The 55843-nt window shown below is 39.9% G+C and overlaps 1 protein-coding gene and 2 pseudogenes across 1 annotated transcript; 2 read left to right on the forward strand and 1 right to left on the reverse strand.

Moving 5' to 3' along the window:
- Positions 1-668: 668 nt before the first annotated feature.
- LOC114884005 lies at positions 669-20230 on the forward strand (annotated as a pseudogene).
- LOC114884007 lies at positions 9900-11912 on the reverse strand (annotated as a pseudogene).
- Positions 20231-30049: 9819 nt separating the features above from the next.
- On the forward strand, positions 30050-33333 carry LOC114884006 (centrosomal protein of 78 kDa-like). Its single transcript, XM_029202426.1, has 3 exons — positions 30050-31046; positions 31863-32034; positions 32934-33333. Exons 1-3 carry the CDS (start codon positions 30910-30912, stop codon positions 33156-33158), a joined length of 534 nt encoding a protein of 177 aa, XP_029058259.1. The 5' UTR covers positions 30050-30909; the 3' UTR covers positions 33159-33333.
- The last annotated feature ends 22510 nt before the right edge of the window (positions 33334-55843 follow it).

A 55843-nucleotide genomic window follows, 5' to 3' on the forward strand; every position in this document is an offset into this window, starting at 1 on the left:
TATTTTTGAAGGTTGATTAGGCAGATTAGATTGATTGAAAATCAATATTTTAAGTTTGCATCTCTTTCTTTCCAGAAATTCTAGTTCTAGAAATTTATATATAGCTATACACATGTATAAAGAGGTTCACATTGCAGCCTATCTGTAACAGAGGACAGAAACAAAAAACAAACAAAATACCCCCAAACTGAAAACTAAAAGTCCATCAATATTGGACTGGCCATGTAAATTATGTAATGTGACGCAGCTATTAAAGAGAATGGAATGTATGTACGCAAAAATTGACTGGGAAGATCACTATCCAAGACAGATTGTAGACTATGTATACTATGCTGCTCTTGTATAAAATACAGGATCTCCACTACGTAGAAATACTTACATACAAGATACAACAAGTGTGAATGTAAGCACTTGGGAAATATCTGAAAGAACCACACAAGATACTGGGAGAGTGGGACAACTTTCCATGTCCCATATGATTGGAATTCTGAAGGGTAAACACACGAACTAATGGACCTCTGCTACCATCTTCCGGCAAGGGAGGGAATTGCAGGCGTCAGACTCCTCTTTACTAAGGAAGCGTCTCAGTCGGCCGGCGTAATGACGTCATCTCGACGAGCGATGACGCATGCGCAGTAGAAGGAGGTCCGCGAGCTGCGTGGGTTTGTGCCTAGGCGCTTGTGGTTCGGGGCCCTGGCACCGGGGGCGCCGGGTTGGCGACTTTTGCACTCTTGGCATTGGGTGGGCGGCATCTTGGGGGTCGCATGAGCCAGTGGCATCATGCCCGTGGGCGCTGGGGTCAGCGTCGCGGCTTTTCCGGACGGACGTTCGTCGGCCAGGAGGAAGGGCGGAAAGCACATCTCGGAAAGGTAATACGGCTTGGCCCCTGGGCCTGGGCTTCGTATCTTGTGCTGTCTCCTGTGACTGTTGCCTCCGCGCGCTGGCCCGTCCGCGCTGTGCTAGGGGGTATTGGTCGTCTCGCGACTCAGTTCACAGTAGCTGAAAGGGACAGTGTGTGATGTTCTGATTTCTCCCCATCGTTTTAAAAGGGAGGCTCTGGCCATTGCTCCTCGGGTAAAATGCAGAGAGACTGCTTTTTAAGATGGGACTGTCAGTGTTGGGGACTCTCCTTAATTACCAGAATGGAATCCCCTTCAGTTCCTCAAGCTGTGTTGTTTAGGCACAGGAAATGTGAGTAATTGTTACTGGAACTAAGTTTGAGTGAAAAACCGCACCGGTACCGCCGAATTTTCGAACTAATCTTACAAAAGTCAGTTCAGATATTATTTTTCACTGTGTTTCCTAGCATTAAGGAATTTTATTATCAGGTTTTGTATAAGGACTAAAAGTAAATTGTGAAGTGGAAGAATTGAGTTTAAACTATTTCAGTCAACACGCATGTATTAATGATACCTTAGTAGTCAACAGCGGGCTAGGTTTTATCAGGGATACAGAAGTTCTGGCCATCTCTGGTTTTAGATATCCCTTATTTGTTGAGACCTTTGCATTGTTTTGTTGCCTTTTATCTGTTTTCAAGATGGGAAAACAGGAACAAGGGAAGTATAGGTTATTACTAGGTGGGGTTGAATAAGTGGAGCGGCAAAATGCAAAGCAGAAAGAAGAGGGACCTACCCTAGAGGGATATGATTTCCATTTTCAAGGCGCATTCATCCTATGCAGGGAGACAGCCTAACATAAAATTTGCCTAACAAAAAATATATTAACAGGTGGAAAGACTATCTCCCAGTTGAACAGCGGATGCCTGGGACTCATTTCATTGCTTTCAAAGTTCCTTAAAAAAAGGTAAGCAAAAGTTAATACCGTATTCTTTCAGAAATCTGAATTCTCCATATAGAGCCCTGGCTCTCAACCCCATCGTACTCCATTTTCCCTTTTTATAGCAAATACTTTTTAATACCTCTTTTACTATCCAGAAATGGAATTCATAGATAAATACAACCTACTTTTGTACTTAATAAAATTAAAAAAATACAACAATGGAATGCGCTAACTATAAATAAAGAATAAAGTAATTTATAAGAAAGTAATATGTATCTCAGTATGTAAATGTTTGGGGATGACGATACTAGAAATAAATAGTCAGTTACTTGTACCATGAATGCAATAAACTATGGACTTTGATTGATAATGATGTGTCAGTGTTGGTTCATGAATTCTAACAAATGAAGCACACTGGTATGGCATGTTGATAATGGGGAAGGCAGTGTGGGATGAAGGAGAGAGAGTATAACTGGGAACTGTGTACATATTGCTCGGTTTTGCTGTGAAACTCAAACTGCTCTAAAACTAGTCTACTAATTTAAAAAGAAAATTGTGTTGCTGGCACTTGAATAACCAAACAGATCAATCGAACAGAGTACATAAATAAACCAAATACATAAAAGAATATTTAGCCATCCTTCACATAGGTAGATATTAAAGAAGTATTTATTTATGTGTCTATTTACAGGCACTCTGCTTGGAGCTGGCAATACAGTGGTGGGCAAAATTGATGTGGTCCCTGCCTTCTGGGAGTTTACAGTCAGGTTAGGAGACCAACATGAAATAAACAAACATAGAAATAACTATATAGAAGTGAGCTTATTTTCTTCCATCTAATCTCTCTGGAAGAAAGGATTGTAATATCGCTTGTAAACTCCAGAGGAGGAAATTTTACTTTGAATCTCATATGTTAGCATCACAGGTTTTGAATAAATGGATAATGTAGTAAAGGATTTTAAACATATTTTCTTCCTTATTTTATTCTTTCTGACAGAGTTTTGAAAAGAATCTTGCTCCAGAAGAACGTTTCTCCCCCTTGGATCTCTTAACAAAATCCAAGGACAGAATGAAGAACTTGGGCTGATTATTGACTTAACATATACTCGCCGCTGTTATAAGCCAGAGGTAAATGGAAGCCGTAATTGAAAATGACCTTTCTGATACTGTAATAATTCATAGTAGTTCAGTAGTTATCATCTTATGCTAAGGTGAATCCTGGCCTTCTCTCATGGGTTCAAAAAGGGAAGCTAGTGGTTTCCTTAAATACACATTTGTAATTGCTGTTTCAAAATGAGATTAAAGATATGAATTGAACTATAGTATTTGGCAGTTGGCTCTAGATATGCTGAAGAAATTCTATAAGCTTCCATGTTCTATATTTTGAAAATGAAGTAAACTTTTAGTAGTTACAGTAGTATCCTAAAAAGAAAGAAAGATATGTCCATTATGTCTTTAGCACTTATTTTAAGCAGTTGCCTGAGCATGTTTAAGCATCACTGTAAAAGACAATTGTTCTTTAAGTTTTATGCTTCCTTTTCCTAATGCCTTCTGATATAGTACAGAAACCCATCTATTCTCTTGGCCCATGTAGGACATTCCAGTGCAAAAGAATTATCCTTCTTCTGACCTGTTCCATGGCCTTGGGAGACAGTAACACCTAATGTCTTTTAATATTTGTAGAGCAGTTTGTCATTTAGAAAGTTCTTTCATATCCATTGACTTAGTTAATCTTCACAGCAATCCTTTGCTCTTGAAGTGGAAGTAGTACTGATATCTCCTACTGAGTGCTTACCCTGCACTAAGCTCAGAGGATAGACAACTACAATTACTAATTTTACAGACGATGAAACTGACTCTCGGAAAAGGAAGAATTGAAATTTCAGCTCTGTTATTCCTTTTTTTTTTATTGTGGTAAAATATAGATAAATCATATTTATTTAACCATTTATAAATATGCAGTTCAGTGGCATTAAGTACAGTCACAGTGTTGTGTAACCATCACCGCTGTCTATAACCAAAACTTTTTCATCATCCTCAACAAAAACTCTGTAACCATCAAACAGTAACAACCCCATTTTCCCTCCCACCAACCCTTGGTAACCTCTATTCTATTTTCTGTCTCTGTGAATTGGCCTATTCTAGGTACCTCGTGTAAGTGGAATCTGCAGTATTTGTCCTCCTGTGTCTGGCTTATTGCACTAAACATCGTGTTTTCAAGATTCATCCATGTCATAGCACGTAACGAAATGCCATTTCTTTTTTGGCTTAGAAAATCCCATTGTGTGTATATAGACCATAGTTTGTTATTCAACGGTTGATTGACACTTGGTTGTTTTCCACCTTGTAGGTATTGTGAATCATGCTGCTATGATCATTGGTGTACAAATACTTGTTCAAATCCCTGCTTTCAGTTCTGTTAGATGTGCAGCGTAGGTAGTAGCAGAGTTGTTGGATCATACGGTAGCTCTACATTTAACCTTTGAGAAAGTGCCAAACTCTTTTCTACAGTGTCGTCTTGTTTTTAAACAATTATCACAAATTTTAAGCATATACAAAAGTATAAAAATACTGTGAGTGTTCCTTGTATACCCATGAACTCATCCAGCTTTCTTATTTACCAACTGATGGCTGTCATGTTTTATCTATACCCCCACCTGTTTCACCCCATTCCATATTATCTTGAAGCAGCTCCGAGACAACATGTAATTACACCTGTACGTTTTTGGTACGTGAATTTAAAATATAGGACTTTTATTCCTTAATATCATTTTTTAATATTAAATACCCAGGGAGTGCTCAAATTTGCAGTTGTCTCCAAAACGTCATAAAAAATTGTTTATAAGAATTTTGAATTAGATCCAAATAAGGTCCACACTTTGTCGTGGATTGTTAGGTCTCTGAAGTCTTGTTTAATCTATAGTTTCTCCCTCCATGTCTCTCTCACTTTTTTTTTCCTCCTTGAATTTTGTTTTTAAAGAAACCAGGTAATTTGTCCCATCTAGATGTCGATGATTACATTCCATGTGTTGGTAACATATTCTTCAATCCTTTTATTTCCTGTAAATTGGTAGTTGATCTGAATGAAGCTTGCATGTTTTTTTTGGCAAGACAGTTTCATGGGTGATGATGTGTTCTTCCATGGAGACATGTATAATTGTCTCTTTCTGTGGTATTAGCAGTCACTGATGATTCATACCTACATCCATTAATTCAGTTGAGGCTTCAAAGAATGGTGAATTCTGTTGTTCTTTTTTTCACTTATTAGCTGGGTATATTTGTATGAGGAGAAGATTCCCCTCATCAACTGTTTGGTTGCTCAGTTGTAGAGGCATGATTCTCTTCTTTTATTTAACAGGTTTCAAAATAATGAGTTGATTCACAAATATCCTCCAGTGGTGACCAGTTTTGTAAAATTTTATTTACTCCTATCACCATGGACCCCGTTACAGTTATTATTCTAACTGAGGCCCTATCTTTGGCCAGTTGGAGCTTCTCAGTGACTCCTGAGTCCTTTTAACATGACATCAGTTGTTTCTAGACTTTTTCAGTGGTCAGAGCTAGGAAATATGTATGTTTGTTTATATTTTTAAAATATGTCATATGTTCCTACTGCTACTTTCCATTTAAATTCAGAACTAGAGAATTTTCACTTATCCTTTTCTGTCTTTTATTGATAGTCTACTTTCTCCCACCCCAGGAATACCAGTTCTCAACAATGCCTGAAATTGCCTCTATTTCCTAATTCGAATCCAAGTTCTTCTGACTCTATTCTACTACTCTCCTTAAATCACAGCTGCTTTATGGCCCTTGAAATGTAAGATAGAACATAAATGTAGGTAGAACTGTTTATATCATTTTGAGTTACACGTGCATTCATTCACATAGATTTGCTTTTCCTTTTGCATGCCTGGTAACTGTCCGTTCTGCAGTTTTAATGAAAATCAAGTGATAATTACTGGTTAAAGCAGCTTTGGAAAAAATGGCTCTCATCAGAATGACTGACATACTAAGTTTAATGTACTCTCCTGGTTTATATCCTGCCTTCTCTAATTAATTTTTTATTCTTTCCCTACAAAGGAAATAATACATATTTTCATGGTTTTGCCTTATAGGACTTACCAGAAACTATTCCTTATTTAAAAATTTGTACAATTGGGCATCAGGTGCCAGATGACGACACTAGTTTTAAATTCCAATGTGCTGTTAATGGGTTTCTGAAAGAACATAAAGATAACGGTGAGTTACTTTTGTTTTTGTTTTTCTTTTACCTGAACTTTGGTATGCATTTTGAGTGGGGTTGGGGATTTTTAACATTTTTAATAGTTCTGGCATTAGTGTCAAGTTGTCTTTGGTAACATTAAGGTGGAAATGTCAGGTGGTGCTAATAGAGTACGGTGTTTTTCCTGTTTATGGTCACAAACAATTTAGTTTAGTTTGGAAAGTGATTTTTGTGAGAAATATGAACTGAGCTTGCTTACTTATCTCTTTTTTAAAAATTTGAATGGAAAATACATAAAAACATAAAAATATTCTTTTGTCCTATTTATTGGTTGAGAGGTGGAAGAAAAGGTTAAGACTCTCAGGTTCTTAGCATATATAAAAGAGAAAACAAAAAGCAAAGGTTTGGAGTGAGACAGATCCCTAGAAGCAAAACAAAACAGAGTGGACCAGAAGAGTGGCTTCCTCATCATATATGTGTTTAAGATATTTTTGCTGCTTTTACACTTTGGGTGCAAGTGAGGAAGAACACTACCACCTCTTACTCTTATCTTCAGACAGGAAGAACTTAAAAGGCTGGTGTTTTCTTGTTTCCGCTTTAAGATCTACTCTGTTGATAGTGGGTCTTAATAGCGTGTGAATTTTAAGGATCCACTTGCCTTTTTCTAGCATCTAACTATCAGAAGGAACATGGTGTTTGCCATGTTTTAAGACTGAGGAATCTTTTGTCTTTGGAACGCCACTGACGCCCATGTGAAAGTGTTCATTTTGTCCTCTTTCTAAATTTAGCCTGAGGAGTGTGCACTTTATTAAATAAATGTAACAGACAGTAAATATTCCGTGTATATAAAATGATGCACGTATATACATAAAACAGGGAGTAGGGGAGTAGGAATAGAGATGGAGGTGGGAAGATAGGGGATAGGAGGCGAGAGAGAGAGGGAGAGACTGGAATTTCAAGATGAATTTTCATTCTATAACCTGGTTGCTTAATGCAAGTACTAGCTCTTAAATATCTTAAGCCCTATTCACAGATCTTCCGTCTACTTTAGCTTTAAAACTTGAGAGGCTTGGCCTGTCCTGTGATAACCAGGGTGTCTAGAAAGGAGGCAAATTATCTGATTTGTTTAAACTGTAGTCACAGAAATGTTACCTCTTAAGATGTTAGGGCACAGCTGCCGGCCTACTCACTTCCCCCAGGCTCCTTTGTGTGTGTTCTGTCTGTTCCGCGTGGGCTAGAAGATCCTTACAAGTGCATGAGAACACGTTTGTAAACCTTGACTGTTCACATGTTATACCAAGTGTAGTCCATTGCATATGCTGACTCCTCTGTGGGTCTTCTGCATGCAGTGGGCTAACTTCACCATGCTGTCTGCCATTGCTGTCTCAGGACCTTAGTTATGATCCATTGGTGACCTCCTCTGCTATAAGGCCCTCCCACAGATGCCAGGCTCACTGATAATGAGGAGGAGACTATACTATGCACTCCCTAGAATTGGTAGAGACTCAGAAAATAAATTGTTTCAGTAAATACCGAGAGCCTTATAGGTTTGTTGTTAGGGCACGGGGATACAGAGGTGAGTAGAAGTCTTTGTTCAGTAGCAACTTACAGTTATCTAGGAAGAGAAACATGTAGTGAGTATAAGTGGGTTAATTATGATAAAAGAATCAAGTGCAGCAGGAATATAGAGGAGAAATTGAGGAAGGCCTGACTGAGGAGACAGCGTTTGAGCTGGGCTTGGGGGAAGAGGATTTTGCCGGAATGAGGAAAGGACAGCCCAGGTATTGGGGACAGGTACAAAAGGCACAGGGCTTGAACTTGTGCTCTGGAGGGGCAGCCTATGGTGTGACTAGAGGGTAGTGTGAAAGGGCAAAGAATTCATACATTCATTTTCAGCAAATATTTGTATAACACCTTCTAAGTTGAAGGCACTGTTCTAGGAAGTAGGAAGAGAACAAAGTTCTTGCCCTTACGTACTTTCCATTCTAGTGGGGGAGAGAGGTGAATAAATAAGTCAATATATGGAGTGTCAAGTGGTGGTAAATGCTTTGGAGAATAACAAAAGAAGATGAAGAGGTGAGGGATTGTGGTAGGTGATCAGGGAAGTCCCCTCTATTAAGATGTCGATTGAGCAGAGCCTTGAAGTGAGAAACAAGCCATTGGATATCTGGGAGAGTGGAGATGGGGTGGGAGGGTGTGTTCTGGGAGAGTGGAGATGGGGTGGGAGGGTGTGTTCTGCGAGAGTGGAGATGGGGTGGGAGGGTGTGTTCTGAAGCAGAAGGAATAGTAGGTGCAAAGTCCCTGAGGCACGACTGTGCTTGGCATGTTTGAGGAATAGTAAGGAAGCCAGTGTGGCTGGACAGGGGAAAGTGAGTGAGGACAGGGCAGTAGAGAATGAGATCAGGGGAGGCTGGCAGGGCAAAGGAGGGAGGTGGATGATGTAGGTCCTTGTAAGTCATAGTTTGAACTTATAATTCAGTTGGAGAGACAGACTGATATTTGTTTATAAAGAGTTCTCAATGCTGTGCTAACAACCTGGGCTCTATTCTGTGCTTAGTGAAGATGTTCAAGCAACAGAGCAATCCAGCCTAGTTTATATTTTAAAAAGATAACATCTTCCATGTGGAGGATCAGTTGAAATAGAAGAGACTGTTAGAATTATAGGGCGGTAGTAATCCAGGCAGGAGATGATGAATGCCAGACACCACCTAGTCACAGACATACCTTTTGCAGAGATCAGCTACATGTTGATGTTTTATATTTACTTTCTCATATAATTTTTTTTAAGTGCTGGACCACGAATTACTGTGGCATAGTTGGAAAAATCTGAGACTCGATTCTAGTCTTTTTTCTGTTTGCCTGCTGTGCAGCTTGGGCTTACGTCTCAAGTCTTACTTTTTCATTGTGAAATAAAAACCGTACTAGTTAACCCGGGAAGTCCACAAGCACATAGACCCATAGTATGTGAGGAGCAGTGAATGAGAGAAGGAATGGAAGTGCTTTGGGACCCCAAGAGCACTTCAGAAACCATTTGTTCTTTTTAATATTGAGCATTAAAATTGAAGGCATTCCATTTGTTTCACTCAAAAACAAATTCTATTCGTCTGGTAGCCTGTTTTTGTTTTTGTGTTTCCACTCCCTTTTTCTATAGTCAGGTCAGTTCCTGATGGGCATTCTCCAGTCCACGCTATTGCATCTGATTGGAGGCTATGCAAAATTTCCCAGAGACAATGAATTTTGACTTTATAGTAGTTAATTCTTGATAGTACGTTCCTGCAAAAACACTCTTTCTTCAGAGTTTTTCCTTTTCAGGTTAGTGGTCGTGTTTTGGTAACTAATAAACACTACTCTTCAGAAAATTGTATAACTTGTTTTTAGTGTATCTGCTTCGCTTACTTAATTCCATATTCCCTGTTTTATAGACAGACTTATTGGTGTCCACTGTACCCATGGTTTAAACAGGACTGGCTACCACATCTGCAGGTGAGTTGCCAACCCCAAGAGGCAGACCATGTTTAAATTGTTCTGTTTACAGTAGTAATGTAAGCTGAATGCAACAAATGCAGTCAGAGAAATGTATGAAGTGGAAGGGAAGGCAATTTTGCCCCCTACTCAGAGGTGACCACCAGTAATAATTTAGCACATATTTTTTGAGACGTAAAAAAATGCAGATATAAGCATATACAATGGTCCCTTGGTATCTGCAGGGGATTGGTTTTAGGACTCCCCATGGATACCAAAATCCTCGGATGCTCAAGTCCCGTATGTAAAATGGTGTAGTATTGTCGGCCTTCCATGTCTGCAGGATATGGAACCGTTTGATATACAGCACTGACTGTATATGTGATTTAATGGTATAGTATTTAGACATTCTGGTTTATAATTTAATATATGGTGGACATCTTCCTATGAAAATATTTGGAGACCTCAATCTTATTTATTTATTTATTTATTCCAAATTTGCTTTATGTAGTTGGATATAAATTAATGAACCAAAACTTAAGCAAGATACATGTAAGGATTTAATAGAACCTGATACTGTAATTCTTTCAGTTTTTCTCAAACTCATCATGGGGCTTGTAAGAAAATTAACCAACATGGATACTACTACAGTTGAATGTCAAATCCTTAAGTGCTTATGACATACTAAATTCTTCTATAATGCACTTATGAAGAACCCTTCAAGAGACTTGTGTTTTGTATGTAGAAAAGTGTTGATTTCTTTGAGGAGTGAAGCATTCAGCTTTCGTGGATAAATCCTTGTTAGGCTGAGGCAATCATTATCATATCCCTCTTTGCCATGAATTGTCTTATGAATGGTCATATCAGTCTGTTTTGGCAAATGAGTAATTAGGGGAAGGCTGTTATTGTGCTTATGAGAATGATATTTTTCTCTGAAAAAAGATAAATATGCATTAGGAAAATGACCATTGGGACTCTTTTTCTGCTTCCTCCTTGTTTTGTTAGAATATGATACTTGGTTTTATAGCAGCTATCTTGTGACCCTGAGATGACTGTATGCCAATAACGACAAATGGTAGATTAGAAAGAACCAGCAAAGACAGAAAACAGCAACATCAGTAGTAACAACAATCACAGCAAAAGAACAATGGGACCTTAACTTGTGGAGTTCCTATAAAGTAAAAAATAAATGCTCTATGTTTATTCTAAAAAAAAAAAAAAGAACTATGCAAAAAAGCTTAAAACTACCTTTTTTGTGCCAGTGTTATAAAATGTAGTTTTAAATAAAACCTTGACCCAAATGCCAGCAACTTCAGAAAAGAATTTGGGTATGGGGAAGAAGAAAGATATCACTTAGGAAAAACAACCACTATCTTTCTCCTAATCTTCTACACACAATTGAAACATATATAGCTGATGTAACACTTTACACAAATCCTATGTACTGGAGCAATAACAAGATCTAAATACAATTATATTTTTAAACACTGGGAGAAGGCTTTACATAAAAATAGCATCCTACTTTTCCCCCTGAATTTCTAAAATATCACGTACTTTTCCCCAACATTTTTTAGGAAACTTTCTGCATGATCTTAATTCCTAATCCCCCGCTCTTTGGGCTCAACGACAAAAGATCAAAACCACCAAAAATGATGGTTCTCTTGAAGTCAGGTGAGAGACACTGGCTCAGTTAGTCTCGTAGGACAAAAGCAGTGCTGCATCAACTGTCTCCATGCAGGAGGGGCACGTGAAGGATCTCATCAGCCAGTCATCTGTACAGCCCAGGTGATCTGCATACACAGCAGAAATCAAATTGGGTTCTCATAAACAAAGTCCATCATACAGATCACACACTCCCGGATCTTTTTTTATAATATTTGTTTTATTTTATTGATTGATTTTATGTTTTGGTTGCGCTGGGTCTTAGTTGCAGCCGGTGGGCTCCTTAGTTATGGCATGCAAACTCTTAGTTGCGGCATGTGTGTGGGATCTAGTTCCATGACCAGGGAACGAACCCAGGCCCCCTGCATTGGGAGTGCGGAGTCTTTAGCCAGTGCACCACCAGGGAAGCCCCCTGGATTCTTTTTTCTGATCTGTTTCTTCCAGGGTCATAAACTCCTTTAGGCTGATGCTGTATGAGGCCTATTCTTTTGAGCTATCCTATTTTGTTCCTCTCAGCTGAGTTGCTAGGCGAGTCTGGCTAGGTGTTGGATGATAGACCAAAACTGGAACTTGATCCAGATATGGCAGCAGCGGCTCCTGATCCAGCTCCGTCCCCTTGCCAAAGCTAGCCCAGTCGGACTGAGACTTGTGAGGCAAGGAGATGTCATCCGAAGTGGGGGACTTAAGGCACTTCCCCATCTGTCAGACAGAGAAAGAAAAATCCTGTATGATCTCACTTTATATGGAATTTTTTAAAAAGCTCATAGAGGCAGGGGGTGGAGGGTGGGTGAAATGGGTAAAGGTGGTCAATATGTACAAACTGCCAGTGATAAATAAGTCCTGGGGATGTGACTATAGTTAATAATACTGTATTGCATATTTAAAATTTGCTAAGAGAGTAGATCTTAAAAGTCCTCATCACAAGAAAAAAAGATTTCTACCATGTATGGTAATGGATGTTAACTAGACGTACTGTGGTGATCATTTTTTAAATTGAAGTATAGTTGATTTACAGTATTATATTGTAATAACAATATATTAGAACCCAGTGATTCAATATTTTTATAGATTATACTCCATTTAAAGTTATTATAAAACATTGGCTATCCTTATAGCTTATTTATTTTATGCATAGTAGTTTGTGCCTCTTCATCCCCTCCCCTACCCCTATCTTGCCCCTCCCCCCTTCCCCCTACCCACTGGTAACCACTGCTTTGATGTCTACATCTGTGCATTCATTTCCTTTCTGTTACATTTATTGTTTATTTTTTAGATTCCACATGCGAGTGATAACATACCGTATTTGTCTTTCTCTGTTTGACTTATTTCACTAAGCATAATAATGTTGCAGCAAAAATAGAAATGAAGTTTTTCCTCTCCTGAAAATAAGGAAAGTAAAGGGGACAGTGAACAGGCTAGAGAAGACACATAAACTGGCCTGAAAGGGTTAATCGATCCTAGTTTTATTTAAACTGTTACTGATCTGTACTGTCTGTAACTAGATGTAAGTTTCACAAAGCTAAATTACATCCTGTTCCTATCACTCCCTAGCTGTCAGTGTAAATTACATCCTGCATCTGGTGCTTAAGCTCCCTGCACTGTCTTGTAGCAAATCACCCTGTGTAGCTGTTTGCATTTCAGGAAGCAGATGGCAGGCAGATAAGGCAGAGGCAAATGAACCCAATTACCGGTCCGCCGGACCCAGTTACCGGACTGCCTGACGCCAGCGATGCCGGTTTTGAAATAATGCAAGAAGAAGAATGCAAGTCCTTTACCACTTTGATCCTTATTACCAGTCCCTGGACTGCGATGGCCGCCCGAGGGGCCAGGAGGCCAGCCGGGTCTTCCAGGCGTGTGTGGGCATCCTGTGTGCAGCCAGTGTCCCCAAGGCCACGCTTGGCCCATCATCACTGAGTGAAGCTGTGCCGCGACAGCGCAGCCGACTTTTTTCTGGCGCTGTGAGGACCTGTGCGCATTGCAGGATTCGGTACCTCTGCCCGCCGTGGGCGCCTCCCTGTGGGAGGGCCTGCTGGACTTCAACACCCACTGCCTGCGCAGGGTGGACTGGGCACCACCCCTGAGCACCCTCTGCCCCTTATCTATATCCAGAGCTCCTTCCAGCCATGGCTTGGCGAGACGGGTTTGTACTTTCCACTTCCAGGGGCTCTCGTGTCGGTGCTGCGAAGCAGAGTTTTAGATGGTACAAAGTGGAGGGTGGGCACTAGAACGGATGCCCAGTGCCCAGGTGTGCGTGCACTAGACGGGGCGTGTGGCCTCGGACTCCTGCCGGCTCGGTGACCCCGGCCGGGTGCCTTAAGGCTTCTAGGTCTCAGTGTTCTCATCTGTAGCATGGGCTTAACAGGACCCAGCCTCCGTGGCGGTTACAAGGTTGCACTGTGTTAATGCTTCTAGACTCTACAAAGTAGAACACTTAGCACAGTTTGGAGCATCGTTAATTGTTGCACAGATGTTACCTGGTCTGTTGAATGACTTTGCCTGGTACACGCCAAAGCAATTAGGAAATTGATATATCCCAGCTTCATTTCCTTTTCATTAAAACAGGGCTCAGGAAAAAAATTTTTTTTTCAATAGTCCTATCATATAGTGGAAAGAGCACTGGTGTGAAGGCAGCTTAGGGTTTGAATTCCAGAGTTTATGCTCTCTGTGGCCTGGGCAGGTTTCTTTTGCACTACAATCCCCACACTTGTAAAATGACATTAAAAACCACCCTTTCTGTGGGTTCTTAGAATTAATTAAGCAGGTTATGTGTGTAGAGTATCCTGGCACTTGAATGAGTTGTCAGAACCAAGTGCTGCTGGAGAGGATGCTTCTGCCCTAGGTAATGTCCCCTTCTACTGGGCGGCAAGTAAACACAAGCACAGTAGTCAGTGCTAGGGAAGAAGTGAGTTCCGGTGTTACAGAGAACAGAATCTTGTTTTTTTTTAATTTAATTTTTATTTTATATTGGAGCATAGTTGATTTACAATATTGTGTTAGTTTCAGGTGTACAGCAAAGTGATTCCATTATACATATATCCATTCTTTTTCAGATTCTTTTCCCATACAGGTTGTTACAGGATATGGAGTAGAGTTTCTTGTGCTATGCAGTAGGTCCTTGTTGATTACCTATTTTATATATAGTCGTGTGTATATGTTAATCCCAAATTCCTAATTTATCCCTCCCCCCATGTTTCCCCTTTGCAGAGCACAGAATCTTGGAAGGGAAAGTTCAGGGTAGGCTTCTTGGAGGAGGTGCCATCCTTTCTAAGGATATGTAGAAGCTCCTGGGGTGGCAGGAGGGAGCAGTGTGTGTCAAAGTTGGAGAAATATAAGAAAATATGGCAAAACTAAGATACAGGACTGGAACTCAGGGTTTGGGAAAGAAATGATAGTTGATACTGGAAACCTAGTGGGGCCCAACAGAAAGGGGCCTTGTTTGTCTTGTCAGAAGTTTAGATGTTTATCCTGAAGGCTGTGGGAAACCCTAAAGAACAGTGAGATGGACTTCTGGTTTAGAGACTCACTCAGACCTCCATGTGGAAGGCACTTGATTGGGTGCAGGGTGAATTGTAATCTAAGGGTCCCACTTAAGTTATAAAAGGTTGAATGGATTTTGCAGATCCGAGAGAGAATGGGTGGGGCCTGGTGACCAGTTAGAAAAGGAAGGGCAGCAAGTATGGGTGACGGTTTATAGCTGCATCTTTTTGTGAGATACAGAGCACAGTAGGAAAGGGATTGGGGGTGGGGAGAGGATCTTACTTCATCTTCAGTGCTTTAGAGGGGCCTGGTAGACAGGTCTGGGCCCAAGGTACAGATCTGGGCTTTTTGGGAGTACAGGTATTTGAAGGCATGGGAGATACTTAGGTTACCCACAAGAAGATCCAAAGAATCTTAGGTCTGAGGGCTTTTAAAGTGAGTATATTGAGGATGCTTATAAGCTGAAAGAAAGTAGCCAGCAGAGAAAGGGTATTAAGATCTAGGAGAGGAAATGATTGTTCATTTGTTTTCAAAAAGTTGAATACTTATCGTGAGCCTGGCCCTTTTCTAGGATCTGGGGTTCACACCATGTGTTATCTCTTCTGTAAGAACAGTTCAACTCATCCCCTGGTGAAGAGAAATCAGATTTTTCTTTGCATCCCATTCAGGTGTAGGAACTGTTCTGTACCTCTGAAGGGACTTTACTTAACCAGAGTAATAAGTTAGAAATCAAAAGAAATTAGAGCTGGAAGACCACTGTACTTAATTTTGCCTAATATTTTACATTGATTGTAAGAAAAATTTATTGCAGAGCCCATTCTCTTCAGAGTTCCTTCACTGAACTTTCTTCATGTCTTGCATCCAGTGGGGCTAGCTTGTAGATTTTGGCCTCCTCCTAAATTTGCTTCTTCATCCACATTGCATTTTGCCTGGACTATGGCAGAAGCTCCTGGGTGGTTTCGCGGCCCCTGGACTCAGTTCCTCTAAGTTCATCTGCCTACTGGGGTTGAGTGATCTTCTAACATGAAAAGATATGCCTAAAATAATGCTGCTAATGGCTTGCCCACACAGAGTTAGTGCATACTAGCCGCCCAGCGTGTGCTCTGCCCAGAGGCATGTAGTCTGAACTGTGCTCTACCAAGCCTCCTGGGGCTCTTTGGCCCTGAGGAAGGGGAGCTTTTTGTGATCACTCCCTTTATCTAACTGGTCCTTCAGCAGTGGGGTGCCTTCTGCTAATCAGCGGAGGCACCCTTACTCAGCCAGTGGTAGCCCCGGACCTCATCACCTGTGGGATACAAGCCATGCTCTCTCCCAGGCTTGATTCGACCAACATCTCTATTTTCTGTCCCTTCTCACACTTGGACCCCTGGCCTTTAGTCATCCCCACCTGCAGCATTTACAGTGCCCAGCAGGAGTCAGGCTTGAGTGTCTTTGCACAGGTGCTCCCTCTGCAGTTAATGCACCTCCTCCTCCAACTCTGCATAGCTTCATCTTTCTCGATTGTACTTCAGGGTTATCATGAAGCCGTCACTTAGACATAACTTTTAGCCTCCATAGGAACCTCTGTGCATAAAGGTTATGGTTCTTTATCTCATGTGATTGAAATTTTGAGTTTACACATGTCCCTCCTTAATGAGGCTTTAAGGGCAGGAGTGGTTTCTAATCCTTAGCACAGAGCAGATGCTTTTTTTTCTTTTTAGATGCTTTTTAACGGTGATAAAATGTATGGTTTAAATCACTCATTTTACAATAATTTTGCTTTAGGTTCTGACAAATAAAGTTTCCAGAAGTTGTGTTCCTGCAATAAGAAATAAAGATGTGACCTTCCAGTTGTGTAAAGCTCTTAGATGCTGTGTAAGTGCGTCAGGTGCGCTAAGGAACCTGGAACTAAGTGGGCTAGTTGTGAGAGAAAGAGACGTAACTATGTTAACAAAGGTAAGCCTTCATTGTGTCCTGCCAACATTTGATAGTTGCTTTTGGGGCAAACTAAAGGGGTAAAATTTTAAACTGTTCCTCCCCATTAAAGGGATTGAATAAATTGGCCACTTTGGGGCACCTGTGTCTTGCAAATTGTCTAATTGGAGATGGAGGTTTAGAAAGTGAGTATTTCAGTCTTGTTTAAGTCTCTTCCCATCAGACTGGTCTCGTGATTTCCTACACACCACGTTACTTCCTGTCTACCTTTTCTTGGTGTTGTTCATGCCTGGATTGTCTCCTGTACCTGCTCAAACCTTGGTCCATTCTCATTTGTACCATGGAAGTTTGTCATGCTGGATACTGTCAGAATTAATCTTACTTAAGTCTGTGTTAAGCCATAAACCACATGTTTTGTATATTTTCTGTTTTTTGTGTTTGTTTATATTTTTATGGTTTCTCTTCAAGAAATATTATGGGAAGGGAAATAGCAAGATGTAAAGAGCAAAAAAGTCATCATGATCTTTAAATTGTTAGAACATGTATCTGCAATCATAATTATACTGCACTGTGGTCTGTGTTAAAATAGGAAATATATGTAACGTCCCTTAGGAGCAGCAAATTCAATGGTGTTGGTGAGGGTGTGTCATGGAAGTAATCACAAAGCAGGTGACTCTTGATTGGGGTCCTGAAACATTAGTGTGTGTTCCCTGTGTCCAGTAGTGGTCTGGAGGGGTCAGGAAGCCTGCCTTTCAATTTGAGGGAACAGAGGGTTTGAGGTCCTCCCTCTTCTATTGCTCTAGTATACTGCATAGCAGCTAATAAAATACTGGGTTTATAGTTGACATTTAAGTCGCTGATTGATCATCAAGATTGGCATGTATCATTGGAAATGAAAATCAGAAGAGTCTTAGGCTTTTTAGGTTTTTCTTTTTTTCCCCTTTGTCTCAAATGTATGTAGTACTTTACTGAGTGGTTGGGAATAAAGTTTGCAGTATTCAGTGTATTCAGTTTTAGTACCTAAATAGAATTAAACTGTTGCTGTAAACTGGAATAACACTTCGTTACTGACAAGTTTTAGAATGCATCAGTTCATCAATTACCTGTTTGGGAAGATTGCAGTTAATGATTTTAAGAATGTGGCTGTAAACCTCCAATTGACTCAAGAAAAGCAAATAAATCAAGATTGACAAATGTATAGGCTCTTCATCTTATTGTGTGTGTGGGTTTTTATTTTCCTTTTAGTTATTTGTCAAGGTATAAAGAACTCTATCACTCTTAAGACAGTAAACTTCACGGGGTATAATCTGACATGGCGGGGAGCAGATCACATGGCCTAGATCTTAAAGGTGATTTTATGTTTAAACTTTCATGAAAACATGTGATTGGAGCACATTAACATATTGATACAGATGGCAGTTAATTTTTGTCTTTTAATACATGTGAGTGCAGCTTCTGTTTTGTTGAAAGAATCTGACCAAATGGTAATGTGAATTGCTGTTGCATAAAGAATAGTGTTGAATCCCCAGTCTTTGCATTTGAGTTTAACAACTCTGTGGTTTTCTATCTTCTTCCTGAGACACTTAATCTCAGGTCCATCTTCGTCACACAGAGTGGTAAATTAGAGAACGATTAATATCACCATTTACAGAAGTGAGACTGAAATCTCAACCATACTGAACATAGGAACTGAAGGGGCCTCTCAGCAGTTCAGAGTTATTACCAAGCCAGTCAGCTGAATTCTGTTCAGTTTTCTCCATAGCAGAGCTTTCCAGGTCCTTCTTTTGAGCTTATTTATTTTTATACACAATTCTGTATGGATACTGTACATAATACTAAATAGTTGTATTAACTGGGTTTAACTGGTGATGTATTTACATCAATATCTAGCTTCGTTTTGTTGATATCTTTTTTAGGGGCTTTCCATTCATCAAAGCTCATGATGTATGTAATCAGTTGCTGGTGTGTAGCTATCATATTTATGATATATAGGGCTTGAACTGGGAAAGGTGGATGGTCATTCTTCTTGCTTTTTAAACTGACAGAGCCTTACAAGAAGCACTTCCCTCTCTGAAATAAATCCACGTAAAACATGTTTGGTCACTCTCCCAATGCAACTGTGTAGTTGTGTGGATTTGGCACACGACTGGCAGCATTGTGGTTGTCTGTAAACAAGAAAGCCTGTTCTCCAGTCTGCAAATCAGCTGTTAGCCAGTAAAACGAACTTTACTGCCATTTCTGACCCCTCACATGGAGCTGTCATACTCAAGAATGTTCATATGTTTTCAAAAAACGTTGTTTATGTACAAATTCCTGATCTGAAAGCCAATATAAAGCAACATCTCCCAAACCTCTGCTGTCTCACCAAGGTCACACACATTCCCTCACTTCTGGCCTCATGGCAAGCTAATACTGTCAGTATCAGATTCTCCTTCCCAGTGGTTCTGGGAGACTGCATAGTTGCTCTGTGAGAGGCACCTCTGCTGAGGTTGAGAGAAGAGCATCTTGGGTGTCAGTCCTGCCCTTGCATGCCCAGAGAGAGGGGTGTGCGCCTCGTTCTCCTGTTGGGATTTTCCTATGCTGCAGGTTTGCAGCTTGTTGTCAAAATTATGTCCTAGTGACTTGTCTTCTGCGTGGTTATATAATCCCAGCACACTTCTTTATGATCTGTAGACTTTTATGGGGTTGTGGCCAGGTCAGGTTTTAAATGTTTGGAAATGTCCAATTGAATAACATTGCAGTGGCAGTGAAGCTTGACAGGAGAATTGTATTACTGTTACCCTAGTTTTGGCTTAAGGGTGATGAGAAGATGAAATTTTTGATGGGTCAGTTTTAGTTATGTATGTGTATGTGATTTACTTTTTTAAATTCTAACATTTGTTATACACAGCTTAGATATGTTGACTTTCTGATTATTCTTCTGATTCTTTATCAGTCCCTTTACTGATGTATTTTCCTCCAAAAAACTACATTTTCTTCCAGACTGTTTTTGTCTGATAGTGAAAAATAAATTTTTCACTTGCAGTCTAAAGTTGATCTGAGAAAAAATGGTTACCTTGGATCTTCCCTTGGCTTCTGTGAAAGAAACTTAATAAAATAATATGGGCAATTCCCATTACTAATCCTAACCATGTACAACAGAGGTCTGTACAGTAACATAGCAAAAATAAGTTACTGTACTTTTAATTAGTCATTGCCTGTTTTAGACTAAGGAGCAGTGAGAGACGTTTATAAATAATGATACCTCAGATCACTTTTGTTAAATGTCCTCTAATATTTGCATATTTGGTATCTGGCTTGTGTTGTCTTTTATACAATCTTGTCTTCTTTCTTTGCACTGTAGTTTAACAACTCTGTGGTTTCCTATCTTCTTCTTGTGACACTCAGGTCCATCAGAATTTCCTGTGACTGTGACAGTAGAGAGTCCTTCCTCCTCAGAAATTGAAGAGGTCGATGATTCCTCAGAAAGTGTTCAGGAAGAGCCAGAGAAAATCCATTTGAAACAAGAAGCATTGCCGGTACAAAGGTATCACTTTAAAGCTATAGAGATTATTTTTCAAACGGAAGCCTGATTGCAACACTGCACAGCTTGTGTGAGGGTTCTGTTTTCTACTCCCATCTGCATTGTATCCCCTTGAATGGTTAAGCTTAGACCAAGGTGAATGGTGGACATTTGAACTCTAAGAAATAAAAATCAAAACATGTCGTTAGTAATATATTTTCCTTTCCTTAGAACCTTAGTATATTAGATTTAGGGAGAACCTTAGTGATCATAAGATAAAGAAATTGAGTTCTGAATGAATAGTCAGCTGATTCAGTGCTCTTGTTTTACAGATGAGAAAATTGACAGTTCTAGTTGAACTCTCTTTTTACAAGAGGAAAATATGGCCTCATTTTAAATAAAAGTAAAGTTGAAAAAAGTTTTGATGTCGATATTCTCCTTTCCTAAAATAAAAAATATCAAGAAGCTACATTCTATTACCAAATAAACCTGACCTCTATTGTCATTCCATACTTTTGTTTGTATGGACAGAAAAGAAAAATTGATTTTCATAAGAAATTTTTGCACCTAAAAAATAATATATTTATTTTATTTCAACTTTAATGAAGAGCTGAACATTTCTAGTAAATAAAGGAACACCATTTGGGGGGGACCTGGTCTTTGTGCTACAAAGTCCCATGTTTAATTTTTAAAAATTATTTAATATGATTTTCTTTTCGTATGAAACTTGACCAGTTTCAGAACTAATTATCCCATTATTGTAGGACTATGGGAATTAACTCTGATTTTCAAAAGAGAAAGTTAGATTTTTATTTTTTAATTAAAATTAATGATAATATAGAGGAATTTTAAGAAAAAAACTTAGAAAATTATGAAATGTTAGAGTAGGAGAAATCTACAGTTCATGTAGAGTTACCCTCTTTCATTTTATAAATGAGCACCTACAATTTGTAGCACGTAAGTGGTTTATTAGTAAATGGCGGAGTACGACAAGACCCTAGAGCATCTAACCCGCATTCCTTGTCATTTTAGATGTGTTGTATTCATTTCCTTCATGAGTGAGTAGACCAGGAGATTGTATTTCTAATAGTAATGATAGACACTGGGGAGGACCAAGAAGTTTACACACTGGGACCACAGAATAGCAGATTCAGAATGCACTGAGAACCCTTTCAGCTCTTCTCCGTTTTGACAAGACACTACAAGGATGGTATCAAAGTGTTTAAGTATATAAGCCCACAACAATCAAGGGATTTCAACATAGTTTTGAAAGACGGAAGACAAGTGGAAGAGTGTGAAACTGAGGCAGTAGGACAGAGGAAAAGCATCACCTAGAATATGCACAGGGACCACCTGCAACTGAGGAGGATTCTGACCCCACCTGCAGAAGTAGCCCCATGCTCAGATGCGCATGTAGGAGAGAAGGTGGAGTTAGTTAAAAGTGTGACTGAAATAGGGGAGCTCATTGAAGGGTTGTGTTTGGAGGAGTGGACTCCCAGCCCCGCCCTCACTCTTCTGAAATGAGATGCTTTCATTTTGAAAACAGTGAAACTGGCGAGAACTAGGGCAGCTAGTGTGTGTTTTTACACCCTAGAAAATTGTGTTTGGGGGGGATCCTATTACAGTTACTCCCAGCTTCTTCCTGCATAAGAAAACCAATCAATCGTTGACTTCAGGGAGCTTTCTGCGCTCATTCTTAAATAGAAAATAACTGTCATTTGCCTGATAGTTGAGTAAAGCTTACAACATGAGAGGGGGGAAAAGTGTGAAAACATATCCTGGTAGGACCGGGGACAATTTAGGGAACAAAATAATTTAAGAAAAAACCCTAATTAGTATTCTGAGGGAGATTTAAAAAGAGCTAGCAACTATAAAATAAGGCTAGGGTGTTAATTAAAAAGAGAATGGTCAGAAAGCAAGAGAGGTCTCTTGGAAATGAAAATATGGTTGCTGAAATAACTTCAGTAGGAATCTAAAAAATTTCTCATTATATAAAAAAGAAAGACACAGTGGAAAATGTGATAGCAATATGTTAGAGAGGCTGCATCTGGGAGATGCAACATGTAACTATTAGAAACTCCAGACCCAGAAAAAAAATGGAGGGAAGCTGTCAAAGGGCAACAAAATTCCCCACAGCTTAAAGTAGACATCAGGCCTCTGATTGAAAATAGTTACTCAAGTTTTGAGCAAGATGAACAAGAATAGACTCACACCTAGGCACCCTTCATTATGAAACTTTAAAATACTGAAAAAATAAATTAACATAGAATAAAATACTGACAGGATACATCCATTCCAGAGAGAAAAATACTGGTCACCTAAAAAGAAAAAGTTAAAATCTGACTTTATCATACTTGTCATCAGCACCATGGATCCTGGAAGGCATTAGAAAGATACCTCCAAAGTTTTTCAGGCACATAATTTTCACCCTAGTGGTTTGTATCCAGCCAAACTATCAGTCATAAGTGGAGGCTGAAGAAGATATTTTGTACACAAAGAAATTTGAAAATTTGACCTCCTGTGCTACACCTTAAGCTATTTATAGAAATAACCCAGCAAAATGAGGCAATAAACCAAGAAGGAAGGTAATAGGGGATTCAATGCAGAGAGCAGCTAGTCTAGATTGGAGAGGCTTCTATTGATTGTGTGATTGAGAGCTTAGGAACACCTTGAGGCCTATCATACTTACTAGGTATTAGGCACTGTTGGAAGGGAGGAGGGAGAGGAAGAGGAGAAGGAACTTGAACTCCAGAGGACAAAAGGCTATACTGACATAAACCTGAAGCAAACTAAGCTATGGTTGATTTTTAACCTACTATTGGTGAGGAAGAGAAGAATCCACTTAAACTTGACACTATAGATGTCCCCCTTTTCAGCAACACACGGGGGTAATGACCACCTATCTAATTTGTTGTCCAAACCAGAACTTGTCCAAACTCCTTACACTTCAATAGTGTAAGGAGGCGCTCTAATGCTGTAACATCAGGACAACAGGTATAAACTGGAACAGCCCAAGGCAGCTTGAGGTATGTGGTCACCCTGCACAAGGGCAGTGACACTGACACAGTATGGAACGAGGTGTAGTCTATACACAGAGACAGTACATCTGCAGTGGGCAATATTAATTTCATTGTAATAATGGCAATACTGTCTTGGTTTGCAGCTTTTATTGTCAACTTGCATGTAATAACAAATAACTAACCTAAACTATACTTAGTATGTATTTGCATTAACTTGGTATGTACTGAAATGTACTAGTATGTACTTAGTATATATTAGGCTCTCAGTGTTTTTGCATGTATTAACTCATTTAATCCTCTGAATAGCCTTATGAGGTTGGTGCTAATATCATTCCCACTTTTGTGAAAAGGAAGCTAAGACAGGGTAGGAACTTGCCCAGGCTGTACCTAATTTAGGGTTGGATCGAGGCTTTGAGTTTAGGCTCTCTGCCTTTTGTCTTAAACCTTACTCCCTACTGACTCTCAAATAACAGAAGACTTAACTGCACATAGAACAGAGTATAAATTTCAACTCTGACAATGTAAAAGCTAGGTCTGGAAGGTAGACAGGAGGTAGAAAAAAGGGAAGATGGTATGAATGTCCTCATTTTACAAAGCGTGACGTTGAGAAAGTTTATAGTTGATCAACAATGTAGGTTTTTAAGTATATCACTACAAGTCAAAGAGATCATGAGCGGTGGAATAACTAATGATGACATAACTTTACTGAGCAGTGTGGACATAGGAAGAGTGTAAAGGAACTAAACCCTTACTTAGTAAAATAGAAAGTGAACAGATAATGCCTCCAGTTTAATCAGAAAATGGTCATGTAAGAGTATTACGTGGAAATGGAGAAGAATTCAAAATAACAATAGTTGGACCTTCCTGGTGTCGCAGTGGTGAATAATCTGCCTGCCAAGGCAGGGGACACGGGTTTGAGCCCTAGTCCAGGAAGATCCCAAATGCCGTGGAGCAACGAAGCCTGTGCACCACAACTATGGAGCCTGTGCTCTAGAGCCTGCGAACCACAACTACTGAGCCCACGTGCCACAACTACTGAAGCCCGCCTGCCTAGATCCTGTGCTCCATGACAAGAGAAGCCACTGCAATGAAGAGTAGCCCCCGCTCACCGCAATTAGAGAAAGCCTGCACGCAGCAATGAAGACCCTACTCAGCCAAAAATAAATAAATAATAATAATTTAAAAATAACAATAGTTGACGTAAACCTCATAAAAAAGGAAATCCAAACAGCCAGTAAACACAGAAAAGTGTACGACTTCATTAAGTAATAAGAGAAAAGTGAGTCAAAACCAATGAAACTACATGCCAATCAGTTTGACAAATACATAAAGTGTGGTAGTATCAGGTATTGTAGACCTGGAATACTGTGGGAATCCTCTACCCTGCTTATACTGGAGTATAAATCGACACAACTACTTTGGAAAGCATTTAGCACTCTCCATCAACTGAATGTATATAAATAGCCTGGGACCCAGCAGCCCTCACCCCTGCCCTGTGTAAATGCACCAGAATAACCGGTACAGCAGGATTCCTGTCCATGATTTGCATTAGCACAAACTGAAAACTAAATGTCCATTAAGAGTCAAAAATTAAATAAATTATGTGTATTCATACAGTGGGAAAACTATCAAGCAATAAAATTGAATGAACTAGAGCTACAGGCTGCAATGTGGATGAATTTTTTAAACCTATGTTGAGTGAAAGAAATAAGATAGAAAAGACTTCATATACTATGATCGTCTACATAAAGTTAGATGTTGACAAAACTAAACTCTTGTTAGGGATGCATGCAGGTTAAAGGAAAGGATTGTCAAGAAATGAGGATGGTGTTTAACTGGGAAGAAGGAAGGAGATTGTGATGGGAAAAGGATGGGGGGGGTTTGAGATGCTGACAAGTATCAATACTTTCAGATTCAAGTACTGGTTATGTAAGTATTCTCTTTGTCACATTGACAGTTTTGTTCTGTGCACTTCTCAGTACGCATATCGTATTTTACAATTAAAAACCTGAGTAAAGAATCGGTCGCTTCTTGAGTGCTGGATGTGGGAGTGGGATGAGACTATTTCATTTTAAGCCCTTCACTACTGTTTGCATTCACATGTTATTCATTCAGCATTAATTGAACATGTGCTGTGTACCATGCACTCTTCTAATTTTATATGTGTTTTAACTCATGTAATCCTCACAAGAGCTCTGTGATATGGGAGCTTATCTCCATTTTATAGATGAGGAAGTTGAGGCCTAGAGTAATAGAACTTGTCCAAGGTTATATAGCTAATGGGTAGTGCCAGGCCCATTTGCCTCAGAGAATCTGAATTTTTACAATATAATCTAAAAGAGAAATTTAATTGCTAATTATAAGAAAAAACATTGCACATTAAAGAAGATGACAAGTTTTCATCTATCCAGTTAGAGAAAAACACACAGTCTGTCTTTCACACACATACATCTTGTATTGGCAGGGATTTTCCTTATTAAGCAATTATTTATTGACCGCCTACGTTGTGCTAGGCACAGGTGCTGGGGATAAACACTTAATAAAATACACCCCCTATCTTCAAATAACTTGCACTCTACGTGAGGAAATAAGCCAACAGTTGTAGTAGAGGTTATATACCAAGTGATACATCGCTGATGGCAGTATAAAATCTCAGAAATCTTTTTTTTTAATAGTAATCTTTTATTTATTTTTATATTTATTTTTGGCTGTGTTGGGTCTTCGTTTCTGTGCGAGGGCTTTCTCTAGTTGCGGCGAGCAGGGGCCACTCTTCATCGCAGTGCGTACGGCTCTTCACTACCGCGGCCTCTCTTGTTGCGGAGCACAGGCTGCAGACGCGCAGGCTCAGTAGTTGTGGCTCACGGGCTTAGCTGCTCCGCGGCATGTGGGATCTTCCCAGACCAGGGCTTGAAACCGCGTCCCCTGCATTGGCAGGCAGATTTTCAACCACTGCGCCACCAGGGAAGCCCCAAAATCTGAGAAATCTTTTGGAAAGAAGTTTGGAGATAGGTACCTCAGAGCCTTAAAAATGTTCATTTGCTTTGACCTCAAACTCATTTTTATGGATTTCTTGCAAGAACGTTATTCTCAATACAGAAAAAAGCCTTCATGCGTAAAAACGGTTATTTTGTCTTATAATATTGAAAAGTTGGAAAGAATTTAAATGTGTAAAGTGGTTAACCAGTAAACCCACTCAGTGGAATATTTTGTAGCCCACACAAAAAAATCTAGGTTATTAATCCCCTGATTATATGAGAAATGATTGATTTCAATGTTAAATGGAGAAAAGGTGAACCTAAAATTTGATATCCAATATGATGGGAGCTTTGTCCCAGAAAAATCACCCTAGCCAGTGTACAGAAGGGAGGAAGGGAGAGCAGATGACAGGAAGGAAAATTATTCCAAAGCCTTATCATTAGTCTTACTTAAGTAATAGAATATCAAGCAATTTTACTTTCTAACTTTTTTGCTTCCATATTTCCATGTAAGGGACATGAATTATTAATACTTTGTGGGAGGAGGGTACACTTTTTCACAAAAATTTAACACTGTGTTCTAATTCCCTCCACTAGAGGGAGAAACTATTTCATGTAATTGCACTTTGATGTGCTATTTAGAACCAGTCAGGAAGTTTTACTCTACTTTCCTGTGGTGAGGGTTTGTTTGTTTGCTTATTTGTTTAGAAATTCTTTGAAATCGGCTTTAGAAGATTTATTAAACCATTATATTGAAAGTAGAGGAATTTTGCAATTTTTCCCCCTTTTTCCCCATTGAAAACTTGGCTGGCTTTAGTAATGAAACATTAAAGAATTTGAAGTTCTTAGACTGTCAGTTTTTTAAACATGATCTGAATATAAAAATATATGTTCATTGAGTAAATTTTTGAAAACAATGGACAACTCATTGAAAGAAATAAAAGCCACCTCTGCATGTACACACACCTAATCTGCTCTTTTTGTCTGAAAAATGTATGAAAAATATTTTGTCTTATCACTAAATACTCTTCTGCATCAGAGAATTTGATTAAACTTATGCACCATCTCCCAGGAAAAACGCAGAGATATATTTTGAATGTAGAACTCCTGAAGCCCATTCATTAACTCTGGTTGAGACCTGTTGTCATTATTTTCTGAGTGGCTTCATAGCGCACTCCTTCATATGGTGAGCTGTTTTTGTTTAAACCAATCCCAATTTGGAGGCTCTTAGCTTTCTTCTAGGGTTTGGTTATAAACAATCTTATGACATCATGTTGGTAGATAAATCTTTGCCCACATCTTTGATTTCCTTAGGGTAAACCCCTGATGTAGGATTGTTGTTAGGTACCAAAAGCTACTCTCCAGAAAGTGATACCAGCTCCTCTCCCAATGATGGCATATAATAGAGTTCCTCATTCTTTAAGTGATTGTTCAAAGCAGCTAAAATGTATAAATATACCTTACTGTTTTCATCAGTGTAGGTATTCTGATTGTTCATCGCTGCATAGGAGACCACCCTGAAACAGTGGCGTAAAACAATGAAAATCGTTTATTTTGTTCACGAACCTGGAAGTTGAGTAGAATATTAATTCTTTTACTGCACTCTTACTGACTGAAAACAATACCTATTTGACTAGCTCACAGTTCTGCAGATCAGAAGTCCAGGCACAGCGTGACTGGGTTTCCTGCTCAGATACACACTGGAACATGTGGGTTCCCTCCCGAGAGTGTTAAAGCACGTGAAATTTAAGTGTAAGACATTGAACCCCAAACGTTGGATGTTCACCATAGTTTGTGTGGGTCACAGAGCTGAAATCAAGATGTCAGTCTGGCTGTGTTAGCATCCAGAGGCTCTGGGAAAGAATGCCTCCAAGCTTCTTCGGCTTGTTGGCATAATTCAGATTCTGCAGTTGCAGGAGAGAGGTCCCCATTTCCTTGCTGGCTGTCAGTCGGGGGACAGTCTCAGGTCCTAGAGGCCTCTCGCTTGCCTTCCCTGCCGCAGCATTGGACTTCTTCAGAGCCAGCAATGGAGAGTCTCCCTCTTGTCCCTTTTGAAATTCAATTCAGGAAGAGTTCAGGTCCTTTTCATAGGGTGCCTGAGTAGGTCACATCCACCTAGAATAATCTCCCTATCTTAAAAAATCAACTGATTTTGAACCTTAATTCCATCTGCAAAATCCCTTCATTGCAGCACCTAGATTTAGAGTTTGATTGGATAAGTGGAAGGTTTGTGTACTTCAGTAAGTAGGAATCTTGGGGGCTCTGTTAGAATTCTGCCTATTGCAAGCAGTGTCCCCACTTCAAGGACCGAAGTGTCTTAGTTCCTAAAACTCCTAATAGAGTTTATCAGTGTTCATTTTATTTCAGTGACCTTGGTGAATGGGAAGACTACCACCTCTGTGAACAGGAATGGCACCCAGCTTCCTGAGTCCACAGTGTGGCTCTGCTACTTAGTGGTGTGACCTTGGCTGTGCTGCTCTACTTATTCTACTTCTCTGCCTCTTGTTTCCCTCATCTGTAAAATAGGGCTTCCCTGGTGGTGCAGTGGTTGAGAGTCCGCCTGTCAATGCAGGGGACACGGGTTCGTGCCCCGGTCCGGGAGGATCCCACATGCCGCGGAGCGGCTAGGCCCAAGAGCCTTGGCCGCTGAGCCTGCTTGTCCGGAGCCTGTGCTCCGCAATGGGAGAGGCCACAACAGTGAGAGGCCCGCGTAACGCAAAAAAACAAAAACAAAAACATGGAGTTAGTGATCGTTCTTTCCTCGTAGGGTTTTTTTGTTTTATACATTTATTTTATTTATTTTTGGCTGCGTTGGTTCTTCGTTGCTGCTCGCGGGCTTTCTCCAGTTGCGTCGAGCGGGGGGCTCCTCTTCGTTGCAGTGTGGTGGCGTCTCTTATTGCAGAGCACAGGCTCTAGGCGCGCAGGCTTCAGTAGTTGTGGCACGTGGGTTCTAGAGCGTAGGCTCAGTAGTCGTGGCGCACGGGCTTAGCTGCTCCGCGGCATGTGGGTTCTTCCCAGACTAGGGCTCGAACCCGTGTCCCCTGCACTGGCAGGTGGATTCTTAACCACTGTGCCAGCAGGAAAGCCCCCTTTTAGGGTTTTGATGATTAGATTATTTCATACCCAGGGAACTCCAGGAACAGTGCTTGACTGTGAATTGCTTTAAAAGTGATTACTTTTTAAAAACATGTTTTTGAATCTGCAATTAGGCAATTCAGGTGTGTTAAGCATGTTCATTAATAGGACTTCCTGCTATAAAGAGAGCCACAAATAAAAATAGAATTTTTCTTTCTTGGTCTTAACTTCTTATTTCTGACTTACTATGTTATATGCATATGCCTTTTATGGTGGGCTGCCACAAATTTATGTTGGAAAGAGTGGAATTTAAATAAATCTTACCTATGCTAATTTGATAGATTTTGATAATTCATTTCACTAGCATGGTATAATATTACCAGTAGCAGACTAAAATCTGAGTTCACTTCTGGCTCTGCCCCTAAATCCTGATGAGACCAATAGCTGGAAAGGCTTTGGGATATTATACTATGAGTTAGTTATAATATTGACTCTGTTTGTTTAGGAAAACCTGGAGGAGTGACTAAAACAGTTAAAGGAGGAAAGAGTAATAAGACTGAAGGCTGATAAACGAGTCAGGTAAACAAGTTTCTTCTGCTTTAGAGAGTGTTTTGGTTTTATTTTGATTTGATTTTAAGCCATATACACATAATTTGTAAGCTTTAAAACTGTAATATGTTGCAAATTGGTTGTGTAATATGGACTTTTGCATTTACTGGTGTTTAGTGATATGATCTATATTCCAGAAAGCATGTTTTTAAAATGTGAAAATCTGGTTTTGTGTGTGTGTGTGTGTGCGCTTTTATATGACATTAGCTTATTTCCTGTTCATGATTCTTTGATTCAAGAAGGCACTTTTTGTGCATATACTGTATATACAGTAACATAAAAGACACGATGAGACTCTCCTGGCAATGAATTAGGAAAGTGAATCATTTAAATAAATTTAAGATATTGGAAAACTTCTGAGAATGCAATGAAAGATAAAAATATATACTATGAGAATTACATTAGGGAATGTGCATGAAAGCAGGGCATAATCTAAAAAGTTCTATCTAAATATAATTTATCACAGGGTGAGTGTAGGGAGGAATATTTGAAAGTGCATCCACTGGATTGGCGGACACTCATTCAATAAATGTTTAGCACCTGCTCATGTAAGGCAAAAGGGGCATCATGAACATTAACGGCCTTTCTGAGAAATACTAGAGTTGAGCTTACAGGGGTTTTAAGTGCATAGATGATGAGCGGAAGGGGAAGAGTGCACAGGGGGAATATTTTCAAGAAGCCAAAGAAAATATTGGTGATTGTACATTTAATAAATTGGGTTGGGTATGATTTAGGACTTTTAAACGTAAGTATTAGATATTTTGCTCACTAAAGTTAATTCTTAACATTCAGCAGAGTTGTAATATGTTTTATTCAAATCAGATTCTATATTTCATTTTCTAATTTAAGAGAAACTTAAAGCAGGTAATTTTCTAATGTGGAATGAGGCTCCATTATGAATTGAACTAGTTAGAAATGTGATCTTTTGTGAAAGATCATTAATAAAACAATAACTTTGGTTTATTTATATAGCACCTAAGTGTTATATAGGAAACTTTGTTGGGTGCCTGTGGGTTTTGGTTACTATGTGATATGGTCTCTGTCTTTACTGGTGGAGAGTTAGGTTAATTACAAATTAATTACATTTTGAGTGTTTTAGTTTTGTTCCTTGGAAATAGGCAAGACTACTTCTGATGACAATGAGAAAAAATTATGTCAGACATTTTTAGCCTTCTTTTATAGCTGGAACATGAAAACGCCCAATTAAGAAATATGAATTTCTCTTTGTCTGAAACCCTTCATGCCCACTCATTGACAAGCATGATCCTGGGTGATGCAGGTGTTTTGGGCAGCATTGAGAATTCTTTTCAGAAGTTCCAGGCTTTCTTGGATCTCCTTAAAGATGCTGGGTTAGTTCATTTCTCTTCATGGCATTCTTCTCTTTGCGACTATAATGGTAGTTTGCTGAGGAACTGGAGCAATTTTCATCACTTCCGTGGCCATATTTAGTGTAATAATAGGTAATATAGTTGACTTTTTAAAATGAGGAATTAAATTTGTTAAGAAATGCAAATAGGGAAGCCTGCTTTGGTAGAGTGGGGAGCTCATTATAAAAGAGTAACCTGTAGATAGAGTAATTAGTAGGTGTAGGTTTTTGTAAAGACTAAATTGAAGGCAGTTTTCATTGAAAATATTCGGGAATGCATAAGAATTTTCCTATCTTTCACTTATTTTGCTTGTTTGATAAGTCTGAATTAAAGTTATTTTTGTCTTAGACATAAAAATTATTATTAATCTGCAGGGGAGATATAGGTCCGTGGTTCTTAACTGGGAGCAATTTTGCTGGAAGAGGGAAGTGGAGATGGATAGTTGATGGAGTGGTGTTTTGTCAGTGAATGAATTGGTGTTGGTGTTGGGAAGGAAGGAACAAACACATTCTTGGAAACTGGAGGAAAGGTGGTAAAGAAGTGTGGGAATAGAGGTGTGACAGGCAGTGGACAAAATGCATGGTACATGTTGAAGCTCCTAGTGAGACAGTGGGATGTGTCTTAGAGGATGAATCTGGAAAGGGCTGAGATTTTGGGGGAGAGAGAGGCTTGTCTGGAGTAGGATGTTGGCTTTTAAGAGTTTAGAAGTATTTCATGATTGTAGGTCTGGGGAAATCTAAACTGCTCTTATGTGATTATAATAACCTTTGTCTTTTCTCCTTTTCTCCTCTGGCCCAGGCTTGGGCAGCTGGCCACAATGGCTGGTATAGATCAGTCAGATTTTCATTTACTAGGTCGTCCCCAGATGAATTCTACTGTTAGTAGTCCACGTAAAGAAGAAAAGAAGGGACTTGAAGAAGAAAAATTAGAATCAAAACAGGGTGCCCCAGGACAAATGAAAAATATCCAAGTAAGTGGACAGAACAGCACTTAATGATTCTAAGAGTGATTAGCAAAAAGGAAATGACCAAGTCAGGGAGAAAACAATAATGATCAATCTCTAATAGTTCACATGCTCAGGAGCTAGAAGACTGTGGAATCCTTTCCAAATCTGAGATTAGTAAATGTTTGCCCATTTCATGATACTGTATTGTTGTAAATAAGGAGACTGGAAGTTCTTTTGAAAATTTATGAGTTAAAGCAAACTATCCTTAATGAAGAAAGAAAACATTAGAGAAAATATTCCAGATTTTAAATTATATAAATGTCTATTCTATTCATATTTTATTTAGGTTTCTATTTGTATGCAATCAGCTTACAATGAAGGAACACTAATGAAGGTACACATACTGATATAGTTTTTAAAATAAGTAATCCAGACATAGCTAATAGGTAACATATGACAGTGAATCACCTGGTTATGGGAATGGGAGGGGAAAACCTGTCAGCTTTTCCTCTAGCCTTACTTGGAGCCCCCATCAACCAATCTCAGACTGGTCTTGGGAACTGACAGCTTGAGAACACAGTCTGGTCACAAACTATATACTGTTTGCATGTGCCTGGAGGATAGAAGAGAAATTAATTATCTTACAGAATAGGGTTTTATTTTTAGTGAGGGAAAGGAAATGGGTAATAACTACCCCAGTCACCAAAGTCTGAAAATGGAGTGGACATAGCCTTGGATATAGCTAGGTTAAGCTGAGAATCACTTGGCAAGATATAATTAGAAAAAAACTGGCTCTGAAATCTGAATATTGACTGTGTTAATAATAAGATCACAGAGTAACACTGAAGTTTTGAACTCTACTTTTTAATGGTTGGCTTTGTTCATCACTGAATTTTTGTCTTGTCTTTTGTTTTTCCGTCCAGTTTCAGAAAATTACAGGTGACGCTAGGATTCCTTTGCCTCTCGACTCCTTCCATGTCCCAGTGTCTACTCAGGAGGCCTTAGAAACTTCCAAAGACAACCTGGGGGTCCCAGTCACAGAGCAGCGGCAGGAGTCTTTTGAAGATTTCATTGCTAGAACATGTTCTCCCTTCAGCAGACGTCATTTCTGGAACTGGAAGTCAAAGAAAAGAAGAGGAATTATCTAGAAATAGCAGGTCTTCTTCAGAGAAAACGAGCAAAGCAGGTGAATATACCAAAAAATACTCTGCTAGGAAACAACCTGGGAAGGACCTGCATTCCTGCTCTGACTCACCTGTAAAGTGGAAAAGCAAAGGAATTGGGCAAAATAATTCTTTGGTTAATAAACCAATTAAAAGTGAGTCTTCGAAAAAACATTTCTGTTAAGAGAGTAGAATAGTGACTTTCATCAAAGACAAAGTAAACTCAATCTACTAGAACATTCTGAAAGTGATACTCCTGGATGTGACTGTGAATTTCAAGAAAGCATCCATACTCTATCATGCCTAACATAGGTCTAAATCTTTTAAAATTATGTTTTTGCCTTCAAATTTTAATAAATTACTTATGTTTTTATTATAGCATATGGTGGTTTCAGTTACTTGACTGGAAGCCATTAGAGAAAGATTTATCTATACTTTTTTATTATAATGAAAGTTTTGGTGTACTTTTCCTTGTGACACTTTGCACCATTCATTCAGCTAGTGTTTACTGAGGGCTTCATATGTACAGTACTTTTCTGGGTGCTATTGCTTTCAGCAGTGAACAAAATAAAGCCTTTACTCTCCTGGAACTAGCACTCTGTGTTGGGAGAAAACATAAACAACAAAGCAGGGTAAGGGTTAAAAAGAGATGGGAATAATAAATGGAATAGTTTTACCATTTGGTTAAATGTCAAACTATTATAAATCACATGGCCAGAAGCCATTGAGGTATTTTAATTCACAATAACCAGAGAGCCTCAAACATTTACCAAGGCACTTAACCGTGTTTATGGATTACAGCAATGCTCTGAGGTAGGGAACTGTTACCATCCCCGTTTACAGATGAGGAGTCTGAAGAGATATTATGTGAGTTGCCCAGAATTACACAGCTGTAAGTAAGTGGGAAGCTGCGATGTGACCCGAACACCTGCTCTTTTTTTTTTTTAATGTATGGACTTTATGTTTCATTTGTTTCTGATTTATGTGAATTTTTTCTTTAAAGATTTTTTTGATGTCGACCATTTTTAAAGTGTTTATTGCATTTGTTACAGTATTGCTTCTGTTTTATATTTTGGTTTTTTGGCCGCAAGGCATGTGGGATCTTAGCTCCCCCACCAGGGATCGAACCCTCACCCCCTCCATTGGAAGGCGAAGTCTTAACCACTGGACCACCAGGGAAGTCCCCCTTATGTGACTATTTTTATGGCAATTTTTAAAATTTTTATTTTTTTATTGACGTATAGTTGAATTACAGTGTTGTGTTCATTACTGCTGTATAGGAAAGTGACTCAGTTACACATTTATATACACTCTTTTTCATATTCTTTTCCATTACGGTTTATCACAGGATATATAGTTCCCTGTGCTCTACAGTAGGACCTTTTTAGTTTTTTTAAAATACATGCACTTTTTTTAAAATAAATTATTAATTTTTGGCTGCGTTGGGCCTTCGTTGCTGCACGCAGGCTTTCTCTAGTTGCGGTGCGCAGGCTTCTCATTGTGGTGGCTTTTCTTGTTGCAGAACACGGGCTCTAGGTGCATGGACTTAAATAGTTGTGGCATCGGGCTTAGTTGCTCTCTGGCATGTGGGATCTTCCCGGACCAGGGCTCGAACCCGTGTCCCCTGCATTGGCAGGCGTATTCTTAACCACTGCGCCACCAGAGAAGTCCCATGTAGGACCTTTTTGTTTATCCATCCTGTATATACACCAGTTTGCATCTGCTAATCCCAAACTCCCAATCCAACCCTCTCCCACTCCCTCCCTCTTGGTAACCACCAGTCTATTCTCTATGTCCTTGGTTATGTTTCTGTTTCACAGATAGGCAGAACCCAAGCTCTTAATTACTTTGTTATCCTGTTTCCTTGTTAAGAAGAGAAGAAGGGTTTAAGGAAGGGACTGAGACAGAAGGCAGTGAGCACTAGAAGTGCAAAACAGTGGGGCTGTCAGAAAGCACACCTGTCTCCTTCCCCCATCGTGAGCAGAATTTTTAAACGGCAGAGTATGTAAGAGTATGTGATGACACATCTCTGGATTAAATTATGTCTCCCTGGTAAAACATGTACGGATAAGTCTTTAGTTCAATCAGAGTGAAAGGTGAGATCAGAGAAAAGCTGGAGTGTCAGATTTCTTCTAGAAGTTCCTGCCTGATTGTTACTAAGAGGGCTACTACAGTACTAGTTAGTTCATTCGTCATGGATTGGGTGTTAGAGGAGTGAAACAATGAGCAAGATGTAGCGTTGGCCCTTTAGCAGTGGGGTGAGAGGGGAAGACACACAGCAGATGTCTCATCCTGCACATGACATGCTGTGATGGGCATATTCAGGGCGTTTGGTCAGTGTTTGTGGAAGAAGAGGGGGAGCTGTGAGGCAAAGAAAAGTCATCGAAAGAGGCAGTCCCTAAGCTAAGTCTTAAAGGACTCGTGAAAAACTGGTGAGTCAGCCAGTGAAGGGAAAGGACACTCAAGGCAGAGAGGATAGCGGAAGTCTAGAGCCATGAGTGTGCGAGGGGTGTGTTACGGAGGCACAGGCTCTGCAGGATCAGTGCAGTGTCACCAGGCAGTGGCAAGTGCCCCTAAAGGAGGCCGCGAGGAGGAGGAGAGCGGGTCTTAACCACCCATGTGTGTGGAGCTGGTTTCCTCAGAAAACAGCTAAGAATGGAAAAGACAAGTTCAGGTGGCATTTTAGACCACTGACGTCGGTATGGATAAGGACTTTGAAGAAGCCTGGAGACAATTATGCCCCACTCTTCTGAGGAGCAGTGCTTTTTATTTTCAAGTGGGACTTTCACGCTGCCACCTCCTCTCCTGTCCCTACTGAAAGGATTATAGGCCGGCAGAAGGGAGAACCTGGCTTGAGTAAAGTTAATCAGGTTTCTTTACTGTACATCTCCTCGGGGCTGCTGTAGGCTAGTGTTCATTCTGGATCGTCACAGCAGGCGCATGGTACACAGCCATCCTCAAAGCTATTTGACTCTAGTGTCCTTTTTTAACAGAAGTGTCTAACAACTGGTTCCACCAAACAGCAATTTGGTAACTTCTAGACCAGGTAATAGCAAGAAGAAAGGGGTCTGAAATAAGGTATAGATGAAGGGAGGAAATAAGTTCTAATTGTATTTAGGAAATTACAAGCAAGACTTGATCTTGGGAAGTAAGGAAGAAGTAGGAGGCGGAGGCTGAACCCCCATCTGTGTGACTAAGGTTGGGTGGTGGTATCATTGAGTTTGGAAATAGGGGATAAAGAACTGAATTGGCAAAAAGACTTTAGTTCTGGACATGTTGAATTGTAAAGCACCTGTAGAATTCAGGAGACAGACTGGTAGATAACTGGACATGCACGTGAAGACATGGAAAGATAAAAATTTGAATGTCATCAGCACATATCAGCAGTCATTAAAATCATGAACATGGATGAGATTTCAGAGAATTGTGAGTACTGACAACGTTTAAGTAATAAGCAGAGAAAGAATTCTGGGAAGGAGTGAGGTGATAAAGTTTCAAGAAGGAGGAAGTAGATGACAGTGTCATCCTTCAGAGAATGTGAGTGTCCATTGGATTTGGGCAGTTAGGTCCCCAGTGACCTTAGAGCAGTTCAGTGAAGTGGTGGACAAAAAGCCAGATGGCAATAAATTGAGGGTGTAGGGCTGCCTGTGGGGGCCAGGTGGGGCTAGTGAAGACAGTGGGAATAGGCTACTCTCAAGGAGTTTGGGTGAAAAGAGAACATAATTAGCAAAAAAGGATTTTTTAGAATGAGAAGGACTTATATTTTATATGTTGAAATGAAGGAACTGATAAAGGAGATCCTGAAGATGTAGATAATAATTTAGAGAATTGGGGAAACATGGACATATGAATAAGAAAAAAACCTTGCACAGTATATAAAAATCGCTTGTATCCTTCGAGTTGGATGGATACTGGTAAGTTTGAGAGGAAATAAACATAAGAAGAGACAGAAGTTAAATGAGTTTATACTGATAGCCTCAGTTTTCTTTGACCCAGATTTTTCAGAGACACATATATACACATACATAATTAGTTTTAAAATTCTTTCATAGTTACATGTTTTATTAATCACATCTGAGAAAAGTCATTGATTTTCATTTTGTACCACATTATCTTGTAAGGACAAGATACAGTGACAACTTCCACGCGTTTTGCATATCAGAGCTGAAACAGAAAGTATCTCCATAATTGAATTTTCACTTATTTGTAATAAGTTTATCCCTAGGAGGATACTTTCATAGTGTTTGATCACAGACGAGTTTGGGCATTGCTGTCACTCAATAATGTTAAGCATCTGTCAGGCTCTCTCCTATACTATGTATTAATTTTTTCTCCGTGAAGCAAATATTTATTGGCGGCCTGTGGGAATAAGATACACCTAGGTCCTCTTTCCTTGGTATATTCACAAAAGCCTCTGAAACTAAATTTCCAAGTCAGGCCATACTAAGGCCTGGCATAATAAGTTTTCATCGTTAACAGTTTTTTTTGTGTTTGTGCGGTTTTTTTTTTATTTTTTTGAAGCAAAGATAAGACACTGTCTTAACTCAGTAGTTGTCCATTGATTAATAAATCTGAGAAGACATTGATGAAACATGGTATTTTGAATATCCTTTCCACAGCATAGGTAATGGGCCATCCTGAAACTCTGGTGAGATGCTTATCATTTTCAGATTTTGGAGTGGCAGAGAAAACCCTATTACAACTTGAATTATCACTAGAAACATGAATTCAGCCAAATAAAAACAGTGCCTCTGCCTACTGAGGTTGTCAATTTCCATCTTAACAAAAGTGAACATTTCTCCTTTAGATTAAAATCAAGAAAATCCCCTCTGTCCAGGATTCAATAATGGGGTGCAAGAAAGAGGAAAACTGAAGCTATTCCCTCTTTACACCTGAACAGTGAATTCATTCTGATATCAAATATTTGTTATGATTCTGCTATGGCCAGGTGCTTTATTGTGTTCAGAGATCAAGTTACTGTTCATTCTTGGTAAGTAAGAAAAATCCATGTTTTAGGACTCTGAATAGTAACTTTATATATATATTAAAAATAAATATATATATTATGTATAATATATATTCCACCTATTCAACAAAATTGTAATTTTCATCATCTCTTACTAATGATGAACTGTATTCACTCTTTGGAAAGGGCTTATAGGGAATTAAAGTCTCCATATACTTTCTAAATAAGACCATAGAAACCAAATTCTCAACTGGGAACAAACTTAGATTTTGCTATGAAGGTTTATGCTTGCCTGGCCTTAGAGTGGTTGGCCAGGAACTCAAGGTGGAGTTTTTTTCCTCTAAGTTACTTTTTCACTGATGCTACCCTGAAAAAATTTGGAGGGAGTATTTTTTGAAATAGCTTTATCTCAGTAACCCTTTAAAAATGCTTCAGGGTATGGGGAACATAACTGTCAAAATGTTCAAGCAACTCTTGTCGATTTAAGTGTAATTGATCAGGAGTAATACAGGAAGGAGCTGGGTACAAAAGACAAAAGACCTTAGGCTATTTCATGTATTGTTTTTGGCTTATTGTACAAAACAGAGAAAGTCTCATACACTCATGCAAGTTCCCCTACTGTTCTCTCCTTTTAGTAGAAATAAAAGAGAGCTAGTTTCTCAATAGCAGCATTCTATCCTTAAGTGGGTACACAGTGATATTCTAATGGTCTCTGGAGCAGAGAATAATTCCGTGGCAGCTCTGACCTCCAGTCACCAGGTTCTCTGTAACTTAGTCTTTCATGGCCAAGGACTCTAATCATTATTTCCATTTGTATTTAGCATCTCAAAATTGAAAGGATTCCATGGACAACAAAACAGTAAGTGATTTCATGAAGTGTTTTAGTATGCATAAAATAAAAAACTATAAAAATACAAATCATCAGTAAAGCTTTTTCTTTCCGGAGAACTATATTCAGAAATTAATGTAAGCATCTAAGGTGCGCATGTGTGTTTTTTCACCCATGATCATGTTTGTGTGTGTGTGCATTCCACTGCTACAGGAGACATGCAAAATAATATCAGATTTGCTACTGTATGAAGTACTGGTTTCTCCCAAGAACTGTGCGCTCGCAGGGTTTGTTCAGGAAGGTGAGTGCCCTACCACCACATCGCAGTCATATCTCATCACCTTCGGCAGGAATAATTTACAGTTTAACCTTACATGCAGGCATATTAAATTAGTATTACTCCTCAGAACTTATTAATAAAACAAACTGAATTAGCCACTGGAGAAATCATGTTTGGAAATTCAATGACAATTTTACATTTTTAATAAAGGCTCAGAAATATTACTGCAGAGCAGGTGGTACAGAAAACTGTGGTCGAATTTGACATTCATTAATAATTGAAGTGTGGAACGTAACAGGTGAAAATTGATATTGATTTCTTTCCTCTAATATTTGGAAGAGTTCTAAAAGGTAAATAAAATGCGATAACAAGACATATCAAGTCTCACTGATTTCTTTGATCACCTCTTCCCCACATATCACTCCTTCGCCTACCATGTTTTGAATAATTCAGTGCCCATAGTCTTTCCATTTCAGTGCATTATAAAACACACTCAAGCTGGGTTTCAATCATATTAGACTGAAAGCTGAACTTTTTATGAAGGATTATTTAAAAACAAATGCGTCTTGAGCCCAACAGCCTTTGAAACCAAACAATCCTGGGAATTCAGTAAGGAAATGTCAACACTGTGAAGAACTTTTGGATTCAGAAAATTCAGTAATCCTACTTGATGTATGTTAACCGTATCAATATTAACAACCTTCTGCTTGATTTCAGCACTGATTTGAGAGCTGAGTTACTACTGGTCTTGTATATTAACTAGTTGTGAAAGCACTGAGAGAATTGTTCTTGTGTTGAACTCGACCTGCCTCTGGGAATGCTCTCTGTTCTATCCATCTTGGAAAGCTTTATGCAAGTGCATTTCTCTGCCTTCCTTCTTCTCATCTGCACCCCTTGGGAAAACAAAAGATGCTCAAATATAGATGTGAATACTGCAGATGCTCTGTTTGGCAATGGTGTCTTTCAGCTTCCCAATGAAAAATTATATTGCTGACCACCCATTTGACTGAAAAGTGACTCATTTTTCTGACAGATATCTGGCTTGAGATGCCAAAAGTAATAGGTCATTTCAAATTTCCTTTTTAATTTTAAGTCATAGCTTTGTGTTGCAACACTACTTGTTCAAAAGTTAGATCATAAAGGTTCCTTCCTATGATCTCCAAATAATCAAAATGTTCAGTAGGCTATATTAAAAGCAAGCAGAATATTCCTAATTATCAATCTTTCTCTTGAGTCATATAGTTCTTGTAATTTCAAGGAAGAGAAACTCAAATGTAAAGTGTTACAATAGCCAAGCCTACCAGCACTGTTATCTAACCATTCAGCAATTTTCTCTGCCAAGTCACTCTGAACCTTAGACTACTGAGAATGTGTTTTTAATTAATTTTTAAGGTTCTCCTCTTTTGAGTTAAAAAATCGTCACAATTTTTATAAGTAAAATTAAAGAAAAAACAAAATAGAACATCTGAGATATTTCCATTAGGCATTATCTATATATAAACATATATATATACATAATTTTAATATCTATACATATATAAAGGCACTGGGATAAATCTCCATCTTCTGTGTCAGTGGCACATAGGTCCATTATCTTAGGAATAGGGAACTCCTTTCACAATGGAAGTGAGGAAATAGGCTGGACCATCCTTGAATATAATTCCATGAAGCCACCATTTAAGGTCATCTGGATCTTGGTTCCTTCTAGCAATCTACTACTCCAACAGTGTGTAGTTCATCAAATTCAGGTCTTTCTGAAGCCAGGCTAGAAATACAAAGTGAGGTGGACGACTAAGGTAACTGACCAAAAAGGAGGAAAGGAAGACGAGCAAAACAATTTCCCAATTTCATTTTTTCCCGTATTCTCTGTGCTTGACAAGGGAAAAAATATTCGGGTCTGAGTTCCTCTCATTCTTAGCCATTGTTGGTTCAAAGTCTGAGAAAAAAAAAAAAAAGGTAAAAACGAAAATATGGAGTCCAGAATTCCGTTAGCTCTCTTGCATGTAATATCACAACTTAAAAGGCCTTCCAAAATGGAGGGATAAACTTTTAAAAATATAGCCCAATCTTTTCAATCTAAACAAGTAAACACTAAAAATATATTTTAGAAATCCAGCAAACACACTAACCACAGTCAAAGCAAAGGAAGGCTTATGGCTTACCAAATGACAGCGGCTGTCTACAAGAGAGAGAACGAGAATACTCCAAAATTCTATCTGACCTGGCAGAGCTCAGCACAGCTACTATTCTTCTTTCCTAAAATCAAGGCATAAAGAAATTGAATAAAACTTGCCAAAATGTCACCCGGTGCCTCCAAAAGCAGATTAAAGAAGGGAGTGTCCAGAAATCAGGATGAAGAAAACTACTTAGAGAAGCCCCATCTCCTATCAGTGGGCCACCAGGGTTTATCTGGGTAATAAAATGATAATAGGTCTTTTTGTCATCTTCTTTTTATAATTTATACATTTAAATTTCAGTCAACATTTTAAAAATATCCAATCAGAATGACAGGCATTTCCAGAAGTATCAGTTTTTTTTAATCCTCACCCTTTTACAAATGTGAAAACTGAGGCTCAGTATAGCTGTCAAGGGATTTTCCTAAATCATTGAAGCTGTAAATCTGGTACCAAAGTCTAAATCAGTTTCTCATTTTATCTTGGCTATCTTCTTAAAATTCTGTTTAGGGACATGGGGAGGGGGAAGGGTAATCTGGGACGAAGTGAGAGAGTGGCATGGACATATAGACACTACCAAATGTAAAATAGATAGCTAGTGGGAAGCAGCCAAATAGCACAGGGAGATCAGCTGGGGGCTTTGTGACTACCTAGAGGGGTGGGATAGGGAGGGTGGGAGGGAGACGCAAAAAGGAGGGGATATGGGGATATATACATACGTATAGCCGATGCACTGTTATACAGCAGAGACTAACACAACATTGTAAAGCAATTATACTGCAATAAAGATGTCAAAAAATATATATAAGAAAGCTATACTATAAAATAGATACAGTGATAATATATCTGAGAGGTGGAATTATGGCTGATTTTTATTTTTTTAATCTATTTTTGGATTATTTGATTACATGATTTCTCTATAAAGAATATGAATCTCTTGTGTAATAAAAGTTACTCAAAAACAAAAAAACAAAACAAAACAATTCTGTTTAGGAAGAGAGGATAGAATGAAGGTTTGAGCATAGAAATCATTCTGGAAATCACTGAAGATACTGGGCCTGTAGTGCAGTTTCATTTGTAGTGGGTTTGGCTTACATTCTTATATTTAGTTTTATTTCTATACAACTATCAAAGAAGGAGAAAGAAGTTGGGTAATATTTGCATTTGCAACTAATCAAAGCAGAATTGCTTTTAGCTTTAACAAAAAGATCGTTCTGTGATCTCAGATTAACATCTTTATTCTTAAATGGAGCATAAATAACATTTATTGGCTAAGATTATTTGCAATAAACAAGACTGTTTACTGTTTACCACCTAGCAGATGACTATTTTTAAGTCTCACTGAGATGCTAAAACCTTATACTGAGCTCTCATTTTACCAGAGTGAATTTAAATTAACTTCAGCAGCCAGAATTAATGAAACCGGGTAAATGATGCAAAGATATTCCACAGGGTATTGTTTTAATTAGAGATAGAAAATGTGAGTCATTAGAGGTTTTAAAAAATGTTGCATTGTATTACTTTCTCATATTTTGAATCTAGGAATATAGATGAAAACTAAAAAATGTTAGCCTCTTTAGTTCAGTTTTAATGTATATCAGCTCTGAATTTATATTGAGTGAATAGTAAAGAGTAAAAGAATACAGTCTGGAGGCATTCAGGTACAAGTCCTAAATTTTATTAGAAGTTGAGTATCTGTTAATTAGCAGGCAGCTATATAACTTAACTATAAAGCCACTACAATTCAAACATTGTAGCACTACTACATGAATGAACACATATACAAATTAAACAGAAAAGAATATCCACAAATAGTTCTTAGTATGTCTGGGAAGTTTGATTGTGATAAAGTCAAGTTATAATCTTTAAAATTGATGCCTAGAAAACTACACACCCATTTAAAACTAAAGTCTGTACCTCACACTACATACCAAAATAAATTACACCAGTTGCACATGTAAGAAGCTTGCAAGTTGCCACTTTACCCTAACAAGATGCGTCTTACAAATGCTTTCTCCCACTCTGTGGCTTGTCTTTTCATTATCTTGATAGTGATTTTCACAGAGCAGAAAATTTCTATTTTAATGAAGTCTACCTTATCAATTCCTTCTTTCATGGAGTGTGCCTTTGGTGTTATATTTTAAAAGTCATTGCCATACCCAAGGTCATCTAGGTTTTCTCCTATGCTATCTTCTGGGAGTTTTACAGTTTTGTGTTTTACATTTAGGTCTGTGGTTCATTTTGAGTTAATTTTTATGAAGGATATAAAGTCTGTGTCTCAATTTTTTTTTTAACTGTGGACATTCAGTTGTTTCAGCACTATTTGATGAAAAGACTATCTTTGCTCCATTGTATTGTCTTTGTTCTTTTGCCAAAGATCAATTGATTTTATTTATGTGGGTCTATTTTGGGGCTCTTTATTCTGTTCCATTGATCTATTTGTTGTTTCACCAATACCTCCCTGTCTTGATTACTGCACCTTCATAATAGGTCTTCAAGCTGAGTAGTGTCATTCCTTCAACTGTGTCCTTCAATGAGGTGATAGCTATTCTGGGTCTCTTGCCTCTTCATATGGACTTTAGAATCAGTTTGCCAATATCCATAAAATAACTTGCTGGGATTTTTATTGGGATCGCACTGAATTTCTATAGATTAAGTCAGAAAGAACTGACATTTTGATAATACCGAGTCTTCCTATTCATGAACATGCAATAACTCTCCATTTATTTAGTTATTCTTTGACTTCATTCATCAAGGTTTTGTAGTTTTCCTCCTATAGAGGTTGTACATATTTTATTAGATTTATACAGAAGTATTACATTTTTGGCAATGCTAATGTAAATAGTGTCGGTTTGTTTTAAACCTATTCCACTTGTTCATTATTGGTATATAGGAAAGCAACTGCCTTTTGTATATTAACCTTGGATCCTGCAACCTTGCTATAATCACTTATTAGTTACAGGAGTTTTGGGTCAACTCTTTAAGATTTTCTACATAGATGATCATGTCACCTGTGAACAAAGACAGGTTTATGTCTTCGTTCTCAATATGTACACCTTTTATTTCCTTTTCTTGCCTTATTGCATTAGCAAGGACTTGCAGCACAATATTGAAAAGTTATAATAAAGGAGGACATCCTTGCCTTGTGCTTAATCTTAGTGGGAAAGCATTGAGTTTCTCTCCAGTAAGTATGATGTTAGCTATTGGTTTTTTTGTAGATCGTATTTATCAAGTTAAGAAAGTCCTCTCTATTCCTAGTTTACTGAGAGTTTTTCTCATGAGTTCATGCTGGATTTTGTCAAATGCTTCTTCTGCATGTATTTATATGTTTTTTTCCTTTATTTGTCTTGGTTGGATTATATTAATTAATTTTCAAATGTTGAACCAGCCTTACGTACCTTACACAAATCCCATTTGGTCATGGTATATAATTGTTTTTATACTTTTGTGGCTTCAATTCGCTAACATTTTGTTGAGAATCTCTGACACAATTTTTATCACATTTCTACTATAAAAGGTTTGGGATTCTAACGAATTTAAGCTATTAATTAGTCTTATCAAATTGTGCTCTTTATTCAAAGATACACCATAGCAGAACCCTGAGGGGATGGATGGTGAATGCTAAGGCCTGAATTTACACTTCTTTTATTCTTTATACCCTGAGTCTGTCTCTTAACAAGTGTTCACGGTTGATGTTTAATTTTATGGAAATTAGACATAGCTCACTCCATTCATTCATTCAACAGATTCTACAGCAGAAGGGAGGCTTCTAAGGAGGTAGGGTGTATTAGTGGGGCTATAGGTTATTACAGGGAATGCAAGCAAGGCCTCATAATGGAGACGGTGATATTTGAGAAAAGACCTAAAAAAGTGAGTGGATGAGTACTGTAGATAGTAAAGACAACAGCAATTCAGGTAAAGGGAACAGCAAGTGAAAATGTCTTCCTACTATACTTGTTGAACATCAAGGACTAAAGAGTATAAGGTGTTTGCAAAAGAGTGAGCAAGGAGTAGAGGTGGAGGAGATGAGATCAAATATACAATGTGGAGGGTAATCATGTGGCAACTTTCCAGCATTTTAAGAACTTCAGCTTCAACTATGATGAAGGGGAAGACACTGAAGTCACAAAATTCTTCTGACTTAGATTCTCAAGGTGTTCTCCGGCCACTGTGTTAAGGACACAGTTCAGAGGGATAATAATTAAGATGACAGACAATGAAATCTTAATCCTGAGTGGTAACAGTGGAAAAATCGAGAAACTGTCAAATTCTGGTTCTATCTCAAAGATAGGGCTGACACATTTTGCTTGTGTATTGGATGTGAAAGGAGAGAGAAAGAAAAACGTCAAAGATGAATCACATTTTGTAACTGAGCACCAGGAAGAATGGAGCTGCGCTTTTCTGTTTTGGAAAGTCTACAGGAAAAGCATGAGCGACTATGTGTGTATTTGATTGCAAGGTATATTAAGTTTGGGATGTCTATTAAATGACAAAACAGAGATATTCTGTTAGTAACCAGTCTTGTTAGGTGGACCCAGCCTGTAAATGACAACCATCAACCTACCTAATCTGCTCAATCTGAAGCCCCATAAAGGATTTGGGGGCATTAGTGTGAAGAGGGCTTCCTTTTGCGTTTGTGTGTATGTGTGTCATCTGCTTTGACACTGTGGTTAGGCTAAGGTAGCACTATTCTGGGCTTTCATCTTTGGCAACTTTTTTCTCACCATGAAGCTTTTTAATTGGGTTGACACCAAATGAGTATTTGCCTGATTCTTCATGTCCTGATTCTTTAACTATTTTCCTAGTTTGGACAGCCACAAATTTGGTTAGTATTTGTTAATTCCACCCTTCAACTTGGACACACTTGAAGCGAAGTGAAGTCCCACCACACTGATGGTAGACTCCATCTGAGCCTGCTCAAAAGGGCACAGAAGGTTGTCCACGGGGAGGGTACTATCAGAGGCTGATTGACAGTATCTGTGTTGTAGACCAACTTAAGGGCAAACACATATGGTTCTTACGTTTTCCTGCTCCTGATAATAGGCAATGGCAGGCTCTGGATCACAATGCTTGAACCCAGCAGGAATAGTGTTGCATTACATGTGGCATGACTATGATAAGGGGTATATATGTTATCTAGCATGTATCTTCTTTTTTATGCTACACAAATACAAGGCTGTCACTTTCTGAGACATTAAACTTTCTCTGGCTGTGACAGATTAAAAGCAGATGCCAAGTTAGAAACATTTCTGAATTAGGTGATTTGGGTTCCTTGACCAGGTTAAGAAAAACAAAACAAAACTGTTCTTCTTCTTGGTTTCACATTTAAACAATATGAGTTAGTCTAAACTATATGACCAAAAAATCGAACTACTAAAATAACAGGCTCTTATCATTACTATTTTGATATAATAAATAATAGAGGGATATTGTTTTACTAATAATTACCAGCATTTAGTAATGACAAGCCAAACATTAAGCCTTTAGGAAATTTGTGAACTCCTTCATTTCTTACAATAACTCTGTCAGATTGGTACCAGTATCTATCCCCATTGATGAAGAAACTCAGTTTCAGAGGAAGACACTGAGGCACAGAGAGGTTAAATGTAACTTGTCTATAATTGCCCTAGCTGCTATGCTAGTCGGCTTCATCAACCACTATCACCACTATCACATTTCTTTAATTGGACTTTAGATTCAGATAAACAATTTTTCCTGGTTGCAAGGAAATCATTTAACAGGCCCACATTGCAATGCTTGAAATGCAAGTCTGAGCCCAAATCTGAGAACACTAAACCATGTGATCACTAAAAATACTCAGTATCAATTCTGAGCCTTATAATACGAGTTTGCATTTAAAATAACAGGCCCTATTAGGAATAAGTGTACAAATGGCATTCTAGGAGGGAATATATCCAACAGGTGTTTTAAATTCCTTTAGTGGCAGTGAAAAAGTATGAAGGCATTTCCTGCAACACTAAATGAGCTGATTTGCTTTTGGTGGGTAAACACTGAACTTTGTTTACAAAACTTAACCTGAAAGTATTTTCTAAGTATCCTGCTATTACTCAAAGTTAGCCTTGTTATCTCCTTTAACAAACAAGAATGGTAAGACACAGTCTCAGTTAGTATAGTATGGATAGATCATTTGCAGGCTTGGGTAAACTTGTACCTTAACGAGTGTCTTCAATTTGGGGAAGACATGAATTCACTATTGCCATTCTCTACGCATATTATTGCCATATAAACTAATTCCAGCAAAAGAAAGCTGTAGTTAGGTAGAACCTTTCATAAAGTGATGCAGTCACTCAGGAATATCTTATAACCTAAACTGACTGGACAGTCAGTAACCAATGAATTATCCTAATGCTGATTCATCTCAGAGGTCCTTTATTCCAATGACTTCCGCTGCTATCCTTCTCTTTTCCTTTTGGGATTAAGAACTACACATAAAGTCTTAGTTACTCTAAGGTTCACCTTGTACCTCTCCTGTCATACAACTCGTCACTTTCCCCATCATCTGCCACCAAATGCCAAAAAGAAATCTGAGTACTCTGCGGTCATGGCACAGGTATTTCTAAAGAGAGGAACACCTATTCAAAGATCACTAATCCGAGAATAAATATATGGGGAAATGAACTGGGGACATGAGTGGAATCAACTGAAACTGTGAGAGGTCAGCAGGGCAGATATGTGTGTCTATATGTGCCTTAAAGAATAATGGTCTCTAGGAGAAAATATGCTTTAATGCCCCAAACTTTAATCCAATTAATATCTGGGAATATATTTCAAGACCACTTGTATATATGTGTATGTACATAATGTTAGCATTGTATATTTTTTGTGTTATGTTCTCCCTTATATTCATGGGAATATGTTGCCTTTAAAGTTTAAACTTTCTTGTTGATTTTGTACATGGATGAAGGTTCACACAGTAAGATAAGTTCAAGGATTTCTTTCTCCAATACCATTGATATGAATTCCTATTAATTTCTTTTTGATAGATTTTCAGATGACAGTCCAAGATAGTTCTGCCAATGGAAATCACAGGACTACCAAATATGGAAAAGACTTTGGAACACTTACAGTGTGTTTTCATGGTCTGCATCAGAATTCTGCAGAAGGCGTCTGGCTGAATTGGCAGTGAAATGAGAATGGAAAGTTAGTGTGTCGGTTACTTTTCAGTGTGGTATGTTTTCTTTTCTACTATTCTACTATGTATTAGAAATTACGTAAAAATCAGGAGAAGAGAAATGGTTAAGAAAAAATATAATCTGTCATGTTAAAGACATTTGGCACTTACCTAGGCTCACAGGTAACATGAGAGAACATAAGAGCTGGCTTGTGAGAGCTAACCTTGTTCCATTTCCCTCAGTGTCTTCATGAAAAGCTTTGAGGCTCAAAGAAGGAAGTGACCCTGCCAGGTGCATACCATGAATCAGTGATGAAAGGGAGACTCCTTGGCTTCTGTAGAGCCATGACTCTGTGCACACGGTATTAAAGAAGCATTAATTAAATGCTCCTTTACCTAACAACGTGGAGCTTAATCATAGGGTTTGGGCTTCTTGTCTCTTCTTTTCTTTTGCTTTCTCTTTTCCATCCTTGGGGGGCCTTAGTTTTTAGTTGCTCTCTTGAACTGGATTTACAAGACATTTCTTTTCACTAGCCCTTACTTTTTTGGATTGTAAGCTGAATTTTTAAGAAGTTGGGGAAGGATACTGAACTGCCAAAAGTTAACAGATTATTGGCAAAGATATAAAAATAATTAGAATGCCAATTTCCCTGGGTATTCCCTGTGTACTTTAGGGGTAAAAATAGTATTTGTAAAGTGATTTCAAAATGTGCAAATATTACCTGTGGGATATAACCTACGGGTGAAGAGCACTAACTCCAAAATTAATTTGCCTGGATCTTTTTCCCCCAGCTCCACCACTTATTAGTGGTGGGAGTTCAGGAGTGGTACTTCTTTGTGTTCCACTTCCTCTTTGAAAATCAAGGGCTTAATAACCTCACCTATTTCACAGGGCTGTGGCGTGGAGTTAATACATGCAGAGTGGTTAGGAATCCATGCCACTCTTAAGTCTTTGAAAATCAATCTTACTATTGTTGTTACTACTATTATTAATTTGTTAGCTGTCCTTGAAAAAGTTTGCCAGCAGTACTCACTTGCTTTTCTTTTTGTTTTATATTCTCTACATCCCACTTAAGCATTCTACCAAACCTTAAGAGGCTCTTATCAGATATTTTACACCTCTTTACTTGTTTGTCACAGCAAAAGTAAAAGGAGTGTGGCTCCCCTTGATCAAACAAACCAGAACTTTGGTTTTCTCCCATTCATACACATTGGTGAACAGATGTGAAAAAACGACTCCATGGGGCTTTCAGTCTGGAGCCAAACATCCAGGCTCTGTGTAACTCGACACTATTATGCACACATGTTGGTCCCTTAGGACCCAAAAGAATCTCAACTAAGCCCATCATTATTTCAGGAATATGACAAATGCTTTTTGTGAAGTAGGTGAATGTCACAGAAATACAAGAAAAGGCAGGGGTGTTTCGTATCACAACTTTTTGAGAAATGCTCAGCGCTCTAAGATGTAGCTGACAATTCCCCCATCAGCTAATGCTTTCAAAGTGACCATAAATTTCACCATAAAGACATTTTTTCAGCAATGGCAATAACGTGGTGACTATACTGCTCAATTCCTCACAGTGTCAGCATTAAATACATTAAAATGGTAAGTTAAAATATCTGTCTGATTGCTTCTGACATAACCCCGAGATCTCTTTTACTTCTGTACTCCATCAATTATAATGTGGAACATTAAGACAAATTATTTCTAAACACTAACAAGGAATGTAGCAACAAGTGGCAGACAATCAAGGGGAATTTTGCCATAGCATGGTGCTTATTTTGTTACAAGCAGGAGTGCAAACCCAAAGGATGTAATTTAGAGGAAACTCTGTCCTGTCTATTCTCTAGGAACTAGAACAAGGAGACTGAGAGAAGATGATTCTGGGTAAATCAAACCGTTTTCTCCTAATTACAGCTGACTAATAGGGAGCAAACTCCCATGGAAGGCTGTGATCTGCTTGAAGAAAGCTACGAGGTTGCCCTGGTTAGGGTCTTTCATATACAGTCATTCAAGCTCAGACTTGATCATCTGTCAGGGATGCTACAGTAGGGAGAGTTTTGCCATAGCTCTGAGACTCAGCAAGATCACTTCCAACTCTAAAACCTACAATTTTAATTTAATCACCAACACCAGCCATCATTAAGAGCGACCTTAAATAACTCCAAATCTGTTCATCTACTCACATGTTCTTTACAAAGTCAACAGACCTCGAGTGATTACTACATGCCAGACACAGTTCTAAGACACAGAATAAGGGATAAGAAAGGTAACAACCTCTGTCACTGTGGGGCTTGAGTTCTTTGGGAAGAAGTTCATCTAAATACAAAGAGACACCAAAGATAATATTTGTTTTTATGATTATTCTGTGAAAGAAGTAAGGTAATCTGATAAATTGGGACTAAGTTATGCTGGTAGGACAATCAAGGAAAAAATATCTTTAAGAGATGAGTGCCAAAGAATAGAAAGGAATCATTTATGGACAATTTTTCTGGAAATAATATTTCCAAAACATGGGAAAAACAAATACAAAGGCCCTGAGGCAAGACGAAGCTTAACTACAATTAAGGAACAAAAAGAAGCTAAAAGGTTAGCTTCTTGCACCCTCTTGCACTGCTGGTGGGAATATAAATTGATACAGCCACTATGGAGAACAGTATGGAGGTTCCTTAAAAAACCAAAAATAGAATTACCATATGATCCAGCAATCCCACTACTGGGCATATACCCAGAGAAAACCATAATTCAAAAAGACACACGCACCCCAATGTTCACTGCAGCACTATTTACAATAGCCAGGTCATGGAAGCAACCTAAATACCCATCGACAGAGGAATAGATAAAGAAGTGGTGGTACATATACACAATGGAATATTACTCAGCCATAAAAAGGAACGAAATTGAGTCATTTGTTGAGACATGGATGGATCTAGAGACTGTCATACAGAGTGAAGTCAGTCAGAAAGAGAAAAACAAATATCGTACGTTAACGCATGTATGTGGAACTTAGAAAAATGGTACAGATGAACCGGTTTGCAGGGCAGAAATACAGACACAGATGTAGAGAACAAACGTATGGACACCAAGTGGGGAAAGCCGTGGGGGGTGGGGGGGGTGGGGATGGTGGTGTGCTGAACTGGGCGAGTCGGATTGACATGTATACACTGATGTGTATAAAACTGATGACTAATAAGAACATGATGTATAAAAAAATAAATTAAATTAAATTCAAAAATAAAAAAAAAAAAGAATACTGTCTACTGTCCTCCACGCCCCCTGGAACACTCACTCTAAATATCCAGGAGGTGCTTGCAGAATGAATGAATCAATGAACAAACAAGCTCACTCATTTCAAACGTGCGTTCACATGAGTAATCTGACCTTCTAAAAAGTTAAGCTTCTGAAGGGAGCCCATTTTCTTAACGTATTCAGCATCGAGTCATCACAAAATATGAACTCTTATAAAGTACTGCCCCCTCTCTTCCCATGAGAAAGCAAAATTCCTCAGCAGGGAAATGGGAGGGTAGCAGACATTACCCGCAAAGCTTTGGGAAGGCTGCGGCTCGCTGAGCACTTCACTAGGGCCCCTGACCGCCTGCCTGGTAGTAGGACAGACACACCAGGAACGGCTGCTGACCGGCAGAAAGAGCGCCCGGCCAGGCAGGCAGCACACTCCGCACCCTGCCAAGCGAGGTCCGGCCAGCAAGGGAAAGACGCTCTCTCCACTTCAGAACCGCCCACCACTAGAAAGCCGGGTCCTGCCAGGGCCTGGACACACGAGGCCTTCCTTACAAGGGTTACAAATCTGTGGCCTTGCTCTGCCTCGAATAAAAGACAGAGATGGGGACAACGTGACCATCTCCAGATGAACTTTCAACTTCGTTTCAAGTGCCTGGGTGCTGGGTCACAGTGCATTTCTAAACTCTTCCAATACTCAAAAATACCAATTTCTAAGATGCAGAAGGGTTGTTAAACATACACGTAGCACAGATCCCAGTCCCACTCCTGAGTATTTTCTCAAGTGAGGTAAAAACCCAAGTTCACATGGAAACCTGCCCTGGGATGTTTACAGCAGCTTTATTCCTGATCCCCTCAAAACTGGAAACATCCCACAAGTCCTGCCACCCGCAGGCGAATGGACAAACGGAACATGGAATACAACACAGCCAGAAAAAGGAGTGGCTTCTCATACCCGCAACAACAGGGATGACGGACTTCCCTGGTGGTCCAGTGGCTAAGTCTCCGCGCTCCCAATGCAGGGGGCCTGGGGTCCATCCCTGCTCAGGGAACTAGATCTCGCACGCTGCAACTAAAACATACTGCATGCGCCAATGAAGATCCCATGTGCCGCAACTAAGACCCGGCACAGCCAAGTAAATAACTAATTAAATCAATGTTTAAAACAACAACAACGAAAAACAAACCCGGGATGGATCTCGCATAGGTTTTGCTGAGCTAAAGCAGCCAGAATCAAAAAGCTACATGCTGTTGTTCCGTTTATCTGGCTTTCTGGAAAAGCCAAAACCTTAGGGACAGACAGGAGATTAACGGCCAAGAAGCTAGAGGCGCGCTGGCGCCAAAGGGCAGCAAATGGCATGACAGGATTGCTCTGCCTCCTGACAGCGATCATCTGTCAAAACTCCTACAACTGTGCACTACAAGTGAACTATGCTTCACGGCTACTAAGGATAAACAAATGATTACATTTTGAAAAATGCGCCGGCCAGCCAACCCATGCATGACAAGTGCAGTAAGAGGGGCGGGGAGGCGAGGCAAGTGGATCCGCTGGACTTCTGAAGGTTCTCCCCACTTTCAGTTTCCCTCCCCTGGGATGTCTCCCCGCCCTGCCCACTGCTCAGGCCGCCCACCAGGGCCACCCGGAGTTACCCAACCGGAAAAGCCAGAGCCCAGGCTCAGCCGCGCCTCCGGGCACAGGAAGGGCAAAAATAGAAAGCGCCAGTGCGCGGTGGCGGGCTGGAAACCCTCGGACCTCAGATAACTGCGGAGAACCGGGGCCCGGGAGTCAACATCGGCTCCAAGGCGGTCCCAGCGTCCCGACCCCGACCCCGGCCGCGACACACTTTCCACAAACTGACACACACGGAGCCCGCGCGAGGGCCGGGTCGCCTGGAGGACGGTCCCCCGCAAGCCGAGCGCACGAAAGGGCGCCCCAAAGGCGCCGGCCCAAGGCGCCCGCTGCGCTTTCCCTTCGGAAGGTGGGCTGCGGGGCCCAAGCGTAAACCCTGAGACAAGGAACACGTGCACCACGCCGCCACGGGGGACGAGAGGCTGGGCGCCCACCTAGCCGGACACCACCCTGCATTTCTGGAATCACCGGACGCCTGTGTAAATTTCCGTCTGGCGTGTCATTTTCCAAAGGCCACTCAAGATCAGGGGACAGAACGCCTACTCTCCAAGTGTCCTGCCAGCCCACCCACTCAAGATCAGAGGGACAAAATGCCTAACTAAAACAAAACAAAACAGAAACACAAAAAAACTGGAGAGAGGGAGGAAAGGGTGCCCTGAAAAATAAAAAAAAACTAAGCATGTTGACAGCGCTAAGAATAAACTACCAGGAAAAAGAAACCCTACATGTCACATCCTAAAGTACAGAAGGGCAAGCCCGCCGGCAGTCCAGGCCCGGGGGGGACCGGGGTCCCCAGCCCTGCAGAGCCAACCGCAGACCGACTCGGGCGCCCCTCGGAAGCGCGGGGTCCCCGCGGCCGAGTCGGCGCCCCCGGCCGGCGCCGGCTCCCCTCTGCCCACCCTGCGCGCGGGGGCTGGAAACTGCCGCGGAGAACCACGGCGGGGCGGGAAGGGGGGCTCCAAAGAGCGTCTGGCGACTCGAGTCGCTCCGTTTCTCGGTGGGCTCAGCGCGCGCCGTGGGGGAAGAGGGGCGGGGGTCCGGGAGGAGAGGACGGGCGGCACTTACGTAGACCGGCAGCGGCCACGGGTAGACAGCGGGCTCGGTCCCCAAGAGCGACTCTAGCCTCAGCTCCAGCTTCTCCTCCATGTCTTCGCGCGCGGCCCCCGCACCGTGCTACTCTGGCGGTTGGAGGAGGGGCGCGGCGCCGCCGGCGGGGGCGGGGCAGACGGGCAGACGGGCAGACGGGAGGCTGAGGGGAGGGGGCCTGGCCTGGGCCTCAGCTGCCGCCGCCGCGCTCCCGTCCGGCCCCCCGGCTCCCTCTTTATGGTCACAGGCCCGGGGCCTCCAGCGCTGCTGCGAACTCGGGCCGGCGTGAGGCGAGCACAATGGGCGGGGGACCATGCTGAAACACTCCCGGCGCGCACGGCCCGCCCCGTGGACTCGCACGGTCTCACGCACGCACGCCCCCACGCACGCACGCACGTACGCACGTCATCGGCTGCCCCTGGCCACACCCACCGGCCCGAAGTGGGGACCCGGCAAAACACCTCAGGGCCAGTGGTGGCGGGTTCGACTCCCGCCCTCGACGTACCGTGACACACCCCCTCCCCCCCAATAATAAGACTATAATTCCTATTAAATATGACAGCTGGAATCCCGGCTTCTGTTCACAAAAATGCCGTGTATTTAGCCTATGCTAGGCACCAGACCGCGGACGCTCAGTACGGGCAAAAAAGGAAATGCCCTGCCTTCATAGCACTGCCATTTTAATTGGAATAGTAGTGACAATGGTCAAGGGAGAAAATAAAGTGTCATCATCGCCACAGGGATGGTTAATCTCATGTGCGCACTGCGTGGGGCCCCGGCAACCACAAACATTATTCCAGATGTGGCCAGGAAGGTATTTTTCAGAAGAGATTAACACTGAAACTGGTCCACTTTGCGTAAAGGAGATTGTCAATGCCGCGGCGTGGGTGGGCCTCGTCCATCAGTTGAAGGACTGGACAGAAAAATGAGGTGCCCTAGAAAGAGGGAAGTGTTCCTCCAATGGACTTGGGACATCAGCTCTTCCCTGTGTCTCCAGCCCAGAGTCCTGCCCTGACTTGCCTGCCTCACGGTCACATGAGTCAACTCCTTAAAACGAAACTATATATGTAAAAATATTGAATATATACAAGCCTATTAATTTGTATATGTGTGTATACATATTATATATATATGTATACACATATGTTTATATGTGCATGCGTTTGTAGTATATGTGTAAGTACTATATACAGTATACATACAAGCCTATATATTTGTGTGTATATATTGTATACATGTATGTATGTGTATATATATAGTATACATATTATAAAGGTGAACATGCTGTTTCATAGAGATAGTGATAAAAAGAAGAAAAAAGTAACATATCAAAAT

Source organism: Monodon monoceros, unplaced genomic scaffold (assembly GCF_005190385.1).
Source record: "Monodon monoceros isolate NGI ecotype Baffin Bay Population unplaced genomic scaffold, NGI_Narwhal_1 Super_Scaffold_5, whole genome shotgun sequence".
NCBI lineage: Eukaryota > Metazoa > Chordata > Mammalia > Artiodactyla > Monodontidae > Monodon > Monodon monoceros.

Excerpts from the sequence above, each read along its gene's own strand:
- LOC114884006 (XM_029202426.1), top strand. The coding sequence starts at position 30,910 with ATGAATTTCTCTTTGTCTGAAACCCTTCATGCCCACTCATTGACAAGC. Across the intron at positions 31,047-31,862 it reads GATCTCCTTAAAGATGCTGG|GCTTGGGCAGCTGGCCACAA; the intron begins GTTAGTTCATTT and ends CCTCTGGCCCAG. Across the intron at positions 32,035-32,933 it reads GACAAATGAAAAATATCCAA|TTTCAGAAAATTACAGGTGA; the intron begins GTAAGTGGACAG and ends TTTTCCGTCCAG.